The sequence below is a fragment of the Gymnoscopelus microlampas genome (assembly GCF_963454915.1).
Source record: "Gymnoscopelus microlampas genome assembly, chromosome: 17".
In the NCBI taxonomy this organism is placed as follows: Eukaryota; Metazoa; Chordata; class Actinopteri; order Myctophiformes; family Myctophidae; genus Gymnoscopelus; species Gymnoscopelus microlampas.
In genome coordinates, this window is record NC_139954.1 from 30,430,989 (window position 1) to 30,503,077 (window position 72,089).

Here is a 72,089-nt window from a genome sequence, read left to right on the forward strand (position 1 = left end):
TTAAAAAATATATATTTTAAAATAGTGAAAAAAGCCGATCTACATTGACACGTTGTGAGCTTGTAGATCGCCTATGTTTTTGGGCGGGAACCCCTATTTGTAACTATACCTTTCAGGACGGGAACCCCTTTTGGGGTTCTTGTTGCTATGTACAGTATATAGCAACATACATTTGTTGTAATCTTTTGATAAATATTTGAAGTTTTTAGAATCGGCCTCAGGTCTAAATGGGTTAAAATGTTTTTCAAAATAATAAAAAAGGGATAAGGCGCCGTGCAAGATAGGGCCCTATGTGTCTTTAATTAAAGAGGATGGTCTAGACCTGGGGGGGTCGGGAGGGTTATACTGAATAACGCTGAAGAGGGCTTTGTGCCGAAATAAGAATGCCTGAATGACATTTCAGTGAGTGCTGTAATCCCTCAGAGTGTAGGTTCAGACACAACATCCTGTTCCAGAACAACTACCTCTCTCTTCTCCTGACATAGAGTAGCTGTGTCAGGAGAAGGCTAGTGTCACATGTTCACGTCAAATACCACCATCAATACGAGTATATAACAGAAAGTATTGTGGTAAGGTAATGTCTCACCATTACAGGATGCTCATGTTTAGCTGAATAGCTGGATGTTGATCTCAGCCATGACTCAGGCTTCTAGCACGTAGTTGACTAAAGTTTTAGTTAATCGTGGTTGCGTGTGAGTGTTGTGCTTCAAAAATAGTGTTGTAACGCATTGTGAGCAGGCTTTAGATAAGTATTACTAGATGAGTTAAAAGATGAGTGACCAGCAACTCCTCTTCACGCCAGCCTTCTGTGTGGGACGGGTGGGATCTTGCAGAGCTGGCCTCAGATGATCTCCACCAGCTGGCACAGACTAGCTGGAAGGACTAGACTGTATAGTGTATAGCAGCCATGTTCCTAAGTGACATACAATAGAACATGGCATGGCAGAAAAGAAATACAAAGTACAATACAATATAAGACAAGACAATACAAGGAACTTTACACACCTGGCAACACTTTCCTTTCCAGGCACGACTGCGTTCATCCTCTTGGAGGACTTGAACCGTCAGCCCATGTGGTATCTGCTACTAGTGTTGCTCGGGATAGAACATACTGCTTGTCATAAGAGCTCAACCAGCTTGTCTATTCTTGGGTCGGACAGTCCATGGAGGTTCCTCACCTTCGCCAAGGTCTTGGGTCATGCTGGTGTCCAGGCTGGCTGTCAGGACCTTGACACCCCCCTTGAGCATAAGAGAGACAGAAAGAAATTACTTTTGTCATGTGAACTGGTGTTTTTTTGTTAGTTTTTTTTGTGAAAGGGAAGAGAATAATTATTACAGTTCCTACAGCAATTTGAGTTGATTAACCAAACCAAACAACTCTTATAATAAAAAATGCTGCAAAACAAATGTATGGCCAGTAACCACTTAAAGGACGACCCATTTTCAACTTCATATAATTGGTCCTCACTAATGCTCATTATTATATGGCACCATTTTTGTCTACTCAAAGGAGGACTGTGGACAGTTCAGAAACCCGCCTACCAGTGACATCATCGATGGGGAATCCAAGCTAATAAAAACTGGAAAGTTAGCATTCTATAATGACCATTATTCTCATGTTAATACATCTAACCAAAGAAATTATAATTATTACAATGTAAAGCATCACAGTGAGCTTGTAAATGTAAAGTTTACATAGTGACACAATATAACGCACCACGTTGAGCTTGTAGATTGGCATTTTTTTTTTATCTTTTACGATTTTCACCTAGAATGACATGCCCAAAATAGACATTCTCCACAATGAACATTCTCAAAAGAAGACATGCAGTAGAACGAGCTGACGTGCATGTAGATTGCTTGAATAAAGCATTCCAACAGCTAACTATATACGGTAATACTGTGTGTGTGTGTGTGTGTGTGTGTGTGTGTGTGTGTGTGTGTGTGTGTGTGTGTGTGTGTGTGTGTGTGTGTGTGTGTGTTTATGTTTATACTGTACGCACGCACACACGCATGCGCGCGCACACACACACACACACACACACACACACACACACACACACACACACACACACACACACACACACACACACACACACACACACACACACACACACACACACACACACACACACATATTGTGCTTTATTTTTTTTACATTAGAGGGCGTAGAGTGAGAGGAAACCAACGCCAGAGAGAGGAGAGACAGAGAGACATGCGAGGCAAGACGCCAGGGGTCGGATTTGAAATCTGTTTTATGGTCCGCATTTTGGATTTGGCAATCACATTTGATTTGATTTGGCACAGTATAGGTAGAATAGATGGCAGTGTGAAAATAATGGGACTGATAGAAGAAGTGTAGAATTTGAGTATTAAATATGAATTTAATAAATGTAATGCAGTTGTGGAAGATAAAATGTTAATACTATGTTCAACCTTAATTTAGTTCAGGTTTGTATGGAGAATTCTATGAGCATAACCATTAAACTACTGAGAATTAAAGTATAGGAATGGAAATGATGGTAATGTGGAAAATAAGAAATTGGGAGACATTAAAAATGACAGCAAAGCGAGTGTAAAATTGATGACTTTATTAGCACTAGTATGAAGTTCATAATAAAAAGAGATGTAGGCCTAACGATAAAAAGTGTGCTACTGCTATGTTTTATTAGCAACACAACCACTGTCTGTAAATATCTTGACAGTGACCATTAAAAACGGAATCCAATATCTGCAGTCTCTGTGGCTGGTTGAGTGTTTTTTCTCATAAGTGGCCCCTCTAAGAAAATTAATGAGTACCACTGATTTAGACTAATGGTGGACGGGCCTGATACACAGACTGATACACAACTTTGATTTGTCTGGGTTGCTGGCTGCTGGGTCCTTCTCAGTCAAGGTTTTTGCACCGTTAACTAACCCGCCCTTCGCTAACAAATATGAGGATGACTGTGACAGCAAGACAGCTGACGGACGAAACATTGAGCAACATGACAGGGGCTGAAAAATGTTGTGATATTTTGCTTGTCTGTGGAGCAGAAGGATGAAACCATGTTCAGTGTTGCTTTATAGTGAAGTCTAACAAGCTGTCTGGCAGATGTGGCAATGGGAGTTTTCATGGTAGAAAAAAAGGGGGGGGGAAACAGTAGGGCCCACAGTGTTCTAGGTGTTCACTAGAAAACAGTAAAGAAAGCTATGAATAACCGTAGCATACCTGCTGAACACTGGGGAGAACCAAAAATGACTGAATCTGTATCCAGACTTTGTTGTCATGGCTTGTCACGTTTTGACCAGGCAGTGGTCTTCCTCAGGGCAAAAGAACAAAGAATACATACAATTTTATAAAGAAATCAACAGCAAATCACAGAGAACAGACATTGAATTGTCCACATAAAGTGCTACAGCCAATCAAAGGCTAGTAATCAGGTCAACTGTGAAAGTAGGGCATAGCCATAGTCAAAGAAAGACAAGAAAACAAGACTGGGATGAAATCCCTGTTAAAAGTAGGATAAGTGATATTTTTTGGTTAAAACAAACATTTTGTTAAAAGGTTAAAGCACTATATTGTGATAGTAATCATTGCTATAGAGTGTGTGTTCAGTAGCAGGGGTCTATGCTTCTCTCCAGATCTTTAATAAACAGAAAATACATTTTCAGGTGGGTGGCCAAATGGCCAATCTTCAGCCAATCAGGAGAAAGTACCCATTTATCAGCTTCAATTGTTTAGTGTTCCAGTTCCTGCTCATATCTTTGTGTCATCACTTCCAAATTCACTTGTTTAATCTGTATCCTGTGTGAATTCTCTCTCCTGATTGGATAAAAATTGGTATCCCGACCTGAAAATTCATTTTCTGTTTAATCAAGAGCTGGAGGGACGAAGAGACCCCTGTTACTGAACAAACACTATACCAATGAGTAGTAGAAAATAAATATAAATAAACCATATTAGTGGATCCAAAAGGTTTCCCTTTGAAGTAACCTCTGGAGTCTATTGCTATCAACCACAGATTTAATGTGTTCAATGCCCTCTATGAATGGAAGGGAAGGATTGCTGCTGTGACACACAAGATGGCAAATTCTGATAGTTTTTACGACTACTTTGTGTCATGCGCTTAATGACCTTTACTGTCTTTTAAAAGGCCCCCTCCACCGAGGAACGGACTCCTCTATAGCTACCTTCCAGGTGACAAGTAAGACGTCTGGCTCAAAAATCCCACCTGCTCTTTTAAATTATTGAATTGTAATTTGTGATTGTACTGTACAAATTAAAACATTCATGATCTTAAAACTAGCACCAGATAGAACACATATGTATCATTTATTCTAACACTTCCTTTATGGATAGATATCAATTACATAGAAATGTGATTGATATTAAATCAGTATGACTCGTATTTTGTATAAACAAACTAATTTAATATGCCATCGATCACCATTTTACTGATTGTCACAGCAGAGTAATCCTTCCCTTCTATTTAGGACATTGAACATATTAACCACATGAACCCTTAGCGTCAACGCTGTTGAACATTCTGTGAAAATAGCAGATCTAAAAGCTCACTTCGCTTCACAATGTGACACGTTGGTTGGTTGTAACGTGTTATTTTCGGTGAAGCTATTTAGTGTAGAGAGAAAAAAGAGGGGGCCTAGTATAGACCCCGTGGGGGACTCCAGTCAATGAAGTGTACATATTAAGTGGTTAAACCATTGGTATGCGATAGCAATGGACTCCAGGGATTACTTCAAAGGGAACCTTTTGGTTCCACCAATTAGATGGTTCTAACTATGCTGGCCTATAATGACAATGTCAATTAAGGCTTTTTAAGTTCCTATTATTAATTATAAGTTCCTTCCCTCCTCTGTTCTTAGTGTGCCTTGGGCTTAGTGGATACAGCTCTAGTATTTTGTTTTGTTCTCTACCATGTTCAGCAGGCAGCGGTGGAAGAAGTACTCAAGTAATCTTTTATCTAAGTAAAGTTTGTACTACCACAGTGTAGAAATACTGTTACAAGTAAAACTTGTTTGAAACCAAAGCGGTGGACAAACAGGTGGATGGACCTATCATTATTGCCACCCTCAACCCCCCCGCTTGTGTTTACTTTAACACAAGCTTCTCATTGTGTTAAGTGGTAAGTGGCTCGCACCTCCTATGTGTTAACACACTCTGACTTAACTCCTCTCTTGTCACCTTTCTTTGACAGCTGGCAGTCAGTACCGCGGGAAGTAGGGGTGCGGGGGATGCGGCCGCCCCCCCCTTCCCCCCAGGTACAAAAAAAGATAATAATTTTGTTGATAATTAAATAACATAACTCTAACCTAACCCTAATCCTAACCCTAAACCGAAATAAAGAAACCAAAAGCTGGGAAAAAACTGACCCAATCCGCCCAGAACCGCAAAAACAATTCGCGTGGGGGGCGCGTGGGGGCCGCGTGGGGGCCGCGGGAAGACCTAAAAGGTCTTCCCGCGGCTATGCTGCCAGTGGTCACAGCAAATCACAACTATACTCTGCATTAACACCTATTATATTAGACCAAGCCTGATGACTTTGTGGTCTAAAAGCATTGTCATTGCGTTATGTGATAACTTCATTTATTTATTTAGGCATTCTACAATGCATTTGCATGCATGCATGCATTTAAAAGTGAAAGTAATGTCTTCAATCATCAAGACAGTATGTGTGATTGCAGATCAAAGGATAATCAAGTCATGGAATCAAGTTTGAAAGGTGGACTCTTTTGGTGATACCTAATTCAATGCTTAATTAACTATTGTATAGTTTAAGAGGAGAGACATTTGTTTCACAGTGGCCGTTTCCTCTTTACCACGTCCAGATTTAGTTATCCTTGGCAAACTGTGGGGGCGTGGGGATCCTTACTGAGTGAATCCAACACATCATTATCTAGGGATCTCTCCATCTCAGACTTCATGTTTTTAGGAGAGCTCTGAGGAGAGAAAACAAAGAAAGTTCATAATTTATTAAATTCTCTTTGAGGTCTTCAACTTGTGCCTCATGAATAAGTCAAAACCATGAAACTTTATATCTCTGGATACCATGCCACACCATCCTCCAGAAGATAAAATGTACAGACATCGTAACTCATGCACAATTTGGTTTGGCAAAATTCTGTCTAAATCACAAACCAGACCCGTAGGATGGCAGTTACTGTATGTCTGTCTGGCCCCGGCCCTCTCATTTTTAATGAACGTCTGTCTGCATTATCCTAGTATAAATGCGCAACATTTCTGTCCGTGTGTGTGTCTGTAGTTCATGTATCTCGAGAACTGTCCGTCTGACCGATTTCAAAATCGGTGTGCGTGTCACAACTGACCCGAGGGAGTGTTGTGCCTGGCGTTGAGTCGGTCGGGTAGGCGGTTGTCCAGAACCGCCGATCCGACCACTATGCCCATATGGGCCCATAGTATATGGGACAGACCCACTTCAAACTCGGTGGGCGTATCGACGAGGACCCGAGAGCGTGACTAACCAAGTGGGAAGTCGGTCGGCTCAGCGGATCTCAAAAACATATCGATAGAACTGCAAATCCCCATATATGGAGGAGTATGCTGATGTTATCAATATGACGTCATAGACTGGCCTAGACTCCATATTTGGACATGCCTGAGACGGAACTCCATATATGGGCATAAAAGGGACACAGACAGACAGATACAGAAATCTACATATAAAAGGGTGACAGACCGACAGACAGGTTCAATGGGTGCTCTGACGACGGATACCGGGCATTACGCAACCGAGTGGGGCATGCATTTCCAACTTGCATTGTTCTCAACTTGCATTGTTCCCGAGTAGGCCTAATACCAAATGGTTGTGTGACTTGATACAGTATATTATTATCTCATCATAAATTTGGGGTTCAAATAAACATCCAGTGCCCTCATTCTGTTTCATTCATTCATTTCTTCATTGGCACAGAAGTCAGATTGTTTTTAACAATATGAATGAACTCTAGCATAATAAGAATACTGATCATTTGGTCCCAACTCCATCATGGGGTGTTTTTTGTCACTGTACATTTGCACATACATGAAATTTGTCCTCTGCATTTACCCATCTTATAACAACAAGGAGCAGTGAGCAGCCATTAGTATGTCGCTTGGCTCGGGGAGCTAGAGGGTGTCTTGCTCAGGGACACTTCGACACATTGCTGAGGCCTGTAATCGAACCTGGGACCTTCGGCTTTCAAACATTTGGTGAAAATAACAAATCTACAATCTCACAACATGACACGTTGTGAGATTGTAGATTGAGCTTGTAGATTGGCTATTTTAGGTGAATACATTTGGTATAGAGGGAAATAGAAGGGGACCTATAGTATTGCAATCTGGGAAGCCATCGGCAAAAAAGATTAATAGTATAGAGCAGGGGTCTTCAACCTTTTCAGGCCAAGGACCCCCTAGCTGAGAGACAGATGAAGCAGGGACCCCCTCTATATTATAAAATTGTGTTTCAGATTTAACTTTTTTTGTTTACTTGGTCTGCTCTTTTTTTCCCTCTACACCAAACACCTCTTTGCCAAAAAATAGCCGATCTACAAGCTCGATCGGCTATTTTTGGCTAAAGTTCTCTTCAGAATAGGGATGCTAGGGTTCAAGTGGTTAATGTAAAAATAAAAATATATCACACAAAGATTTTGGCGGACCCCCTGTAGTAACTCTGAGGACCCCCTAGGGGTCCCGGACCCCCTGTTGAAGACCCCTGGTACAGAGACCTGATGGATCCCGGTCAACTAAGTTCATAGGGTTTAAGTGGTTAACAGCAAGTTGTGAGGAAGTTTGATTTCCATAGTTCAAACATTTTCAATAAAGAGTTTGATAATCTGAGTATGTCAACTTGTTTTCTGTTTGCTAAATGTATTATTCGTTTGAGTAAACTTCACAAGGTTGTACAACAATTAGAGATCCAGAAATGTCACTAAATCCATTTGTGGCACACATTCCTTGCAATTGACAAGGTAATGTTACCGTAGGCATCCGTCCCAATCTTGTGTGAAATTCTGATAAAGCTGTACAGTATCACAAAAACATTAATAGACAGCATTGGCAGTGTAACAAAGGCTCTCAAATTGTCTACACATGCTTCGAATAAAAACCTATTATCACTGGATACACAATTTACAGACGTTCCTCTTCCACTCATCTTGAGCTTTGACCCCAACATTGAAGCACATGCTGTTTTGATGGTGTGTGGACACACAAGGTACACATGTTTCTGAGTTGGGAACTTGGGATACACACTGATGTGTTGGCCCAGGGAAAAGGTGACTCAGCATCCATCCATTTCCACCACCCTCTGCTACACAGCCCTATTTTTAAGGAGCGGTTTGAGAAAGGTGAGAAGGACATTGGAGATTTAAACATGAATGTTCTAACACCTTATATTGTCCATTTGTCTGTTCAAATAGAAACATGACAGTGATATCTTTGATATCCATGTGAGGGAAGTGAGGCTCATCTTTGATATAGTAACTCACTCTCCCTTGACCGGCTGTAGGAGACTGCCTTGATCTGCCTGTACAGATGGAGGAAAATATCCTTTTATTGATATTTTGACAGAGGAACGCATGAAAGGCTAGGTTTTTCGATATCTCGTTCATCTTTTATGGTGTTTTGTATATGCTATTAAAGGCTTCAGAGAAAGCCTGAAGTTGGAATTTTCTGCACTCTCTACAGCTTTAATTCTCCCAAGCTAATTTGTAAATTGGTGAAATGTAAATCGATGGAAAATCAAGTCCCTGTGCCAACATTCCATATTGCTATATTAAATTCTGACTGAAGAGGGGTCCTATGTGACACGCAAAATGTAGAAGTAGTTACATATAGCCAAGTCTGAGGCATACTGAGACACTATCCTTTCAAAGTATAGGATTGACTTTCAGCAGAAGTTTGCAAAAGTTGGAGCTAAAACAGGGCACATCAATTAGGCCTAGACCCACTCTCCTCTGCTCGGCTTGCTCTTTTACAACTGCCGTCTCTTTGTACTTCAGGTTCGGGTGAGGATTCCCATCGTTTCCTCTGTTCAGCTCATTCTGTGCCAATTTTTGTTCCTCTCCCAGCACAAACTCTATATCAATTTGAGCTCGCTGACAGCAGAAGAGCTCAGTTAAAGAGGAAATCTCAACAGTCTTTTAAAACCTTTCTAGAGAGAACCTCCCCCAATGTACTCTTTATGCTTCAGCATCTTTGCGTGAATGAAGATGACCCCTTTTGACTAGGTCTCTGAGCAGCCCATTGTTCCATAATAAATGTTGTTTCTTAGTCTATTGTTGCCAGAAAACAAACAATCCACTCTCACCGACTGAAGGTTAGATTTATTTTCCAATAGTTCATGCTGTATGAATGGCTTACTAAGCTGCTAGCAGTAATCGCACAAACAAGATGTGTATCCCATTTGGACTCAACCTCTGGAACATGCAATTCAACAAAAACAGATTCACAATCACCTCCCCATCTCTGCTATTATAGCTGCCACATGCTGCTATTATTGTGAGAAGATGAAAAAGGCCATCAATGTCATTTTCAGGCACCATGGGTAGTATAGAGAAATTGGTTTGTGTCAAAGGTCCCTTTCAACATGAGTGGAACGTCGTTTTGACTCTGGCTCGTACACCAAGAAGAGGGGAGCTGGACCCACACAAGATAAGCCTCATTCCTTTTTTTGTGTGTCCTTTCACCATCTGTGTCCCCATCCTTGTATAGCTACTGATACCACACAATGTTCCCATAGGTTACCTCTGCAGAATCACACACAGTGACCATGCCCATCACGTCTGTCTGCACAGGCTCGGAGCCTTCAATTTCCTTTTGAACTGTGTGCGAGGAAAATAATTACGAGTTTGACAGATGTTCGAGTCACAAGAGGAGAGAGAAGGCAAGAAAAAGTGACCTCTTTATGCCCACACCGTCTGACATACGGTACCTTGACAGCCGACAAGACGTTGTGCTCCACCCACTCCCAGTCTGTTTGGATCTGAGCACTCACTGAAGTAATGACTCATCTGTCCAAAGCAGGAACTTCAATGAGCACAGGTAAGACCACACTGCCCCCTGCAAACACACTAAAGAGGACAGATGTTATCGTGCCAATATACAGTATTGTGCCCAAAAAGATTCTTTGTCCTATTGTACATTACATATGCCACCTGATGTAATCTCAGATCGTCAACTTAAATTCATTCATGTATATGAAGTCCTGAAAAGCCTTGCTTATCTTTTCTGTCCAGAGAAAAAAAAATCTGTCAATTATTTTTATGATCCAGCACAGCTAAGTCACTTTTCTTAATCGGTTCTGTTGAATGGCTGCCAGCACATTCTTTACCACTGTGATTTTTTTGCCAGCGGTATGTAAACGTCAGTATTCAAACTAAAGACAAACTGGAATCCATGTCAGGCTGAATATTTGCAGTCGGATCTTTTTGGTTGTCACATACACGTCTTCTGTTCCTCCAGGCTCTGCGGGTTCTTGGGTATTCGATGAGTGGACACGTCACCTTCTTGAGGGCTCTCTGAAAATGCAGAGGCAGATTCCTTTGTGTTTGACTGAAACTGGCTCATTTTGGAAATTTGATATGACAACTAAAGCATAGCCCCCTGGGAGAACATGCTGACTGTGTGCTAGGCTAGCTTACACAGGAGAACAATGAACAGTGCACGTTTGTTTTATTGTTTCTGCAGGGCTCTCCATCTATGTCACTAGCAAATTACAAGGCAGCAGTTTTGTATCAGGACAGGAAAGACATATGCCCTTGAAAACCACAATGCCCAATGTCCACTATTATTGTCAGACAAGAGGGAGGGAAATTCTCATTACAGTGATCTTGTAGTCAATAGATAAATGAACTGTGTAATGTAATCCTCACACAATGCTACATACAAACAAGATGTAAAACTAAGATTGGTGATATTGTTTTGTAGGACCATTCGGTGTAGAAAGGTTAGTTTTATTGTATTGGGTTACAAAAAACTGTAATACTAATTTCACTTTTATATGGAATGGAATGGCTTACTTTTTTATTGCAAGAGTTTTGCTGCAACATGTACAGTAGTCTATACAATGATCTAATCCTCAGCTAACAGACATAAGCCTGAGTTATACTTGGTTGCGCACCGTGTTGCACAGGGAAAATAGCCAATCTACAAGTCAAAACGCATCACAGTGCAGCATGTTTTGAGCTTGTAGATCAGCTAATTTCGGTGTGCGACACTGATGTGCAACTATGTATAAATCCCCCTAAAGCTTCAACAACATCCACTCATTCAAGGTGATGCATCATTGAGAGTAATTGCAGTGACAGATTGATGACTAACCTTGACAATGACACCTTAGTCTATAAAATCCTCATTTCCCTCGGCTGTGTTATAACAGCAGCCGCATACTTGCTCTGTGTGTTAAACATCCTCTGTAGAGATTACAGAGACTCTTTTACTGCATACATCTGAAGGTAAGTTGGGCATAATTCAGTGTTTTATATCAACATTGTTACAGATAGACATTGTTGCCTCTTGTTGTGATCAATAACTTAAGCGCTACCCTGATTAGTTTGTAGTAAATCCCGATGCTGGGTTTTGTGTGGTAATGATTTTTCATTCTAATTTTCAGCCAGCTGCCGGCAGAAACGTTTCGGGGCCTTTTGAGGGAAACCATCAACAATGTGGATTGTAGCTCTCGCCCTTTGTCTGCAATTGCAGGGAAATATTCCAGCCAGTGCAGACAGCACAGATCAGCATTCAGAACCATCCCCTGTAATTGAACTCTTTGGAACAGCGTCTCCGGGCCCTTCTATACTGGAGGAGGACAAATCCAATGGCTCCAATCATCCATCCCAAGTGCCAAGGCCAAAAACACAGCTCCCTCCTATGTGCTTTGAGCCAACTAAAATCAGAGACACGTTCAAATATATCAACACCATTGTATCCGTGTTAGTGTTAATCATAGGAATAGTGGGGAATTCAGCCCTGCTGAAAATCATATATGTAAACAAATGCATGAGAAGTGGCCCAAACATACTCATTGCAAGCCTTGCTTTGGGGGATCTGATACACATCGTGATAGACATTCCAATCAACACATACAGGGTGAGTGATTTGCTGCAAGGTGTGCAATTAATTACAATGAGAAAATTATGTGTCACGTCACCATTTTTTCCGCTGCCTGTTTCTGCTGCCTCTTTCTATTCATTTTAGAACAATCTTGCAATTATTGAATCAATTGAGTGAGTTTGTGTTTTAAAATGTTGTTAAGTTACAAATGCACCCCTACCTTCAATGCAGCTCATGGCAGAGGACTGGCCCTTCGGTTTGGCATTGTGCAAGCTGGTCCCCTTCATACAGAAAACCTCAGTGGGAATTACAGTGCTGAGTTTATGTGCCTTGAGTGTTGACAGGTAAGGGGAATGTCAAAGGAACATCTTATTTCCCTGAACACTGAGCATATCTTCTTTCTTTCTTTCTTTTTTGGACTGATAAGCAATACCATCCTGTGCTCCAAACGTAACAGTGCTATCTGTATTTCATCAGATGGAAAGATTTATTTAGTATCAGTCCTTGAAATGTTCTTTAATCGAGAAATGTTTCATTGTTATGGATAAAAGTCCCCTTAGCCATATAATTTCCCCATTGATTTTCTAGATATCGAGCTGTTGTATCCTGGAACCGAATCAAAGGCTTTGGAGTTTCCACGTGGACCACAATAGAAATAACTTTGATATGGGTTATTTCCACCATGCTTGCTGTGCCTGAAGTGGTGGGCTTTGATATGATAACAATGGACTATAAAGGCAAACATCTGAGAATTTGCCTGCTTCACCCGATGCAAACAACCCAGTTCATGCAGGTAATGTAATGCAGCCCTCACACAACAGGATAGAACAAACAGATCCACAAGTGTTTGAATTGGTTATCTTTTGATGTGACATTTAAAAGCTTAAAAAAGAATACAACATATAAATCCAATTGATTGTCCACTCTGTCAGCTCCTACATCATCAGTCATACTGCTTGAGCTTGTCAATGATGTCATAGAACACTTCAATATGCATTTTTACTGCTATCAACACAGTTTATGTACAGAATACTAAATGCAAGTGTCAGACATAATGTCACAGAGTGATGATTATAATGTTTAATTGACAGTTTTATAAGTCGGCGAAAGACTGGTGGCTTTTTGGCTTCTACTTTTGTATGCCACTGGCTATCACAGCCGTCTTCTATACGCTGATGACCAGGAAGATGCTGAGGAATACTGAGAATACATTAAGCGACCACACCAAACAGGTTAGGAGTGATGAGTGTTCATTTAACTCTGAGAGTATACAAATGTAACCAAATAGGCGAGGGTCCATTTGGATACATTTGTATACACTCAGAGTTGCAAACAGAAACAAATTTACTCAGGCTTTCACTGTGTGCATTTCTCATTATATCATGACTTAAATATTCATCATGTCCTTTTCTTTTTTTACCTAGAGACGAGAGGTTGCAAGAACCGTCTTCAGCTTAGTGCTTGTGTTTGCTGTGTGCTGGCTGCCTCTTTACCTGAGCAGAATGTTGAAATCGACCATATATGATATGAAAGATCCAAAAAGGTGTCGGCTACTCAGGTAAGCTTGAGAAAAACGTTACCTGTGTTGATCGGTATCTGTTCCAGTGTCGCTATGTAGAACTCACTCATCCATCCCTTTACCTCATTTCTCTCATAGCATCTTTCTTGTTTTGGACTATGTTGGCATTAATATGGCATCTCTCAACTCCTGCATCAACCCCATCGCTTTGTACCTCGTCAGCAAAAAATTCAAAAGATGTTTCAAGGTAAGATTTCATCCTGTTCCTGTAATCCTGTTGTCCATTTACTTGCCTGCAATGGTGGAAGAAGTACTTTTTTTAGCAATGCCATTATTTGGAAATACAAGTTAAAGTCCTGCAAAGAAAAAAAGTACTAGCATTAGAATATACTTACGATACCAAACATAAAAGTACTCATTTTGCAGAATGGCCCATTTCACCATAAATATTATTGGATTGTAAATAATAATGCAGCCGGTAAAGGTTGGGCTGATTATAATTATTTTATGCGATTCTGGGTAGCTTAACATATAAAGATGTATAATGATTATAATTTATCAGCTAATGGATGTTTTGTATTAATAATCTAAATCGGCAAAGTATCTAAAGTTGTCAAATAATTTAAAAAGTAAAAAGTACCATATTTGATCTGAGATGTATTGGAGTACAAGTATAAAGGGTTAGGGTTAGAAATGGAAAGAAAATGGAAATAATCAAGTAAAGTAAAAGTACCTCAAATTGTACTTAAGTAAAGTACTTGAGTAAAGGTACTGTACACCTTCACTGCGTGCCTGATATTACTGTAAATTGTGATACCTATTTTTTAACCACTTAAACCCTATATACTTGTCGTACGGCGAATAGTGAAAATAGCTGATCTACAAGCTCACAATAGTGATCTTGTAGATCTGCTATTTTTGAAAGGTTTTTGAAATTCTTTGGAGATGCTCTCCTGTAATGATATGCCCAAAATAGGGACGCCAGGTTGAAAGTGGCTAAGGGGCGGGTGGATACAGGCGATGGGGAAACCAAGTAATCCTCTCTGGGTGTAGTGTCCTGTGTGTCTTCAAGGTCAAACCAGAGTAATCAGCGTTAAAATGGCCAGACTACAGCAGGCGGTGACCTTAGGTGATTAGTAAAAGTGAAACACTAGACACCAGACAGTCTAACCAAGAGGTTAGACTGAGAGAGAGCCCACAGGCAATGATTCAGTATAAAGGCTTACACTGTAGGTCAGTATTCAAGGAATATACTCATAAATCTCTGCAGGCAGGACAGAGTATCTGCTGGGATTATTAGACTGTGGTAAGCTAATTAAGTCTTCCTTCTCACTGTTTTTTTTCCCTTCTTTTTTTTTTGAGGACGATGATTAGTGTTTCTGTCCTATGACCAATTGCCTTTGTGTGCCCTTCAGGCATGTTTCTGCCGTTGGTGCCTACCTCACCAGGCGCTGATTCACGAGGACAAACAGCCGGTGTTGAAGTCCAAAGTACAGGAACAAGCCTCGGAAAACAGCCACGTCAAACCCCCTAAGCTCTCCTCCACACCCCTACCTGCGCACGAGAACACCTGATTGTGTTGGCATAAAAGATCATGTGCACAGAATAATAATAATGATGATAATAATAATAATAATAATAATAATATCTTTACTTGGTGTTGTTTTTTTATGCTATGTTGATTAATTGAATACATAGGACCTCAATGGAAACAAGTCCTCAATTCAATCAGTTCAATCAGATTCTTGAACTCAAATCTCCCTAGTAGATGAACTATGGGAGGTGTATGCATTCTTATGCATCAAAATAGATGAGATGAACTATGGATGACATTCATTCAGTTTTAATACATTGTTTTTATCTGGGTATGCTTATTTTTATAATTTGAATTCTTAGTTTTTAGGACTTTTTATTCAGGTCGATAGGGTATGTTTCTGCACTGTTTGTTCTTATTATTTTATGAATTTATAAAAATATGAGTTATGCTATCTTTTACTAGGAGAAACATAATTTCGTTTTGTTTTTCTAACACTGCTTGCAGATGGAAGACAAATGACAAATAAAGCAATCTTGAATCTAGACCAAGTGTATGACTGTACTCGTGCTGTATGCATTCAGTCAATCAATCAATGTATACCACTTTTCCAAAACAATGTTTCATTGAACAGGATACAAGTTGGTGAATTTGTGTTGTCATAAAATAACCAAGATATCTCTCACACTGTTGCCCACGGTATCAGACAAGCATCCTGAAACGTTGTGGAAAACGTGATCCCCAGACACACAACTAGATTTGATTGACGTCACCAGGCTTCCGCAATACTATAGAAACGCACGCTGTGCTGTCTGTCGTAGGATCACAGTCAGTCAATTGAACATCTGCTTTGGCATTAGACACCAAGGGAGTGAGCCTCCTCTGACTCGTAGCCCCAAGGGGTTTGACTCACTCCCCAGCCATTACGTCAGGTTTTTACCTACTGCTGTGTATCGTATAGCACAGTTCTTAAATCACCGTTTGGGCATAAGGTTAAAAACTGGCTCACGTCAGCACAAATCCAGTCATGTTTCCGCTGTCTGCCTGCAAAGACAACACTTCTGTTACGTTTCTGGTTATTCTAAAAAGCCCCGGTGCCCCAGGAAAATCGAGCAAATCAGATTTTGACACTTTTATGGCATTTGCATAGGTCATAGCGTATTATTAGCGCCTACGTTTCTCCGTATTTGATGTTTCCCCATACGCCGTGTGAGTGTTTATAGCGTTCTGTTTAGTATTCAGACTCTGAGAAAAAGCATTAGATTGGTGCCACTGGTAGATTCTGACTTCACCGCTGAATGACTGATTGATGTTGGCCTATTTTTAATGCATTGTTAAATGTGTAATGCATGGAGACACTTTATAAAAGACCTGAGAGTGGAAAAGAAGGAAAATGAAAATGACAGAATGGGGTCAGGGGGAGGAGAGGGAGGGGAGGGAGGGAGATGAGTACCTGATAGGTCTTCCTGTCACAGGACAATTCAAGCAAAATGGGGAGCTGTTCTGTTCTCCCATGCTGTATCAGTCGGCAAAACTGTGTTGGCGCTCCATGTTGGACTGGTTGTTAAAACCAAAACCTTCTGTCTAAAAGCACGGGGGTCTTCAATGTATTTCCGCCCAAGGACCCCTTAGATGAGAGAGAGATGAAGCAGGGACCCCCCACTAGATATTGTATAGAATTGTGTTGCAGATTAAAATCTTTCATAGATTTCATAGATGGCTTCATAGACTTGTTTGACAGCACTCGTTGTTGTATAAATGAATGTTTTTTGTTTATTTTAGCTTCACTATTAATTCATGTTAATGTGTATTTTCAGACATTTAACCACTTAAAGCCTCAATACTAAACTTGACCATTGGCTATCTGTACTTTTTTCCCCTCTACATCCAACCTCTTTGCCAAAAATAGCAGATCTATAAGCTCACAACGCCTGTGTGCTTGTAGATCTGCTATGTGTGGCTAATGTTCCCCTCACTCCCCTCAGAATCCTATCACACAAAGTTTTGGAGGACCCCCTGTAGTAACTCTCAGGACCCCCTAGGGGTCCCGGACCCCCTATTGAAGACCCCTGGTCTAAAGGAAGAACAGTTCTCTCAACCCTCTATGAAGACTCAGTTGTTTGTTGCTATAGACAGTTGTATCATACTTTGTTTTTGGGGTGCAATGGGGTCTGTCTGTCTGTCTTTCTTCCTAATCATCCCTATTATTATTATTATTATTATTATTATCATTAGTATGTCCCTTTCACATAATTTGTATTTGCTCCACACTCACATGAGGATATACATAGTTTGTTGATATCATTGTTTATACTATTGTCTCCGCCGGGCCGAAAGGCATGGCGAGAGAGTATGTTTTACCCTCCGTCCGTCCGTGTGTGTGTGTGTGTGTGTGTGTGTCCTGTCCGTGTGTTACCAGCTAATCTCCGGCACCGTTTGTGTTTGTGTTACCAGCTAATCTCCGGCACCGAGTGTGCACCGTTTCGCTGCGAAACTGTGCACACTCACTCCCTGGATGCCAATTCAGAACCTCTGCCTCAAATTTTTCACATGGGCCTGTTATAGCGCCACCTGGAGGCCGATTTGTGCAAACCCATTTTTTTTACATTACTCCTACAGATTCTATTCAAACGTCATGCAAATTGGTAAACAGTATCTCTATAGTCATGTGATCAACACAGATCTGTCCGATTTCCCATATTCCATCCTCATTGGCTAAGGTTTGCTTCCAAATTTTGCAGGATTGGTCCGTTTTGAACAAAATGCCTCAAATCATGAACGCAGCTTGCGATTTCCGTTAAATTTCACAAACACATTCCCACTTGGCCAAGGAAGAAATGCCACTCTTTTTCACATTGGCCTGTTATAGCGCCACCAGCAGGTCTAATTTAGCAAAACACATTTTTTGGAACAAAAATGCCTCAAATCATGAATGCAGTGTCCGATTTCCGCGAACGACCTAAGAATAAATGGCACCCTTTTCCCATTGGCCCATTATAGCGCCACCAGGAGGCCACAATAACGTACCTGACCTGGCGGAGACCTGTGTTCCGAAGAGCACTTTTTCATACTGATACCATGAAGCAGCTGACAAAAAAATGTTTCTTGGTCATTCAGAGTGCACACTTTTCACCATGGGATTGGATCACTATGCCGCTCATCAGTTCAGCAGGCTGTCATGTTATGCTTCTAATCAATTATCTTTTAGCCTATTTAAAAATAGTAACAATTAAATGCTAAGTTAAACAGTTCTTGTTAAGCAATCTTGTTATGACAGAGTATGGACCATGAATTGATGTAATGCTTTTTAAGACTTCCGTACACACATTGTAATCCTCCAAATTGTGTAATTAGTCATCTAAATCTAGTAAATCTCATTTAAATGTACCACCCAAATTTGCAATCCTTTTAATTATAACTCGTCCAAGCACATTTGAACATAACTTAAAAAATGTGTTTGTGATTACAGTCAGTCACCTAAAATATGTATAAAGGGAACAGAACTAGTGAACTGAATCAATTCCAGCCCACACAGCTTTATTGCCTGCTGTGCTTGCAGACTCCTGCACCTCTCTGTTCCCACTTTGCTGTGTCTCCAAGACTCTGACAGTTGGATACAACAAGGTTGGACCAGATACTGGGGTCGGATAATACTCATTTGCAACACAGCCAATTTGTGCCTCTTTTGATCTAGCATAACATGGTCCGTGGATAAGCACATCTTATGCAAACAGGGCTATGGTAAACGTAGCCCTGCTTAAAATGCAAAATGCTTATTTGTAGCCTATCATACATAATATGACCTCCTCCAGTCAAACATTGCATCATATTTTGGAACGGATCTTATTGGATTTTCTCCTTGGATGCATTTTGATTTGAGTCTGTTTGTGTGTGGATGTATTGCCTAATATTTAACAGGAGTCTACCTGTCTCTCCAGCTCTTTGATAAACAAAAAATTCAGGTAGGGGACAAAATTTCAGCTAATCAGGAGGGAGTACTCATTTATCAGCTTCATTTTTATAGTGTTCCAGTTCCAATTCTGTCTGCTCATTTCTTTGTGCCATCACTTCCAATTTCACTCGTTTAATCTGTATCCTGTCTGAGTTCTCTATCCTGATTGGATAAAACTGGTTTCCTGAGCTGAAAATGCATTTTCTGTTTAATAAAGAGCTGGAGCTCGTGTTACTGTAGCACTATAGCAATGAGTACTACCAGAATATATAGAGCTATTTTTACCAAAGAAAATCACTACCTACCCTACCTTTAATGTTGTTGAACGGGGAAAAAAAACTGTATCTCCATCTTTTAGGCCATTCATACTTCAACTGAAGTTAATGTGGTGCTTTACATGTTAAAGCATTATGCAGAATATCTCCTCACAATTTCTTTGTTTAGTTTTATAGTGTGGCACTGAAGGGCCAGCCATATAAAACACCATTTGTCTGTATCCCCCATATTGTATGTTCCCCCACATTTCGTTTTCTCTCTATGTCCCATGTATGTATATGTATGTATGTCCCCCTACATTTAGCAGAAATATGGAGTTTTTTGCCCAAAATGGAGTTCCACAAGGCTCCAGACTGGCCTCCAAGTACTTACTGCACAGGGAATCCACACCATTATTAGACCCTGTCTTATACAATAGTGCCTTTCTCCTGCTGTCATGTGTTACTGTCAGACAGCAAACTGTTTTGTGCTGAATGTTGTCAAGTGCTAGACTCTGTTTTGTCCCTGTAAATGCCATCACATAGCCAGCAAAAGGCATGGAGTTATCATGTCCCCTGCAGTGTGTTCATAACTGGCAGATGACATTGAGACAATCCTGCTCTTTGGTCCCCAGACAGAATGACGTCAGTGTCAACATAAGTGACAGAGTGGGTGTCTGAGACCTTCTTCTAGTAATCTCAGTACACACGAGGCTAGGACTCCCCACGGTGCTGCCTAGACTCCCCAGACTGTGGATTTAATTAAACAGTGTGAAATTAATTAATCAGTTGGGTGGCAGGTAAAGGGACTCCTCACTGGAACTGCTCACACAACCAAGACAAGAATTTCATGTGCGCTGACAGTTATTAATTTGCTGTATGTTTTATTATATCCTGTGATTATGATAAAAAATATAGAGATGCAGAAATTCTATGTGATTAAAAGGCTTGGCGTGGGAAAAAAAGAAGTCCACTAAATTATCAAAATAACAGCTCCCTGAAAATCAAAGTATGGACCTGTGTTTGATGTGTTCTATCAATTAATTAAAAACTTCAGTTCTGTATAATAATGTGTTGCAAATTAGATGGAAATGAGATAAAATATTCATTTAGTTATCTGGGGAATCTGCCTGGAGGGCTTTTTAGTCTTCAGTCTGGCTCAAAATGCTGTCCATATGGCAATTATGTACAGTAGTGTTGCAGGAAGATTGGTGTGATGCCTAGTGGCAGAGAAGAGTCTGCCTGTGACAAACCGCTGCTAGGATCTGATGTGAGTTGAGGGAGATAATGAGGCTGTTGTAAGCTTTAAGTTTAGAGCCTGGCCCCCGGGTGGCATATATAAAGTCGTATTTATACTTAGTTGCATGCCGGTGTCGCGCAGCCAAAATAGCTGATCTGCAAGTTCACAACGTGTTGGCAGTGTGATGTGTTGTGAGCTTGTAGATCTGCCATTATCTGTGCGCGACACCACTCGTCACAAAGTATATCAAGCCCTAATGTGCTCAGGCTCCCTCATTGTTTCACATGTGGCTGAGGATCGAAAACACATTTGCTTTATTCTTCATAAACTTTGTCAGTACTTCGAGCAACACTTTGGACAACTTCTGCTTTCATGTCGTACGCCTCTTGACATTTATGCGAGGATGAGCTATTTTTTTCTAGTCTGTAGATGGAAAGCCTAGATTCCATTTCTGCCTGGAGTTATCTATAGCACCGTACCCGCTTAAGCACGCCCAGCATTGCATGTGTATGTCTTATCATGAGGTTTGAACAAATATGAGGATTTTGAAAGATGTCTTATTGATCCCACTGGCACTGATATCCCTGCACAATTTCACTTATGGAGTAGACATTGTGTGGTTTGCTTTGCATTAAGTGACAACACATTGTATGTCATTTCAGTTGATTGATACAAAACATATTGCTAAGAATAAGAAAATCTATACCTGTTGTGGTGTTGAAGATAGTGTACCACGGTAAACGTGTGTCCCCATGAAATCAATCATTTTGCAGAGTCCTCCGTTACGTCCAGTTTACACCCACACTACACCTACACAGGTTCCATATTCAAGTGAAACAAGGACCCGATGCAACCAAGTGCAATACAAGGAAAGAGAAAGTAACACTGCAGTGCATGCAAAGTAATGGTGCTACCCAGGAGAATTGCCACAATGTTTCATTAGATACCAATGAATTTCACTGAATGCACACAGGTCCATATTTACAGTTTTATAATAAACAGGGCAAACCTCCTTGCACAAAACCAGCAGGCATTTAATTAATGTGAATTTGGTCCTTGAATACTAAATAAGAGTGGAAGAAAAATGACAGAATGGAGGAGAGAGAGGGAGCACAACAGCCTAAGGCAGGGAAACTTCAGAGAGACCTGCGAACATCTTGCAGAGTCAGACTACTGGGCAGAGCTGCAAGTGGTCACTCAACCATGGGATTAAAAAGCATTTAAGCCGTGTACCAAAACCCCCAAACCATGCTCTTTCTGACCATTCTGGTGGAAAAGAAGAGACAAGTGTTTGGTGTTTGCTAGGATGATACGGCTACAGTACAAAACACAAGACGGGTTACAGGTTTTTCCACAACGCTGGCAACAATGAAAGCATTTTAGTGCTCTCTTGCAGAAAAACATAATGAGCTGGCCTAAAAGGGTTTCTGTGTTATGGTTAAGGTGCAAAACGGACTGTCACTACTGCTTATTCGATTCAGGTCTGGATGTAATGGCAAACATGCAATCAAATGTAGGGCGTGCTTGCTAGAGTGCTTCGCTTCACACTAGTAATGCCTCGCAGGCAACAACAGGCAGATTTCTTGACAGCCCATCCAAGCTCCTTTGAGTGCAGAGGCTTGATTAGTGAAGCTTCATGTCTGAAAATAAATCACCGGGCTAAGGTATCTCTACTGTATCTCGTTGTGAGTGTGCCGGTGCCCAAGTGAATGCTGGTATAAAAAAAAACAAGAAATCAGTTTGCGGTCTTGCAAATTCACCAGAGCAACAGCACGCTGCCAGCCTGTCCTTGTTTTTGATGGGCAATGATGAAAGCGCAGGTGGATGCGAGAGAACACCGGGCACCGCTCCCCTCCCTGTGCTGCTGTGCACTCCTCTTCTGTGGTTTCCCATTAGCACAGGAGTGAAGGTTTGCAGCCTGGCTGCTGGGCACAGCGGGTCAGTGCTCACAAAGCTCTGTTTGTTCCCTGGCCTGCAGGGCTCCCAGGGTAAGCTTGGCTCCAGAGGGGATGCAAACAAAAAGGAGCCACTGTCTCACACACTGGAGCCGCTCTTCCAACACATTCGCCTTTACTACGCAACGGGGGCACGTTTCTCTTCTTGGGAGAGGGATGGCAAAAGGAAACAAGTTTTTCTTTTAAACGGCGGCCTCAGGATATCAAAACACTGCTGTTCTGAGTGATGTACTGTATTTTCCCTCAATTTTAAATGGCATTTTTGAGTAGTTGTTTGTGGTGATATTTCTTCTTTTTCGCCATGAGTTTCTCATCTCCTTTTGTCTAGCTTCAAATTCAGAGCCTTTGTGTTCGTGTTGTGCTAGCATCAACCCATGTTGAGCGGAATGCTAGGAAACGGCTGACAGCCATGGGCATACATACATACGTACAGTATGCGCCTGCTGTATGCTCCGTCGTATACGACAAAGAATAAATCAGGCTATAGTATTCCATGTGTAACTTTCAGTTGCATTTAAATAAAGATAATTACATATATAGATTATTATGGTCTTGCTGAACTTCAGCCAGTGCAAGTAAGATCCATTGAGGTCAGAAATTCTCAATTAATAATTTCACGGGGTACCTTGCTTCACATGCAGTCTGGCTGTGATTTCTAAAGATGAAATAAAGTACGGCCTACTCTTACGCCCGCTGTCAGGTCAGACATTCAATGTGGTGCTGCAATCTGCAGTCCAAGTATAACTCCATTATTGAGGGGACTTTAAAATGGGAGCTATGTGACACACAGCGGGTTGATTTAGTTTAATGACCATGACAGTGACAGCGCTGTGATGGAAATTGGACTCCCCCTGCAAATTTACATCACTTCAGGGTACTTGGGGCTCTTTTAGCGGCTGCACTCCAGAGCTCGAGCCATCAGGAGGTCCTGGATATGTCATGCTTGTCACCTTCCTTTAAGTGCATCTGCAGACGTCGGAGAGGGATTAATATTATATAGCCTACGGAGGCACAGAGACCGTCTTATCAGCACTGCAGATGTGATAAGCACCTCTACCCCCGTGAAAAAAAAAACAGGAAAGATCTCCAAGTAAAGAGACAAGCATCTCTTTGTGTTGTTCCCTCACACCGCGTCAAATGCGGCTTTAGTGGCAGATATGGTGCAATTTTACATCTGTTGTAATTTGATGTGCTGGGATCACCCTCTGTGAAATCGTCTTGATCGCGGCGTGGCTCTTTTCAATTATTTAGAAAGTTGGCGTATGGCTTTAGAGATAGTAATCTGATTTTCTCAAAACGTTTAGAATAGCCAACATGTCACAAGCCTCAATAATGGCGGCGAGGGAAAAATACTGCGCTCTACCCTGTGTTGTTTGTTTCATCTGGTTACTTTGCATTCATGCTCCCTTTTTATTAATTTAATTTATTAAAATGTCACTTTTATGGAAATGTTTGTTTTCCACCGTTGTTCTGACACTCGTATCACATTAGTTCACATCAGTGCAGATGTCAGTGTGCACAAATTGTTTTGCCTTGAACCTGATCCTGTACTGTGAATGGGAGTTATGTCAACCATTGCTGTCACATCAGTTTTATCAGAAAAAGGCCCAGTGGGACCATGGACACAACATGTGACACAATAAATTCTTCTACATCAAAGCTACGTGTATTATCATTTGAATTTATTGAAGACAGCCAGAAAAGGTATATTGAGTTTCTCAAGCATCTAGCAGCCTCTGCGTTACAATCTCATTCCTTTATTCCATTACAGTGCAGTGCTTTTAGCCTCATAATGCGAAAATACTAATGTGCGTATTTGTGTCATGTAAATCTGCAAATAGGGATATTACATTTGTTTGTTCTTTCCCTCTGAGGAAAATGTGATGTGCCTACAAAGAGAGTATACCTGTTTTGCATGCAAAATGTCCAGGTGAAAATATGCCTTTGTTGGCAATATCCTTAGTAAATCATGCGCCATGATCTTTGTTTCATGCATAACAAGTACAGTATAGCTTGCTGGCAGCATGACATATTTACAACCAAATACCAACTTAGAAAATAAATATCCATGCATAAAAACATTGCTTAAGGAGCATGGGGTTAATATATTTTGACGTCTTTTGTAATGTGCTTGTCGTGAATGCAGTGTGTTTATTTTCTTACACAACACCTAATATGCGCGCCACCCACCAGCGGCATGGCAGAATCACGCGGCAGGCCACCTGGCATCCCCTGTAGTTGTAAGGCCAGGGCCAGTGGCCTCGCAGCGGCTCACATACTCTCTGACAGTGGGTGTAGCTGCGTCGGCACTCTGAGCAGCAGATCCCCAGGTGGTCTAGCATTGGGTCAAAGGTCATGGTGCCTTCCTCTCCCGCACCTTCACTGCGCTGCAGATTAGAAGCAAAGTTAGCCCACGTTTGTTGTCTTTATTTCAGCACTCTAAGGCTAATTCATATTCATTTTGAATTCCACCTCGTTTAACCATAAAGTCTGATTCTCTCAAAAATATGACTCAATTTCTTCCCGAGCGAAGAGAAATTTAATGACTGTCTATGTCTATATGACTGGGAATAATGATTTTCACACCAGTTCATAGGGGTCATAAATAACGGGAGGCTGTCATCACCCAGGTGACCTGTATTTACAGCTGCTAATATGACACCCACTCGCCCAAAACCATCACAGCCCATGGAACTGATGGAGAGACTGAATGTGGGTTAGTCAATTTCCAATCTTGTACTTATCTCTATGGGATTAAATTCATGGCAAGGCTGTTTACCCAAGCATGGAGCTATAAACTCATCCGTGAAGGTGTTGCAAAAGGGGAAACATCAATTCATAATACATTTCTTTAGGGGTTGCTTTAGGGCTTGGAATTACATCCCCTACGACTCTGATAGCTCATCTATAATTCAGCAGCAATGATAATAACCCTGTTTATCATAAACAGAGCGCCGTGGACATGTCCCAGACTCACGTGATAAGGGTTTTCAGGATTAAGCGCCGACCCCATCGCAGACGACGCACCCTCTTCTTCCTCCGCCGCTCTGTTGTCACCCTCCGAACGGCTCGCTGCGTCCTTCTCCTCAGCAGCTGGCTCAAACTCCTCCATGCTAAACTGCCGTTTGGCTCGCTGAGTGTCTCTTTTTCTCCTTTCTCCATCTGTTACAGCAGCCACAGGAGGCACGGGTATTGGGTCATCATGGACAAGACACCATACATGTCCTCAGAGCTCAATTCTACATAGGCACGACTGTCTTGGTCGTCCTGAATAATTGAATTAGCTGCAGTGATATCAAACACTCTTGCATATTTCAGGATCATCCTTTTTTAATGGAAGACACTTTGTGCAAGTCTCCAAATGTGGTGTGTGTTCGGGGCATTAGTGTGTTGTGTAAGTGTGTGTTAACTTCCCAGACAAGGACCTAAATTGGAAAAAGTTTTAGGTATCATTGCCACACAGGAGGACATTAAATGGAGCGTGTTCATGTCCAGGTGGATGACCAGGATTATCGTACTGAAAGGGGTTGTGAAATGTACCTACAATATCACAAGTGGTAACACTTAGGCCTACTCTACAACTATGCCAATGTTGACTATATGAAGACAGCCTATTGGGCTGGACGATATGGGAACATATAAATATCACTATAACGAGTAACTACTTCCATATGTGTGTTGATATATTGATAGATTTAACGATATCTGTATGGAAAATCATGTCAAATTATCTAGTTGATGTTGATCACAGTGGACAGCATGGTACTTTAACAGGTAGTCAAACTGTCACATTTTGCTGCCATTATCATAATGGCAGCAGAATGTGGCAGTTCTAATTTAAGTATGGTATTTCAGATATCTGGCTTAGTAATTACCTTGTTGTTGTGTTATTTAAGCAACAAAATTGTGTGTCACGATTCACAATTAGAAAAAAGAACATGGTACGATTATAATGATTTACGATAAATGCTAAGTATCGATATATTCCCCAGCCCTAATATACACAGCATCATCCTCAGTGTTAACTTATCCATTTGTAAGTGTACAAATGTAATCAAATGGACCCATAAGGATTAGGATTTTACAGTGTATGTTACAGTATGATTGGAAATCGAGTCAGATTGGAAAAGGAGTGCTCGTTTTCTTCGAGTTAACCTTCAACGCTACCCCCGTCAAAAAAAAAGAAAACGTTTCGGAGGTACCGAGACTATGGGGGACGATGATTTACAATTCTGTCGCTATCGGGACATAACGGCACTTCGCAACGCTCTGCACGGCGAATCGCTCGCCTAAGCTCGCTCGGTGGTGCCTCTCGTGGCTTAAGTCCCCTTCAGACTGCGCACCTCGGTCTGTGAAAACGAGTGCACCTTTTTCAATCTGACTGGTTTGCCATATACACTATTAATAGGCTACGGGACAAATTATGATAACAGGGAGCAACAGGTGAACAGGGCCACCTCTAGGATAGGTAGGTTGGATCCAGTAGATGGGAAGGTCCCCACAGAGGTCTAGGATTCTGGTACTGAGGAAGCTGGTGTCATTCAGGGGCTGGTCTGCCGCAACCCAAATCAGAGACTCGCCATCATACTTCACCGGCATGATTTCATCTGTCTGATAGGATTCAAAGAGGCTTCATTGTACACATGCATGTGATGCATATATCGTTCCAACAAACACAATTGGCAATGGGGGTGGGGGGGGGGTCTTTGTTGCTGCACTAGCGACCCCTACAGGTTGGTCAAGGGTTGTTCATCTGCATGCACCATATGTCCTCCCTATGAGGCTCCTCACTGGCAGGTGAAAAGAAGTGGCAGGTAATTCCACGTGTGTTCGATTGCATCCCTAGGGAAAACCAGTCCGAAGACCAACGAGTAGGGGTCAGCAGATACAAGATTACACAAGTGTGTGGGGAAATCAGGGAATCGGCATTATGACTAAATTGGGAAAAACTGGCAAAAATGTATATATTTAACAACTGAACATGCCGAAACTTGCATTGTGACTTTTTGCACAGTAAAATCCAAAATGGTAATTTACTTTCAGAGTGAGAGTGTGAGAGAGAGAGAGAGAGAGAGAGAGAGAGAGAGAGAGAGAGATATCTATGAAGCATACCATACCAGGTCAAACATCAGTGACTCTTTGTTGTGAGTTCCCATGTCAGGAAGGGTGGCTTTGATTTCAGATTTTATATAGCACTTTTCCCCACCGAAGAAGCGTATTCCTGTGATTCCCTGTATCAAATCACAGAGCTGCCATGTTTACACTCACGACTTCGCTACTTTCCTAAGCACATGCCATATTTGCGTTTGAGCTATTCCAGCTGGAGGGAAATGAAGGGCAACTCACAATTTGAAAGTCGTGAATCTCCTGAGCTGCCTCATCTCCACTCCCAGTTCTGAACCGCTCTAGATTATTATCAGAGTCGATTTCCATCGACCCCTCCTTCACCTTCCCGTTAATGCTCATACTGTAATGAACATTATAAACCTGGTTGAATGCAAAGAATAATGTTAGTGACAGATTTATCAGGTAATTTCTTGTTATTTACATTCTGACAGTACAGTAACCTTAACCACCCTAATCCTTGCATCCTCAAGTTAACAAAAAATGTGAAAGTTAAAAAGGAAATTGAAAAAAGCTCGCAACGCATCACAAGTTGTAGATCACGATTTTCGCTATTCGTTGCAATCAGAAGTACAGTACATAGGGTTTAAGTGGTAAAATATAGATATACCTTTATTAAGCATGAAAAACAGGATAGGCACAGGTAAGATTAGAGACAGTAGAATAGAAATAAAATAGACTTGGAGTCTGACCCTATAGCCATATGCACTTTGTCTGACTGAGTTAACATAATGTTGCTGGTGTCCTCCCTTTGCGAAAGAAAAACTCTCCGTCTTGGACAGATGTTGCATTCTAAGCACATGCAGATTTGAATAGAGCACCACAGAGGATACTGCTGCAGACCTTGACAGAGGTATTTGCCCTACAGGGGAGCTCATTATGACACAAATAAATATTCCAGTATCTCTAATGAGGTAGGGCAAAGTTACCTGACCAAGTTATTCAAATGGAATTTAAAATGTGCAGCTTAGAAGAGAAAGGTATGCTATTTCAAGATCTGAAAATGTGGCATTTATTGATAGGCCATTTCAACTGATGATATCTCTTTTGACATTTTCATAAATAAAATACATTGGGAATGAAAATGAAATCATTATTTTGACCAGTTATGTGGGCTGATTACCACCTAGTAAAGACCGCCTAGGTCTATATCATTATGTACTTGCATAAGTATTCCTCATTCAACAGGCATGGCAACGTAGTAATACTTACATTTTTATCACTGACTTTCCACAGGTAGAAAGCTCCAATGGATGCACACAACATCAACACTGCCCCGACAATAAGAGCTGCAGCTCCAAATCTTAGAAGGCGACCAATTGCAGCAGGGGACTGACTAGTCGATGTGCTGTATGCCTTAGAATAACATGATAAACCACATACAGTAGATTGCAAAACATGAGTGTCTGTTTCCCATTATCCATAAACAATCTAGGCCTATGTCCAATTTCGGATCTTGCAAGTAGACTATATAGTACACTATATTTTTAAATGATGTAGTCTACAATTAGAATATTTTCTTACCGGAGGCATGCAATTTTCAAATTTTGAGGAATTTTCTTTCTCCGGAGTTTCTCCCATGTTGTTTTCTGTAGCCTATATTACCTCCACTGTTGATTCTCCTTGGTGTCCACAAGAGGACCATTTCACATGTGAGTGTGAGTGACGTGCTTGTGACGGAGCTGGAATTCTTCAGGTAGAGAAAGTAATCGGAAAATGTGCATGTGTCCTGACTTCTAAAACAAAGTAGGCTTAATGAACTGAAATAGCCTACTGTATGCTAATTGTTAATGTGGGTTTGAACTAGGCTATACAGTATATACTGTAGGCTCCTTTACTGTAGTTGTCTGCAAAAGCCTACTTCTCACACATAAGACAAGAATATGTCAGGTGTGAGAGGGATTGAGTAGTTTACCTGGACTGGTAACGTAATGCATGCATACAAGATTGACAAGAACACAACGCGTCGCGTATGTGTTGTGAGCTTGTAGATCGGCTATTTTAGAAGTTTGAGGAATTTTGAAACATTTGAGTACTTTCCCTTTGGTACTGTAACTTACAGTCTGTAAATATTGATGCCAATTTTGTACATTTACTCAAGTAAGTTTGAAAACCTTTAGGCCTACTTGTAACAGAGTATTTTTATATTTTGGAATTGCTATTATTACTTAAATCTGAGTACTTCTTCCACCACTGCAGTTGGATTTAATGTAGGCTATTTAAAGCCAAGGCATGCGTGAACACTTTGCGAACGCATGCACATACACAACCTTGTCTGATAATGGGTTTTCTGATTTGACAACAGAAGGGAGGTGATCTCTTGGCCAAAGTTACTTGCTCCTTATCACAACTTAACAAGAAGGTGAACACAGTGCTAAAGAGATTTGAATATGCACTGCCACTGTTGCTTAGAAACCGTTTGAAACACAATTTTTGGGATAATTGGCAAGCTGCGAGGCAATCAGAAAGGTGAAGGGATTCTTTGACCCTCGAAAAATATGTAATTGAAACAGCATTTGATCAGCTGGATGTGTATGCAAATTAACACAGCACAGTAATTACATTGTTTTTTACCTTGTAAAGAAGATGACATTGGTTTGTATTCCCCATCACTGTAGGCACAATTGCTTGAGGACCACATTGTATTTACTGTAGCTTATAAGCCCGTAAGGCAATTTGGACGTGCTCAGTTGTCTAACTGAGGTTATTCTGTGGGCTTAATGAATATTTTCTGGAGACAATAAGTTGTACTGTGCCTGCACCATTTCTTTTTAGTTTGAATAAGCCCATATAACTGGAACTATTGCTTTATGCTCTAGCCTGATTTATCAGCAGAACAATAGTATTCTGGTTTTGAATATTTATTTGTGCAACATTGTGACAAAATCTACCACAAACAGGGTAATCTTTGATACTGATTGTTTTCCACTTCAGAAGGCCCCTTTTTAGCCTAATTGTCCATTGGTCATGCCCCTTAAATAGTAACACATGCTCTTCAAAAGTCATAATAAAATTGTTCTTTACATTGAATCATTATGAAAAATATATTATTGATATACAAAATCTTGCATATTACACATGATACAGTAAACAGTCATACATTAGCCTATAAGAGCCATATAAGAGACAGAAGACATACAAAACACTGCAACAATCCAACATGGAGTCAATTAAGGTAAAAGTACTATACAGTATAAAGGCAGAGAATTCCTTTTTGATTAGCTTCTTTTTGATCATTCATTACACAGTATAGAAACTCATGATTTTATACTGTAGAGTTCTAGGAGTGTGAATACTCTGGCATGGAGATCTCATCAGCTTCCTGTATTCTGGCTGGTGTTGGTGGACCAACAAGTATGTAGTCAAATTCCTCGTGTTGGACTTTTTCATAAACACTTTGCAGGCCATGCGTCTTGGGTATTTGGGCTGGACAATAATTTTCTCTTCTGGCATCTCGCGGAAGCGTAGCTGTTTTGGAGAATGTTGAGAGATGGGGTGCACTGGCCAGGCTGGTGTTTGGCCTGGTAGCTGATGGGCTCCAGCATCTGTCAGAGTGGCCCAGGATCTTGCACTCGCTTGTACATGCCCAAAGATCTGTGGAAACAGTTACTGTGTAATTAATACATCGCTAGCATGAACAAGGGTGTCTGGTGCTACCGAATGACATAGTTTACATCATGATTAAGCCTGATGTATGGTTCTACCCATGTCATTTATAACACAGTAAAATACGCACTGTTAATTTGACTTAATTTGAGTGTAGAAATGGGGGTCCATTAAGGCTTAGTTTTTACACTCTCTGGGATTTTACTGTGTTGATAGGTGACATGAACATAATGATATCAGTGGATGTCTAGGACGCAGTATGGGGATTTGTGTTGGATATCACCATTAGTTTAATTGGATATCACCATTAGTTTAATTGTTCAGGACATTTTGTGTTTTCACTATGAAACATGATTATGATATTAGTTTGAAACAAATGATTGGAGTAGGCCTATATACTTACTGTTTGTCGGTGGAGACTCTTTTTTGTGAACATCTCCACTTATGTCAGAATCACTGTCATTGAAATCACTGTCTCCCTTGCCGCTATCTTTCCCACTGATCTGGGGATCTCTCGCTGAAATGGTGGTGAATGAATTGCCTTTCCATATCGTTATAGGCCTGAGTGTTTCTTTTCCATATCCAGGTAGTGTAGAGTAGCCCTGCGAGATGGGAAACACAATATTCACATCCAATTTAACCATTTAAACCCAATATACTTAGTTGATCAGAGTCCCTCTGGGGTCTGTACTTTGTCCTCTCCTTTTACAAGCTCACATGTTGCAGACACTTGAGTTTGTAGATCTGCTATTTTTGTCAAATGTTCAGGGTTCATTTGGTTATGTGAATTTGCAACAAGCACCTGCATAGTCAGTATTCTTTAAGATCAGTCAAACATGATTACCTACCTTCAATTTGCCCTCCATCACCCTGCTGTTCTCAAACATGGTCGCTTTTTGTCGGCCATCTTCACAGCCTGTTTCCATTGTGCTGCTGCTGGCCAATGGGGGTTTCTCTGGAAATGGATGAACATCAAACGCTTTGGCTTTGTGGTTAGTGATCAATGAGTCAATATGACCACTTTCCTCACTCTCAACATCCGGAATGTCTTCTTTTTCATCATATGCTGCTGCCTCTCTCTTCTCTCTTTTCCTCCGGCTGCAAGTGGTTGTGATGAGAATGATGGCCAATAAGAGCAGGGAGCAGCTCCCTGCCAGGACAATGATTATGGCTATGGACATGTCCCATTCAAAAATCTCCTCGCTGTCATTTTGAACCATGGAGGGCACACTGGACCGAGTGCCTTCAGTAAAACCGAAATGTATTGTGGCTGTGGAGGTTAGAGCAGGTGTTCCATTGTCACTGACTGTGACTGTGACTTTGACATTGTCTGTCAGATCGTAAGTCAGTTGACGACTCACATGCACCTTCCCTGTAGCTCTGTTGACGGTGAAGCCCAGGTGTCCTCCCTCAGTGATTTTGTAGGACAGCTGTGCATTTATGCCCTCATCAGCATCTGTGGCCTTTATGTGGGTTACCACATAACCTGCGGGTGCGTCTTTGGGCAGGAAAACCTCAGCAGAGCCTTTGTAAAGAACTGGCTCTATGATGGAGGGTTGGTTGTCATTCTGATCAACTATTTTTAGCCTGATGACAGCAGTACTCTGCAGCTGTGGTGACCCCGCATCACTTGCCTGGACGTGTATTTCGAGCTGTTTCATGAATTCATAATTAAAGCTTCTTAGAGCATATATTGAACCAGACACCGAATTGAGTGAAACAAATGTGTTCATTGGAGAACCCATTATAACGCTGTCTAAAAGTCTGTAAGTCACTTTACCGTTGCTGCCTAAATCAGCGTCTTTGGCTTCGACCGTTGTGATGTATGCCCCAGGTGCATTGTTCTCCACCACGTTAACTTCATAGACGTGTTTGCTGAACTGAGGGGCGTTGTCGTTCTCGTCGCTCAGTCTAATGGTGTACTGGAGGATGTTTCTGAGCGGAGGTGACCCGAAGTCCTCGGCCATCACTGTCAAGTTATACTCGCTGATTGTCTCCCTGTCCAGGAGTGCCGCCGTCACTATCATGTAACTGTCCTCGTGGGCTTGCTGGAGTTTGAAATGGTCATGGCCGTATAACGTGCAGTGAACCTGACTGTTGACGCCAGAGTCTCTGTCCAAGGTGCTGATCAGCGCCACTAGACTGTCCTTGTCTGCTGCCTCGCTGATGTATGCGATGCCAGTCGTGATGGAGGTCATTGGGGTGATGCTTATTTCTGGGGCATTGTCATTAACGTCTTTGACGTGAATTATGATTTTACAGACGGAGGGGCTCGGGTTGGATCCCAGGTCAGTCGCCTGCACGTCTAGCTCGTACGTTTTTTTGTCCTCGTAATCGACTTGGCTTCTGAGCACCAGTCGGCCTGATTTATTTTCCACTTCAAAAAGTTCTCGGATCTCGAGAGAAACCTGTTTTCCGAATCCATAAACAACCTCTCCATTTAAACCCTCATCAGCGTCAACTGCGTTTAAGTCCAATATAACAGTGCCGACCGGAGCGTCCTCTGGCAAACTAACCGAAAAACTATTCTGGTCGAAAACGGGTCTGTTATCATTGAAGTCAGTCACTTTTATAGTTATCTTTGTTGACCCCGATCTATGCGGGTTGCCTCCGTCTGTGGCAACCAGCTCCACTGTGTATGATGACTGAGTCTCCCTGTCTAGCTCTTTCATTAGCACCAATTCCGCATATTTAACCCCATCCGCTCTCAGGAGCACGTCAATAGAAAAATGACTGTTGACAGAAATTTGATAGCTTTGTATGTAGTTCGATCCCACATCGGCATCCACAGCTGGATCTAAAGGCACACGGGAGCCCACAGCTGCATTCTCTGAGATCTCCACCACAGATTCCTTATGTGGAAACTCCGGAGAGTTGTCGTTGACATCCTTTACCTCCACCTCGACGTGGATCAATTTGTACCGATCTTTTGAGAAATTGACCACATCAAAAGTAATGAGACACTGTAGAGCGTGCCTGCATATCCTCTCTCTGTCGATTCGTTCTCCCACAGTGAGCTCCCCGTCGCTTTCTCTCACCCTGATGAACGAATCGTTGAATTGTTTCATCATTCTGAAATTGGTCTTGGTGCTGTGATGATGAGACAGACTCAAGGACATGTCCTTGGCCAGGTTTCCGATGAGCGTGCCCGGTCCATCCTCCTCGTTGGTCTGGTACCGCACGGTATTTCCCTCGGACTCGACCGGTGAAACAAAAAGAATATGTTGAATCGATATTAACATAAAAATCCAGCCTGTGAAATTAACTCGCACCATCTTCTTCAGAGTTGTTGTTTCTCCCATCAATAGGCAGCCTCACGCAGCGCTCTCCATTCAGCACCACCGCTCTGTTCTGAACTGAAACTGTGCTCAAAGTGAAAGTTAGAGTTGCTCGCCGCGCGGAGCGGAGTCAGTGAGACGCGCTTGTTGCCTCGCCCTCAACACAGCTCCACATTTGCCAGGTTTCGCGAGAGAAACAAGCAACTAGTGTTCATTTAATTGACTAGACGAAACTATTTCAGATGACTAAAATAGGGCTAAAACTAAATGGTGTATTTTTCAAAAGAATTTCATAATTTGCTGTCAAAAATAACACTGGTATTTAGGTACCATACCATGCAGTGTTGTACTGTGTACTGTGACTAAAAGACTAAGAATAAACATTTTTGATATTTAGTTGACTAAGACTAGACTAAGACCATTTCAGATGACTAAAACTAAATTAAACTGTTATTCAAAAGACTCAGACTAAATCTGAATTTGCTGTCAAAATTGACACAGCAAGCAACCAGTTCTATGAAAACAACCCCAAAAGAAGCTATAGGAACTAAATTTATGAATTGCTATTTTCAAAAATAAGGGTAAAAAAAAACTATTTTTAAAATATTACTGGCACAAAATATTTTCAGATGGGGGTCCGTGCGTGGACAAATACATATATTGATGTCGGGGTCTTTGCCATGACAATGTTTAAGAACCACTGGTTTAAACAACATTAGGAAACACGCCCAAATAAGCAACTACACTTAAAAACCGCAACCCGCAAACTATCAATTATTTACAAGCAACTTTACAGAAAAACGAGCCCAAAGTCGCTTATAATAAGCGGACATGGCAACACTGCTCCACATTCTGCATCGGCGGGGTTTATAGCCACAGCTCCTCATGCTAATGAGACCAAGTGTGACCAATCCCTCGCTTTAGAATAATATAAAAAAGGCCTCATAAAAACCCCTAAGCCTGTTTTGAGTGTGTTGCCTATGGGTGTAAATATAGCAAAGGGAAAAGTGGGGAAAACATGCCATTGCTTGGAGGTATTTTTTGCACTGTTCATCAATGTATATGGCTATACAGCAGTGGTTCTCAAAGTGGGGTCAGGGGACCCCCAGGGGTCCTTGAGGGAGTTCCAGGGGGTCCCCAGCCATTTTTTTTAAATACAGCATCACACTCATTTTAACCCCTTCATCCATATTTTATTGGCTATCTAAAAATAGCAGATCTACAAGCTCACAGCTGCAAGCTTGTACTGCTATTCTTGAAAAGTTTTGAAAATATTTGGAAAATGTTGAATAATTTGTATAATTCTTTAACATAAATCTTCTGTTCTGGGGGTCCCTGGCATAAAACATTTTCAGATGGGGTGTCCGCGGCCAAATGTTTGGGGGTCCTTGACATGAAAAAGTTTGAGAACCACTGGCCCAGGCTACAGCCATTTAAAGCTCGATTTATTTTCCACAAACATTCCTCATTTTAGAATAATATAGACTACATGCTTTTTGTGTACGTTCGTGGTGCGTGCACGTGTGCCTTTGCACGAGCAGAACGCCCCCCTCCCAATTCAGTGGTCGCCTCACATGTTCATACACATGATACTTTTGTCAATTAAGAATTGGTGACTATAACTGTATCCATCTGACTGTCCCCAAAGTTCAAATCCCACATAAAGACATAATTCTATTTTATAGTTTTCACAGCCTGTTTTATTGCTAATGACTATTCTGTTAACTGCACATGTCGAATGATGTTTGGATATAGTTTCAAGTTCAAGTTGAAGGTGTTTTGGTCATTTAGTTTGCAGCACAAAACACAATGTATGCTCAACAAATTAACAAAATACTGATATGCATGTAAACAGCATGTCCTAAATGTCACCTCATATGACCCAGTATTCAGAATACCCAATACTGTAGGCTACATGTAAAGACTGAGGATATAGCACTCTGGCATATTCATCTGAGATCCTATTGTTTGCTGTTTTTGGGCGGTGCGACCGCCCCTTTATGTGAGGTTTGGACATCGACCCAATTGCACCCCCCCAACCCTGCGCTGTGATTGGCCACCAGTGTACGCCCCTAACCCTGCACCGTGATTGGCCACCATGACTATTCAGGACTGTGATTGGCTAGAAACACATGACACATGTGCATAGCCCTATAAGGACTATGCACTTAAAAAAAACACATTTATGTTTTTTTTAAGTGAATCACTTCCATCACTGTGATGACCACTGTGACCACACCGCCCACTTCTCTGAATTTAGTCAATTCTCCCTTGTAGTCCCTATCACTGCCGACCGACTGCCTGGTTGGGGAGGGGGACAACCATGCATCTCCTCCAGTAGCCTACACTACATGAAGACGCCAGCCGCTTCTTTTCATAGACAGTGTGGAGTTTCACCGGGAACACATGCAGAGGAAGTGAGGAACACGCTATCCTTCCCAGTTCCACTCCCCGCTACCCTGACCAGCCTGTAGGAGTTGCTAGTGCAGTGACAGAGATTACCCCCCCCCCCAGCTCCACCCAGCTCCACCCGCAAATACGGCCAATTGGGCTCAATGGATGGCCCGGCTATGCCAGATGCACTCACTGAAAAGCAGTGGTTCTCAAACTTTTTCATGTCAAGGACACATGATATATGTATTTGGCAAAAAAATAGCAGATCTACAAGCTCATAGCGCGGGACTCGGGCTTGTAGGCCTATATCTGCTATTTTTGAATAGCAAAAGTATAAAATATGGTTAAAGTGGTTAATGATTGTGACGCTATATTAGCACATTTTGCTGGGGACCCCCTGGTACCCCCTTTGAGAACCAATGCTGTAAAGGATTCAAATCCCTTGTGGGCAGGAATGCTAATTCAGAATCTTACAATTAAAATGATAATAATGATGCTTAACAAAGGCACAGTTTAGACTGCAGGTAATGTCGAACTTGGGGAAATGTTTTGTTAAATGAATTAAGCCAATACATTTGGCAAGCACCTTTTTGTTCTCAGAATGAAAGTTGTCAAAAGGGGGAATTCAACTATTTTCAGCAACAAAATAAAAGGCTGCAGTCTTCAAAACTTTCACAGCAAGGAATACAGCTGACTTATCTTCTGTTGGTAACAGCCCTTATTGCTCGTCTACCGTCTACTGTGCCTACAGTTCTGGAGTGTACTGTAGAGATTTGAATGGAGCTATTCATCTGTGTTTGAGGCAAGTGTAATGTTGTTATTGTGAATCCTTCTATTCATTCTATTGACTTTACTGTTTGTACGACAGTACAGTCTACATTGAAAGATAAATCAACCCCAAATCAATGTCAAATGTAACTCAACTTAAAGGAGCATGTCACCCAATTTCAACCGTATCTTTGTACAATTGGTCCTCACTAATGCACATTATTGGATGGCACTGTTTCCATCTACTCACTTGTACAGGTATCTCTTTGGTGGGCCATGAACAGTCAAGAAACATGCCTACCAATGACATCATCGATGGGTTTTCTAAGCTAATAGAAACGACAGCCTTTCTCTAGAATGCTAAAATAGAAGCCATTGTTCTAGGATTAAAGAGATATTTCACTTTCGAACATGTTTGGGGTCATTTTAAGGTCTACCCTGGCTTTTGTGAGCACCCCAGACAGTTTTAAAGTGGTTTATTCAGTATTTAGATATTTGATATTCATTTTAACAGACACTTTTAGTTTCTTTTTCGTTTCCCAAAAACATTATAAAAAAGAATGAAAAAAGTAATTAACAGACAGTGTACTGTTGATAGGTGTAATATAGCAGCCAGTATTGAGCTGTTTTCAGTCTTAAAATGATATCTCTGTATTGAACAAAATGTGAAATAGAGAGTTTTGACATGAGTGGAGTTGCCATGCCACTTCTTTAATCAATTGGCACATCACCATAACTTCATTAATGCATCTCACTTGATGATGTTGGACTAGTTTGGTATTTCTTTGAACATGCCTATTTATAACTGATATTCAGAACTGTATGCTGTTGATAATTGGGGAAGACTTGAAAACCTGAAGTGTTAACTAGAATCAAATCAGGAAAGATGGTAAATGGTGACTGTGTGAACACTCAAGGGGATTTTCTGAGTGTGCGAGTGCGTGTCCGTGTGCGAATGTGGGTGTGTGTGTGTAGGGGGGGGCTCCACAAAGTGAATGCATTTATTGTTTATTCTGCCTCAGCGTCTTTGTGCTCTGGTTTGTGGCTTTTAGAGGCCATAGTACATGTTAGAAAAATATGAAATAAAACGGTAGGCTATAATGAAACTTAATTTTCCCTTGTAGGGAATACACTTATTTCTCACCTTTCACATCATGATCAAAACACACGTTTGAGTCTTTGTGCTCTCGTTTGTGGCTTTGGGAGATGGTACTGTGGTTCATATTCACAGATATTATTGATTGGACTCAGACTGTCCTTGACCATAGAATGTAGCGACTCGTGTACGCATACTGTACCTGGGAGAGCTCAGGCAACAAAACATTCCAAACAAATGTACTTACATTCATTTTTTAAATTACTGGTAGTAAATTCCAGTATAAGTGGCTTAATAGTACTTGTCAGTGGCATTGGGTTGCTAGGGAACAGCTTGGACCCAAGTTTATTTTCTGTCATCTGCTGATATTCACAGACATTTGCAACAGGAAATAAACCTGTACCATTTAGAATGTTTATGATGTCAAGTATGAAAAGGTCTATTCACCCAACTAAACTCAAATCAGTACCAATCCAAACCAGTAGCTTTCAGAAACCCTCCCCGCAGCTCAAAACAGGGCTCTATGCATCCCTTGTAGGAAAAATATTAAATAAAAAGGTTCTTCATTTTCCCTTTTGGTAAAACCAATCCGAATTCAATGCTTGGTGTGGCATCTTATGTTCAGGCCACTGCTTCATTTCCTAGGAACTGTAAAAGCAAAGCCACACAACAGGGAAGGGTTTATTATAAATCGCATTGCTTCTCTCTCTGTCCCCAACAATGCTTGACTGCCCCCACCTGCCACAGAATAACATATAGGATTTGTTATATTGAGTGGCATATCCATTTAGTGCAACTTGAATTTTGCCCTGTACTTAAAGCAGTTTGTGCTCACATATGTTGGACAGAGAGCTAGCACAGAGATTGATCAAAATGATGATGCAGGTAGACAATATCTTTGTATGTGTTAACTACTAATTTTCTAAACAGTCAATCCATTCACAAGCTTTCCAGTAAATAAGAGGCAAAATTATGTTATTATTGCCACTTTTGATAAAAATGTTTTGAAGAACAATGTCAATCTCTCATGACTCTTTATTGGCGATTCAATGGTCTCCTGTCTGGAGTCCATTGAATAAACAGAGCTAGAGCTGCATCAAATATCTGTATACTTTTGAAATAGCAATAGAAATTGAAAATAGGTAGATGGTGTGTGTATCCCATTTGGCCGAGTGGCAATTGCATCGGAACAACGGTTTCCGTTATGTGTGCACTGGCTTCCCTGATTGGCTAACCTGACCTGTCAGCTTCACTGATTGGCTTATAAGTGATCTGTGCTCATGGGTAGGCCGTTGAGCCGGTCATTTTTCCTATATGTCAATTACAATCATCTGAATGATAACATTGGGGGCAATTCCTGAACGTAGAGAATTTCCCAAAGGATGAGCCATTAACTTTATAATGTTTCATAATGGTAAAGAAAGTGGCTATTTCTGTGAAAGTCTTGGGAAAATTGTTCACAACCTCTGACAGATTCAACAAGACAGAAAAGGAGGCAGCTGATGAAAAATCCAAACTAGTGCAGGGATGATATTTCAAATTTACAGTTGGCCCATAGACACAATTCCATTTTTAATGGGATTGTAAATGCATTCAGTTTCAGGGGATGCCTTTGCATTTTAAGTTCTCTAATCACCCTGGTCCATAACGTGCCCGCAGAAATGCCACGATAGTGTGCGTGTGTGGAAAGCACTTAGCTTCTCATTCTTTGATAGAGATTAGAAATTAGAGGAAAATTACACTGTGGTGAAGCTCAACTCAACTGATTATTGCTCTAGTGCGCTATAGATCACTTGCTTTTAAGAATGCTGTCTTCCATGTCTTTACAAGACTTTTAAGAAGACAAATTCTCTCGCTCTCTGTCTTGCTCTCTTTGTCTCTTATTATATGTCTGTTTTATTCTCTTTCTGTCAGTTTGTCTGTCTGTCTGTGAATCTTTCCTATTGGTGTTCATCAGTGAAGCTTTCTCCAACCCTGTTTGAAATGGCAACTGTAGTATTTAACATATTCTAGTTCTGTGCAACCAACATTAACAAGTGGCAACTGAGACACATTTAAGTATGCATAGACCATAGACAGTAACATCCTGAGTGTTTAATAAACTCATTAGGCAGGGTCTCAGGTTTAAATTAACACTCAGGATTTTATCAGCCAATCCTTGTGCTGCACTAGTAGTGGTACTAGTTGTAATGTAATAATAATAATAATAATAATAATAATAACAATAATAATATAATGTATAATGAAGACTGGTGTTGTACTGTACATTTTAAAAGAGCTATGCACCTCTTTATGCAGCTTATAACCGTCAAGTACCACTCAGCTGAAGGGGAAATCTTCTCTTTCCTGGTTAGGGGGAATTGTTTACTTTAGTTTTTCAGTGATCAAGACTTTTGTTTCTTCCCCGAAGCTATCAGCTCTGAGCTGTTCCTTGCACGTGTGAGTGAACACAGCCTTCATGTTACTAACTTCTCAGCCTATTGAAGGAGTTGAGCCCAACGGGACTCTTTTTCCTCTTTGAAATAACACAATAATGGGGTCACACTATCCTCCTTCAGCTGTAACCTTTGCCTTTGTCCAACCATCAACGTTCTTTATTTCGATCCTCATTGTGTGGAGCTAGTCTGCATAAAATGCCCTATATTTTATCAGCATTGTGACTAGATCCCACTTGAGGTTTAACCTTCAAATGGAAGTTATGTTGGAATGGAAAACGCAATTACTTTGTTTTTTGTCAACATCCCCATTTCGGGTATTCTTTGAAGTAACGCTCACTCTCCGAGGGGAAAGATTAAACCGAGGAATATTTCCGGTAGACAATGCAAGAATACTTGCAAGAATACTTTTGTATTCAGATATGAGAGGGTCTCTAGATTAGCTGTTTAACTTTGGCTTATTATGGCTGTTGAAACACATTCATCAAAACATGCTTTTAAATACTTGCCGTTGAATCCCAGATGGCCACGGATCCCATAGGCAACATCAGAGCTTTTTGTTCTGAAGGAGCTCTCCGCTGATTAATTCAAACATCAAAATACAACTCTGGTGTTTTTTTAATGTGCGAGAGTAAAGCCTCCTCCAACATCATATGGGGGATTCAAACCCCATCGGAGGTCTTAAACTCAGAGAGGAGCTAATGTTATGTTTTATTGATCCTTCTCCAGGAGTATGGAGACAATGGGGGGGTATTTAATTTCTCTCTTTATGTTTGGACTGAGCGGCATATCCTAGCGTTAAGGTATCTCTTCAAATGCATCCCACAGCAGACATAAACAAATGTTATTAGATGAGAAAGATGGGATTCTGAGGGAAATGCCACACTGTTCATCTTTCCTGAGAGAAGATAGTTATTTTCTGACTTTGAATGTGTTTACTGGGGGGAAGGGGGGGGGGGGGGGGGTTGAGATGGGGGTCACGTTTAGTTCTAAACATTCAGAATGTAAATGAGAATACACATCTTGAAATGTAGGAGTTTACTGTGGGTTTTGCATATTGAGTGAGGATCAACTTAAATATGTACAGTAAGTGAGACCATTGTGGAAATGTGGGTCATCCTTCATAGGCATCGAGATATTGTGTGTGTGTGTGTGTGTGTGTGTGTGTGTGTGTGTGTGTGTGTGTGTGTGTGTGTGTGTGTGTGTGTGTGTGTGTGTGTGTGTGTGTGTGTGTGTGTGTGTGTGTGTGTGTGTGTGTGTGTGTGTGTGTGTGGGTGGGTGGGTGGGTGGGTGGGTCACACGCACACGTGTCCCTACATTATGCTTGATGTTGTGAAACCATGTCTCATAAAATGCAGAGGGGGGAAACGGTCCCACCATTAGGCGTTTCTTTTTGCCACGAGGGTTAATGTGGCTATTCCCCCTCTTGTTTTGCTGAGAGCAACATGGTATTTCAGGCATGCGCTTCACAGGACAGGAAGAGGTATAATTATGCAAATTGCATTCAAAGGAATCAGTAATAGCTCATGTGGAATGGATGTGTCAACAAGGTGTCCACAATCGCTGCGAGAATTCACTAATTAAACATGACACTATTTCTCTCCTAACACATGGGCACACAGATGCACTTTGGGGTAAAAAAATACAGTGATGTGTATATTGCCAGCTGTAAGATAATCTTCTTTGGCTCTCGTTTTGCTATGGCGATGGTAAAGAACTGGTCTTTCCCTTTACCAGAGGACCATTAAACTTTGTATGTTGTTGACAGTGGTGTGTAGCTACAATGTGTAATGAAAGTGTCTAAACTTCAGCCAGCCTGTCTGCACAACATCCCATGTAAGGCCCTAGTACACAAAAAGAGATGATTTATTACACTGCTATTTTTCTAGCACACTAAATGCTTGAATTCCACTCGACAGCAAGCCTAGATAAACAATTTAGCTTGAACGTCTGAAAAGCAGTGTACCTGAAAAGCAAAGATTAATCCAGTCCATCAGGAAACACTGAACCTTTATTTTTGTTTTTGTTGTTTGTGATATCATTCTCCCGTGAAACAGGCTATATGGAGCAGAATGATTCTTATCTACTGTGGTGTGGAATTATCAATATGGAAAGAGAGAGAGAGAGAGGGTAGCAGAGTAAAACTTAATTCATACTCCATCACACAACGGCGTTGCTTGCTGAAAAATAACTTATGAAAATCAGTTCTAGTCGGCAAGCGGCACCGTCGTACTACGGAGTATAAATGTGGCTTCACAATCTCTCCCAGTCTCCAGTTGTAGTCAGGGCACGTGACATGGCTCTGTATTGAGACAATTAATGGAGGAGAGACATAGTGCTCAGAGAGCTTGTGAGCGACACTTGAGCTCTGGCAAAGGGTGAAAAAATGAGTTTAGGAGGCTGTTTTTTTTCTCTCCCTCCTCTTCTTGCGTTTGCCCAAGATGAATGGGCTTTTCAGATTTAAGAAAGTGCACGGCTGAAATACAAAGAGAGGCTCATCTATCAGCGCTGAATAGTGAGAGAAAATCCTATGGCTGCTGTGTGGAAGGGAGGACAAGGAGGGGTGGGGTGCTGGTCTGTGATTAGACCCGGGGCCAGTTCTACTAGGGGCTTCTTGCAGCACAAACATCAATCCTCTCCCACTCCTCTCCCACTTCAGATCCTTTGAACCACTTGAGACAATTTCTTCGCTGTTTTGCGGCATCATAAAGATTTTCTGTATGAGACGTGCCAATATATGTGTAACTGAAAATCGTTGTGGAAAATTCTGTCAGATGAAAAACAAAGTGAGCATCATTGATGGGAGTTTAAAGAGCAAGAAAACAACAACAACAAAAAAAAACACCCGGTCTGTGATTCCATCATTCAAATGTGATCTGTCAGCAGTGGAGTGACTGAGTGATGCTTAATTTATCCTCGGCCGTGCGTGCGACAGTCTGCAGATTGTGAGTAGAGACAGATCTACAAGCTCACAATGCATTGCAAGCTTGTAGATCGGCTATTTTCGGCACGTGACACCATCATACGAAGTATAAATCAGGCTAGAGGAAGGAAGGAGGAGAATATCTGAACAGGCTCCATGCGGGGACATCAGTCTAAACACGGAATAGAGAAAATACTGATGAATTTTAAAATGAGGTCTCCCATCCTCTCAGCACGCACATGAAAGGAGCATAACCAATTAAACACTGTGTGGCACATGGAAAGCTTTTTATAATGTTTCCAAGGCATATTGGCATCTTAATTTTTGATGCTGCTTTATGTGCATCCAGAGTATAAATTGGCCTTGCTAGTTTTCTGTAGTGATAAGAGCCAAACAGCGCTATCCCGTATCTGTCAGGACAACATTAAATCAAACTGACATGTCTCTTAAAAGGTATGGCCATGAAAAATTAACAGGGGGATTTTGAGGAGACTTTAAATGTGGTGCTGCTTTTTTTCCCACCTTTCTCAGTTGGTGTGATCTAGATTTTTTTTTCCCCCCACAGGCGGTACCGCCTCATGTGCTGCTTTTGAAATAAATTGGATGACGACTGTCAGAGAGGCTTAATTCAGCTACAGCCAAAACCAATATATACACTGAAAAGAAGAAGAAAAGCAAATCTTCATTTGAGACTATTTATTATTTCACACAAATGATCATTGCCTGCAGTGACAACCATATCAACTCCTACGCCTTTACGCAGTGAAATCCTCAGTTTTAATTTATCCATTTGTAACTCAGAGAGTGTACAAATGTGTCCATTTGGTTACATTTGCACACTTTCAGAGAAAGTGAACACCCAGGATTTCTACGTGTGGCTCTTAAAGAGGTAGCGGTCTATAATTCCTTTTGCACACTGTCACAAGGCTAAAATGGAATCCCACAAATGTTATGTTCTATACTTTGAAATATTATATTAGATTTGAAATATTAAACTTTTACTTTTAATGGAAGACAAAGGGTAGGGATGGGACCTTATGAAAATTTCATGTCACTAATTATTGTGGCCAAAATATTTGGATTAACAATATTATCACGATAATCAAAATATGCTTAAAACTCTTAAAATGCTACTTTTCTTAACCACTTGCACCCCAGCATCCATATTCTGGGAACATTAGCCAAACAATTTTAGATCTACAAGCTCACAACGCTTGTAGATTTGGTGAAGAAGAGATTTGGTGTAGACAAAAAAAAAGCATTCCAAATACAGAGCCAACTGAACTCCAGTGTATGACGAACAATTTGACGATAAATTAACTTCTCTGCTAAATGATTATTGTGAGCATTTTATTATCACGATAAACAATGATAACTATCATTGTCCCGTACCCATCAAAGGGGCTCGGATTTTCCACATTTGGGAACAGATTATGTCATCGGCTAGAGCTACACTCTTTCAGAGCCAATTAGCCGTCTATAAGGTATCGAATGGCGGTCTAATATGGCTGAAACCTTGGACTTTGACCGGACATATGAAGTCTGAGATACACATGAAGCCATGTCATTATTTGACCCAGTCTTGCTACAGTGTGGGTGGCCAAGAAATATCACAGTGCTGTACTGGCTGTATTGGCTCAGCATGAAATGATCACCTGACTTACTATGATAGCAGCTCCTGAGCATCCTGTCTGCATGACTGATTCTGTGACCTATAAGTGAGGATTCTGAAGATTTGATGGTGCTCCTAAGGTTCTCTGCACTGTGCCCCGAGTTCAGGAAAAGTCCTGAGAGGATTGGGTGTGACATTAAATCTTTAGTGGTTATTGGCAAGTCATTAGGGCATGACAGCATCATGGGTTACTGGAATGGAAGGGGGAAAACACCCATCAAATCTCCTCTTTTAGATTACCACCGTTGCATGCTGATGTGTCTTCCAGCCACTCTGTAAATAAATACTATAAGCCTCAACGTACACAGGGAGCAGACAGACAGACAGACAGACAGACAGACAGACAGACAGACAGACAGACAGACAGACAGACAGACAGACAGACCTGTATTGATCCCACAGGGGAAATGCAGTTGTCATCATGTCAGTACTGCACTTAAGAAACACAGGAAAGAAACGTAAAAAGAGACACAACTAAGAGTAAAATAAGAATAATAAAATAAAGAGTAATAAATAGGAAGTAACACACCGGGATTAGGAGTACCAAAAACCAAAGGAGAAGATACGATCTCGCTTTTCCCTCTGCACTTAAAAATACATAGAATACATTCCTAAATAAATAAGTTCCAAAAATGAAGAGCTAAAATGAAACAAAGAGAGCTCCACACTGCCCCTGCCCTGACATATGTAGGTCTCGAACCAGCACAGAGATTGAGCAAAGGTATGCCAAACCTAAACATGTCAGCCATTTTTCAGGCGTGTGAAGCAACAGAGTGCATCAGCAGCAGAGTGCTGGCGGGCGCATGGCCTTAGGCCTTGGGCTGTCTGAATCAGAACTTCACAGTTCAGAGCACTCCGGGAGAGACGCAGCCGCAGAAATCCTTGATGCCCTGCACAATGAGGGCATTTCATAGTGGATCACTGTAGTCTCTCACTGGCGTTGATGGGAAAGGAAAAGCATTATGACAGGCCAATGAAGAATTCATTCGAAATGTCTCTGGCGGTGTGGAGATTTGTGAGCTCCTTGGAAAGCTACGAGGAGAAAACATAGGAGGGTGGTGAGGGCATTTTCAGACCTTCCTCCAAACCAAACAGAGATATTACTTTTCCCGGAAATGGAAAAAAATAACCTGTGTCTCTAATGGAACCAATGTCATTATTATTTAGTCACAAGCTCTTGTTAATAATATTCATGAGTTAAATATTTATAAAGCCCATACACAGACTTAACCACCTTCAATCTCAAATGTTCAAAATGTTTCTCAATCTTTTGAAAATAGTGAAAATAGCCGATCTACAAGCTCACATCATGATGCATTGTCAGCTTGTACTGTCATACGACAAAGTATAAAATAGGCCATTGATTTATAAAAGAAAACATAAAAATATGAAATATGGAGATACATGGTTTCTGCCTGACAGATGATATACTAGGTATAGCAGATGTAGTGATCATATATGTATTAGTTTATGTATAGCAGATGCAGGGATCATATCCTCCATAGGTTATTTATAGCTGATGTAATGAGCTTATACTAGGTTACATATACCAGTGGTATAGTGATCAGAATCAGATTCCATGGTTGTGTGCAGCGGATATAGTGATCATCTAGGGTATGTGTAGCGGATGTAATGATCTTATACTAGGTATGTATATCAATGGATGAAAGTTGTACCAGTGAGATTAAGAAGCGTGTTTCTTAATGACTGGGTTCTCTGCTGGAATCAGCACATTATCGCAACTGCCACTGCTGTTATTTAATGATACCCATCTCCAGCAGACCGCTTGTTCCAGTACACAGTACAATCTTGAGTGTTAAATCAACTATGAGAGTATGTACACAGGCCCATGTGGTTCTATTTGTACACCCTCAATGTTAAATTCAGGATTTTACAGTGTAGCAACATACAAGTCACCATCCCCTGTGCTCCCTAGTTTGTTTGGATACACAAAAGAAAGGGAAGAGGAAGAACATTTAAAGCCAAATTAACCACTTAAAATCCCCGCTCTTATAGAAACAGACTTGAGTTACAACGTTTTGGATCACGTTTTCTACACCAAAAACCTCTTAGCCAAAAATAGCCGATCTACAAGCTTGCAACACGTTGTGAGCTTGTAGATCTGTTATTTTGGGGTAATGTTCCACCCAGAATAGGGATTGCTGGGGTTCAAGTGGTTAATATATTGTTGTACAATGTCGCTTGCCAAAGATAATGGATTCTGGGCTAGCGGCACTGTTGTATAAAGTATACGTTAGAGAGTACAGGAGAGAGATGGAGAGAGACATGTGGTGTGGCTCCGCCTGACACAAGAGTCCCTTCCTGAGTTCTGCGTTGACAGCCTCATCCACGGTGACACCAGTTCCCACTTCCCAGCAATGACTGGCAATGAATTATTGTGGAATCTTATCAGTTAACCGCTAATACATGCATAAATGCATAATAAACTATTTTACTGTCAATAAAGCAACAAAACAGCTTAGTAAATGTTGAACAATTACATAGGCTAATAGGTATGTTGGTGAGACTGATAAAAGATATATATATATTATAAACAACTTTAAGCAACTCATAAGGCTTTTATTAATAACTGGGAGGGAATATGTCAAAAATCATAAAGATTCAGGACTAGTCCGGCACTGTGGTTATTTAATTAATTTCATTAGTAAGTAATAGATTATAGCATGTGCTTCCAAAATGTTTTACCATTTTAATACTTGACTACATTTAATGTGAGCTTTTGTGTTCATTTTCAATTAAACAAATTATGGATTTGTTGTTTTTGCGTTAGTAGAATGGGACCTTGGGACGGCATCTTGGATCTGGCAATAGACGGGTTTCCGCGCGACGTCATCACAGAGCAGAATGCGCAATCTGCGCATGTCAATGGTAGAACGAACCCGGAAGCGCCATTCACTCTGTTGTTGTGTTCGGGAGTTAGATAGGCATAATGCTGCTATTATAGGTATGATAGGCATAATTCTGCTATTATATACAAATAAAGGACTAACAGATCCAACTTCCGACAAATCATTTTTATTGAGTAAACAAGATATTACAAACTGCATAATTTAATCTACTTTCATTAAACCCGGTGAAGACCATTTCTTTTATGAATGGACATTTGACCAGAGCTGCTGCGGGTAATAGCGCCCTCTATAGGCTCACCCCTCTCTTGCGCGCGCAGCATCCTCTCATGTTTACTAACAGGAAACCCGTCTATAGGCTACATTATTATCTCATGGCAATTTCACTGATTCAGTTGCATTCCCTTGAGCCCTAAAACCTAGGGTTAGACACCAAAACAACCTTTCTAGGTTGAATAGTAATTCAGATATAGCCATTCAAGCTCCCGGCAGAAAATCCATCTTGAAAATGACGCCTTTCCAGAAGTTAGGTTTTCCTAGATTTTAGTATCATAATTAACATGCCCAATAGTTACAGAATCCTTTGAAAAATCTTTTGTATCAATTATTTGGGGGTTCAACCATATACTGACCCATATAATATTGGAGTTTCTGCAAACAGACCACTAGGCCAGCCCAACTTTTTTGCGATGGTTTTTGTCAACTTTATGCCCAACACCATGCCAAAAACAAGTTTCTCGTTTATAATAATGTCTTATAATCTAACAATAGACACGTTTGCGATGCTATTATTAATTTATTATTATCTATAGTCTTATAAGGACGTATACATTCCTTATTAACTATTAAATGCTTGTTATGGTTTTATAACAATAAATGTGTTTACAATGCTATTAACACTTATATAGCTTTATTAACAAATAAGGTTAATAAGCATCTTATTATAATTTTTTTTTAAAAGATTTTTTTTGGGGCTTTTTATAGCTTTATTTGGAGAGGGACAGTGAAAGTAGGCTGACAGGAAACGGGGCGAGAGATGGGGGAAGACACGCAGCAAAGGTCGTCGGGAACGGGAAGCGAACCCGCGACACGCTGTCAGTTAAGGGATTTCAACCGAGGGTGCCTGGACCGCGACGCCACGGCCCAGGCCTAATAAGCATCTTATAAGGACTTATAAGTGCCTTATTAACTGTTCATTAATGCTTATTAACAATATGTTGGTTTAAAGTGCTACCACACTGTGGTTACTGTAATCAAAATGCGGGCATGGCGTAATGTATCCTTCATTTTGTCATACAACATAAATAGTATTTTCGACTGAAAAGGTATTACACAGAAAATGTCCAACTCCAACAGAGTTAAGATACCTAGAAACGTCATGTGTAAAGAAGAGGGTGACATTATTTCCTTTAAAAGCTTCCCTAAATTGCGGTTTTAAAAGATAATCATAAGAAGCCAGAGGTAGAGTGTCAAATGACAAAGCAACAATATCAAATATACATAAGGTGTGTACTCAGAAAATAAAATAATAATAAGACAGAGTACCTCTGTCTCTTGTGCAAGTAAGTTGCAGCACTTAGCAGCAGATATCAAGTATGTATTAAATGTGTGGGAATGGAATATATTCACAGTCATATATGTTCACAGTCAAGCTAACTAAAACGGAATGTTGAATGTTAAATGGGTGGCCTGTGACTTCCCACCACGTATCCGTGCAATTGATTGTATTATTTACCGTGGCAATGCCTGCTACAGGGTGCCGTCGCTCTGTTGGTTATGATAAAATGAGGCATACAAGGGGGAATTGGCGATTCACACTGAGCACTGTACTCAACACTGTAGACTGTAGAGAGGAGGTTTAAATATTAAACCAGATTCCTTTCTGAGCTCAAAACATAAAACAGCTCTCCCACTGTTCTCAGTGTGTTGTTGAATATATTCATATGGGCTGGCTGGTCGAGGCAGCGCCTGATAGCAGGTGAATAGGAAAAACATCCAAAGTTTATAAATGATAGATTGGACACGGGGGCGAAACTGTTCACATTTTCCTTTGCATAGATGAACAGGATCAGCTCTTGCACTGATTATGGCATCCTCTCTCTTGAGCAGATAACATCATGTGTGGTCAAGGACAAAACATCCAGGGATAGACTGTTCTTCAGCTTGAATCAAATATTCATTGTGTTTGCAGAAGAAGGGTCATTTACATTTTACCCCTTTCTGCTTACCTGGTCATTGTATTGCATAACTCACAATGGAAAGGCTATATAGTTAATGTCCTCTTCCTCGAGCACCATACGAAGTAGTCTGCTGTTACTTGGGTTTGAACATTAAAGTCAATCTCATTCTTGCTGACAGACTGCCCCTCACTCTGTGCTTCAGCATATAGAAGTAGTAGCTCTTATAACAAATAGACTGCGGCGTATCATTGGCATACAGTACAAATTCAGCATGTGTATGGCGAAAGAAATTCTATGGCTGGACAGCATATATAGCACATTGAATATTGTTGTTGTGCAATGATGCAGCACTAGATTGCATTGCTCGTCACACAAACTATGCATAGACACTTCTACACGGGATTCAGACAACACATGAATATTCTTACACTCCCAGATTTGTCAGACGGTGTGTTTTGGCTTTAGATTCAACATACTAATTAGCCCCAAGGAGATCCATCGAACAGTTTGCAATTTTTCCCCCTGATTTTTAATCAGTCTAATTTCTCTCTCCGACACACAGGCACGTTCACAGCCGCACACACAAACCCCCTTGTTTGCATAATGTGCTCTCTGTCTGTCCCTGTGAGACTATGCAGTGTTTGTGCATACATGCAGCTATCATTCTGTGTGTACTGCTGTCTCTGTGTATTTGTGTGGATGTACGCGCACGTCTGTGTGTGTGTGTGTGTGTGTGTGTGTGTGTGTGTGTGTGTGTGTGTGTGTGTGTGTGTGTGTGTGTGTGTGTGTGTGTGTGTGTGTGTGTGTGTGTGTGTGTGTGTGTGTGTGTGTGTGTGTGTGTGTGTGTGTGTGTGTGTGTGTGTGTGTGTGTGTGTGTGTTTGTGTGTGTGTGCGTGCAGTTGTTCATGTTTATTTGTATGTGTGTTTTGGAATATAGAGGGTTCAAAACACACCCACCACTCTCCTTAGAGTATTGTCCTTGCTGTGGCAAAACCATGATTGCTCTGACAATTCAACAGGAAAAGAAAAAAACTAAACAAAAAAAGAAACACCTTCTGCCAGACTGTTTTCCTCCGTTCTGTTATGGAAATGAGATTTTCCATCTCACTTCATCCTCAGTACTTAAATGCTTCTTTGGTGGGTGTAGGACTGTCTAGCCTGTTAACACATTTCCTCCTATTTAAGTACTCTGTTGTACTGAAAAGCTTAGTCGAAATCCTTGCTTTTGTTACCTGGGGGGGGGGGGGCTGTCTACAAATCACTTAAAGTGCAAAGTGTCATGTGAATCATTGTTATAAATCTTTGTTGCCAGGGTAGACCTGATGTCAGAGCTCTGAACTTGTATTTCCCTAAGCTCCCCTTTTCCCATTACCTTTAGGCTACGTTTACACTGTTGTGAGGTTAGATCAAGACCGATGGTCAAATTTCAACTATCAAGGGAAAGAATCCTCTCCGGGTTGAGTATAATGTGCCAGGTTTCAGGCAACAACAGAACATTCATGCTACTCTGACCAATTTGTGAAATACTATATCACTGAGCCACTATGTGAAATTAATTCCATACTTTAAAAATCAATTAAGCTCATTTGCCCTTTTCAGCAAACAAAGACACGGGAAATGTAGCCGCAGAGCTGGAAAGAGAATTTCTTAATCTCAGATAATTAATAAGTTGGCCTCCACAAAAGCGTTCTGTTAGTTTTGCTCCGGAGAACCACAGCTCTCTATAAATGTACAGCAACAGCCTTCTTTATCGGCTCTTGTTCCATGAAAGCGCAGAGAGGAGATTCATTTTAACGAGAGCTTACAGCATTCTATTCATAGGGCCTTTTAGAAATAACTGTCGTTCATAATGGTCCTGGGATCTGATTAACCTCCTCACTTGCCAGCACAATGGCAGGCTACCCTGAGACTCGGTCTCGTAATGGAGTCCGCTATCACCAGGCGCACTCCAAACATTTCTCGCTCCACAGGAACTCGACCAGATTGGAATCCCTCAGCACCTCTTTGCACCAGACACACAGTGGGAGACAAAACATGCTCTCTAAGCTGATGCCCCTCAACATTAATCTATCTCTCCACTCTACACATACAGATTCTTGCACACAGTAAAATCCTCAGTTTTCATTCAACCACATGAACCCTAGCATCCCTACTCTGTGGGTGATCAGTCGACAAAAAATAACCGATCTACAAGCTCACAATCCGTCACCGAGGTGATTTGGTATCGACGGAAAAATGTATAAACCAAACATAGAGCCCTTGACCCCCGGTCAACAAAATATATGCAGTTTAAGTTGTTAAGAGTTACGAATTAACACACACTAGTCATGCTCTTTTCTTTTGCTTGTTTGTTCTTATTGTCTCTCTTGACTTCCCAAGATATGAAATCCATAACAATGTTCAACTGTTCCCTGTGAATCTCCTCACCTCAATGTTGCCATCTCCTGGCCTAGCAGGATTAAGCAAGTGGATCACATATTAGGCCTTTTTTATTGTGGAGCAAATGGATCACTTGTGCCAAATATGTCAGAGGGAGTGATTACACCCCTCAGAGGCCAGTTGGCCCAACAGTCTGCCCCCAGTGGCCAGCCCTGTGGGAGCTGTCAAGTCCAGGCACACTGGGAATTGGTAAGGAGCCAGTCCAGGGTTTAACAGCCAAGTCCTACCTAGTCTAAGTGTCATCTGCCCCTGCCAATGGGAAGCGGTTCTCACCCATCAGATAATGGCTGAGAGGAAATTGCTTCAAGGAGGCAACATTCTAGGATTGGAATATGGAGATACAAAATATATTCAAGGAGGAGAGGAACCTGGGTCCTTGAAAAGATACAAATTAGTATTCATGCACATGTGCGTGCATGTGTGCACGTGCGCACACACACAAGCACGTACACACAAGCAAGCTATACTTTATCTTTCCTGCTTTGAATAATACAACCGTCCCACAGAGAATACAATTTATTCACAGCCCGGACTACCCAGCAAATTTTGATTTACCTGCCTGATATAGTAACTGCCAACAAGCCACAGGAATATGAATCGCTAGTGAACATTTTAGCGGTAGACATAAGCACATTGGAAACAAGGAGGTTGGCAATATTCTGAAATACATAATGACGATTTCATTGGAGACATGGGAAATCTGAATTAAATTGAAATTAGGATGGGGATGTCGTGTCATGTGACATACGTTCCTGCAGTCAACACGTGCGTAGCCTAATTCAGAATATTGCTGGAGGTAGAGGGAAACAAATATGTATGGCGCTGATTTTCAGGGTCCTTATCCGTATAGCTTGGGGTGATGAAATTCAATATAGACCATGAAATGTAAAGTAGTCATCATAATTGGACTGAAACCCTTAGTGCAATGCTATATGGAAAGAAAGTGAAAAGCACACAGCAAGGCCCCACGCTCTGCTCCATGAGTGGAGCTGATTTCAAAAGGAGCCCCACTGTTTTATCACATGATTTTGAGGTTGCCATGCAGTCTCCATTCTAATTAGCCCGTTCCATCCTCTGCCAGGACAAGATGTTCCCTCAGACAGGTGCTTCAAACACTTGTTTATCATTCATCAGCGTGGGTGGTGGTGGGGGGGGGGGGTATTGATCTGAGACTGTGTGGAACATACTATTAAATAGTGCACTTGCTCTGAGGATTTGTTATAGCTCTAAGCCAGCGTGTCATTGGATGATAATGTGGTTTTGTCCTGTAGATGGCACTCTCATCTCTGGTTTCAAAATCTGTTCAGCTCTCAGCCTGTTGAGATAATCTCTTCCCTTACACTGTAATATAAGGTTGTTTTGTCTTGCTTGTTGATGAGCATGTGGTTCTATCAGCATATGTATATCACATAGGTGAAGGCAAGAGATGCAAGGTTGTCCCTTGGCGTTTACCTTAAAGAATGATTAACATTTGCAGCTTAATGTATGCATCGTGTTTGCATACCATTTTGTACATATGGTTTGAAGCTGAATCAAACTGCTTAATGCATATTGGAGAATATGTATCGACTGTTGTGAGTGAGATCTTTCGGAGGCAGAGAGTGTTAGTTCCGCAGTAGGGGAAATGACTGGAGTTGAGTGTGGGGCACACACAGGAACCTCAGCCAAACATGATTTGTCTCAGAATGCTAATGCCTCTTTGATCTGCTGCAGTTTTCAGGAGATTTAAACAACAAAAACAGTTTCTTAATAGCTTTTGTGCCCCACATGAACAAATCCTAGAAACATGTTTCCTCTACATGCATATTAATGTTCTGGATTTGTCTGAAACATGTTACGTCCACTGAGATCTAATTACACAGAAACCCTTCATCGTTCATGTGGTCCTAATAGACTAATTAATTTGTCATAAAAATAATGCGATTTTGTAAAGATTTTCTTATGTTATGCATCTAATTACTGAAACTGATCTTTGTTTTACAAATATCTATTAAAGTTCTACTTCACATGTCCTAAATTCGGAGTTTGCATGAGAGTTGTCCTCCCACCAGATCTGAATGCATTTAGAGCTGAGCCAAAAGAAAAAACAATTAGACCCAATAACATCAAGGCTACAAGCACTCTTGTGACTTTTATATGTCTCTTAAAGCCATTTAGGAGCACCTGCAGTAAAATACTCAGTGTTCATTTATCCAGTTGTAACTCAGAGGGTATAAACATGTAACCAATGGACCCCTTTGGTTTCATTTTGTATACACTCTCAGAGTTAAACTAACACCGAGGATTTTACTGTGTACGCCAAACATTTGGCCAGTTGTAATCAGTTGGAGGTCTGTGAGGATGAGCTGAGATGGTGGGGTTAACTGGTCACTGTAGCACGTGGAAGGTGCCAAAAGCACCACTAGCCCAGTCTCTGGCACCTTCACAGCTGCTGCTCACACGATTCCTCCCTCTTGTCTCACCATGGGCTAATACCAAGAGCATGATAATCTTGTTTTATCTGCCTCTCAGACAGCCCACATGCCAGATTAACCCACCCTGTGACCCTCAACAGCCTGATCCGTGACATGTATACCCCCGCCCCCTGTTTATTGGTTTCAAGTAAGTTGAGGAAACTGACCAGGGAGATGGACTGAAAATGACACGTACATAAACCGTCGATGGATGTGTATTTTATGTTTTATGTTGTTAATACACTTTCTTTCCTTGTCTAAAGAATCTCAAAAAGGTTCATATTTTCACGTGCTGTAGACTTGTCATAAGCATACAATAAAGATAAACATGGTAAACTAAATTGGTTCCATGAAACAAAACAACAATTATTTCTTATGAGAACATAACACATGAGGAAAACTAGAAAAAGTGCTCCTCGGAGCACAGGTCTCCGCCAGGTCAGGTACGTTATTGTGGCCTCCTGGTGGCGCTATAATAGGCCAATGTGTAAAGGGTGCCATTTATTCTTAGGCCTTTCATGGCAATCGGACAGTGCATTCATGATTTGAGGCATTTTGTTCCAAAACATTGTTTTGCTAAATTAGACCTGCTGGTGGCGCTATAACAGGGCAATGTGAAAAGGCTGGCATTTCTTCCTCAGCCTAGTGGGAATGTGCGTGTGAAATGTCATGCACATCGCAAGCTGCGTTCATGATTTGAGGCATTTTGTTCAAAACGGACCAATCCTGCAAACTTTGGAAGCCAACCTTAGCCAATGAGGATGGAATGTGGGAAATCGGACAGATCCGTTACATGACTATAGAGATACAGTACTGTGTACCGATTTGCATGATGTTTGGATAAAATCTGAAGTAATATAAAAAAATGGGTTTTGCACAAATCGGCCTCCTGGTGGCGCTAAAACAAGCCAATGTGAACATTTTGGGGCAGAGGTTCTGAATTGGCATCCAGGGAGTGTGTGTGCACAGTTTCGCAACGACCGGGCCAACGGTGCCAGAGATTAGCTGGGCACGGACTGACAGGACACACAGACGGACAGACAGACAGGGTGCAAAACATACTCTCTCACCAGGCCGAAACAATAAGAACTGGCTGTTGGTTATCTGACACTGGCCATCATAGTTGTTGTCCAAAAGGTGCTTCTGAGACATTTGCTCCCAGTGGCATATGCTAGGATTACTCCTCCCAGGGCCACCAAAAGCTTTCACTGGCTGTCACCTTGCTGTTTGGAAGGTGCGGTGGGGGACATACTTTTGCTGCCTGCGCTCAAATCTTCCACAAATAGCCTTTATTATAGCCACATGTAAAAGGCATGACATGAGTCTGATTTCTGACCATCTACTGTGATTAACGTGGTGTGGACTGCCTGGCCAAGATTAACATTATTCTAACAGTTAATTAAAATCATCTCAGTAAGGGAACAGATGGCCAAAGCCATTAATCTTCCGTAATGCTCCCGCTGTCACCACACACGTCTTAATCAAGCTGTGATCTGCATTAATCACCTAACTTAAGTGACAAACAAGTATCACTCCAGCGTTAGCCAGGCTTTGCTCTGTGGTGCAAACTTTATTGGTGAAATTATAATCATTTGCTGATGACAAATATACCTTGCTTATGTTATGGCCGTTACTTTGAGTTAGGGTGCAGTCCAACTCATCTAATCAATTTAATCAATTCTCAAAATTATAATCTTTAATACATTTATAAATGGTTAAAAATACCACAAATTGCAGATTTACAAGCTCACTGTGCGTCGCATTGTGACACATTGTGAGCTTATAGATGGGCTATTTTGCTAGTTTTACGTGACACTATTGTACGGCAAAGTATAAAATATGGCTTACGTAGTTAAATAGACTAGTCGATTTAGTTGATTACTAAAAACTATTATAATTTTTTCAAGTTGCTTCATTGATATATAAAGTAAAAATCTCGCTTGTCGATAATCTTTGAGAAGATAATCAATATAGTTGCAGCCCTAGTTCATGAAGGAAATAACAATCAAATAAATAAATCATGACGATAAACTATACATGTGTGATTGAATTGACTCATAGTATCCATCATAATTATATTTAAAATACAATATTTTAAAATGTTGTAACTTTAGTGGTCTGTACAGTCTCGAAATGAAGTGTCCAATGTGTGAGATATTTGATAAGATTAAACCTTAAACCTCTTGGTAGCAAACAACTAATCTGTCCAATCATTCTGTTACCTACTGACTCCTCATGCTTATAAAATGCACTCTGTCAGCATGGGGGTTGCTGTGTGGGAGGCTTTGCATGTGTATTTGATACTAAGAACATCCTAATGATGTTTTAATACATCCCTAGTGGCAGTAACTATATGGTTATGCTGTGAGAGGAGGTTGAACAATGGTATATGTTCCTTGGAGTGCTAAACCCCCTCATGTGTGATGGTGGTATGACAGGTCCTTTGAGCTATTCAAATATGTTAGACTCACTGCCCAGTTAAGAGCATTATTAAGGTCTGTTTCATGCAAACTGACACGATAATGGCCTGTAGAATCAATGAACGCCCACTTGTTGATTTAATAAGTGGTATATTTCAGTGCAAAAACAGATTTCACACCTCCGAGGTTAGGCTATGTGAAGTGAACGAGTGACAAAGTTAGGCAAAATGTATTTTCTTTCTTCTTTTTTGTTGCAGAAATATAAAACATTGGCCTACTCAGTTAAGAGCTTTGTGATGCCATCCTGTATACACTATGGACACATTTTCTAGACAAATGTAGCGCTTGGAAAACCACAGTGGACCACCCCATACAGAAACACTCCATTTTTACCTTTCCGTTTATTGTATGAATATAATAATAATAATCAATTTGGACTTGTATAGCTATTTTAATCTGGTATTTCAAAGCACCTTATCACCTTTAGCAGACTGACACATTCCAAGTGCCCCAGGCACACTCACTGGCCCATTTTATTGTGTGTGGTTTTTAACACCTTCCTGTATGGATGGCTCAGACACATTTAGCCCAAACTTGTGCTAGGTGTCAAGAGCTATTAGAGGGAAAGACACCGCTTTGAATCAACCATTGCACTTCTATGGTCAACAAAAACTGATAATAATAAATGGTGGTCTTTTGTTATCACGCCATATGCGGCATATTGTTAGTGGTGTTTTTTTATTTTATCTTTACCGCGCATGCTGCGGGGGTGGGGTCAGGGGTCATTTTAGAACAGCCTGTAATTGGGTGTACAAGAAAAGCATGCATGGTTTGCTCTCTCAGACCTTTAATTACAATTCAATTTAGCTTTCAAGTTATGTGGCTTTTAACAGGTTTTTATTTTTTATGTCGGAAAGGGTGGGATGTTATTCAGTGTTGATGACAGTTCAGATCATGGCCCCTATAGCTAAAAAGACATAAGCAAATGCTATGTTTTTATAATGTTTTTTGCTCCATTTGTATGTAAATGATCTCCTTACATCACACCTAACATCAAACAGCATATCTCACTGTACATCAGAAGGAAAGGCATTTAGCTCCAGACTGAGGAAGTTATATATATATTTTTTTTTAGTGAAGACACTGTGGAGAGTTGTAATATGTGAAATAATATATGATGATAAGTATAACATATATTATAAGTATCACACAGAATAGCATTTCAGGGATCTTATTTCTGAGGATGATTCCAGAGTGACTGTCATAATGGTTTCCATCATGCATTATTCGTAATCTATACTCTGATGAAAGTCTAACTGAGCAAAGCAGCGTGCACTAATATGAATAGGCTACTGCACCGATCAACTAGCAGGCAATATGTTTTTCATCACAATGATTGCTGTATTACTTCTTAAATAATTTAACTCTGTGGGGTTATTATGATGACTGTGAGAGACACACTAATCAGTTTCCCAGCCTTTGAAAAGGTAATGCCTGAGGTAGCCTACTTCTGACGTGAGACAGGGCCAATTGAAATGTAAATGTTAACTTTAGATCCATTCATTAATGAATTGCCAGTCTGCCGACTGGGTAATAGTATTACCAATGTGATTAACGGTCTTCAGTAAGTTTATCTTAGGAGCCATTTGTAGCCTAGTCACGGGCAGACAGTGGCAATTTGCTACTGAACCAAACGTGCCCCGTTTGGTCGACAACTGGCTGGCCATTGGTCGAGAGGCTAACTTATTTGCATAGACCAGGGCTTATAGGTCACCAGCAAAGTCTGAAGGCTAAACCAGTTGTGCATCGACCTCACACACAACAGAAGTACTTTGGCTGCTGCATTGATGAGTGTTTTTCTTTAGCAAGTAACCAATACCATTCAAAATGGGATTTAGTCAGAATAGAGGAGTTGGGCACTGCGCGGTCATTGTTCTGTTCTTATACACAGTTCAGTGTACAACCACAAGGTATTTCACGTATGAAGAGGATGCGCCTGGGACAGAGATTGGACATTTGTCCCAAGACCTAAAGATTGATCCAGCTGACGACCCTGAGACCTCTTTCCGCTTCATGCAAGTGACTAACTCGTCTGTGGTCGTAATGAGGGAGAGCGATGGACTTTTGAGCGTCGGGGAAACAATTGACCGAGAGCAGCTCTGTCCCCGTTCACCGCGCTGCTTTATCACCTTTGACATTGTGGCCTTCTCCAAGGGAAAGTTTCATCTCATTCATGTTGAGATTGAGGTCAGAGACATCAACGACAACTCGCCCGTGTTCCCGCACAACGAGACGCATCTGCAGATTTTGGAGAATGTCCCGCTTGGCTCCAGATTCCCGTTGGAAGTTGCTCTCGACCAGGACGTGGGCTACAACTATATTCAAAACTACACGCTGTCTCCCTCCAGTCATTTCACGATTGAAGTGCGCGACAGAGAGGATGGGGTTAAATCTGCTGAACTCGTGCTGGTTAAAGAGTTGGACAGAGAAGTGGAGGATTCCTACACGGTCGAAGTGACAGCAAGTGACGGCGGAGAGCCACCAAAATCTGGCTCTATGAGTGTGAATATAAAAGTGCTGGACTTCAATGACAACAGCCCGACGTTTGAACACGACTCGCTGAAGGTTGAACTCTACGAGGATTCTCCGGTCGGCCACCGTGTCCTGAAAGTGCACGCCTTTGACCCGGACCACGGCGTGAATGGTGAGGTGGTGTATGCGTTCGTCGACGGCTCGTCTTCGGAGGCAACGCGCACCTTCAACATCGACCCCTACACCGGAGACGTGACTCTGAAAGCGCTGGTCGATTTCGAGCAGAAGAGATCATACGAACTGAACATCAAAGCCTCTGACCTGGGCACGAACTCTCTCCCGTCGACCTGCCGGGTGGTGGTGGATGTGGTGGACGTCAACGACAACGCCCCCGAGATCAACATCAAACCGATGACCTCCAGCAGCGACGGGGTCGCCTACATCACCGAGGCCGCGGCGTCGGAGAGTTTCGTGGCCCTGATCAGCACCTCGGACAGAGACTCGGGTCCCAACGGCTACGTGCGCAGCAGCCTCCACGGGCACAGGCATTTCAAGCTGCAGCAGGCCTACGGGGACACTTTCATGATCGTCACGACCACCGCCCTGGACAGAGAGAGGATCCCAGAGTACAACCTCACGGTGGTCGCAGAGGACCATGGCACACCACCCTACAAAACCATCAGGCAGTATACTATTCGTGTGACGGATGAGAACGACAACCCCCCTTTCTTTAGTAAGCCAGTCTATGAAGTTTCAGTTATGGAAAATAACATTCCGGGTTCTTATGTAACCACTGTCATCGCACGTGATCCTGACATGGGAAAGAATGCTAAAGTGTCCTACAAAGTCTTAGATTCAGAAGTATCCGGCGGGGGTTCAATGTCAACTTATGTTTCTATAGATCCACTTTCGGGGTCATTATACACTTTGAGATCTTTTGATTATGAGCATCGTCAGGAGATTGAATTGACCATCCAGGCAGAAGACAACGGTTCCCCCCCACAATCAAGCACATCAACAATCAAAATCAGAGTTGTTGATCAAAATGACAACTATCCACGTTTCACTTTCCCCATCCTACAAAATGACTCTTCTGATGTCCCCCTGCTTTACAATGCACCAGTGGGGTATCTGGCGCTTTGTGTCAAGGCTGAAGACGAGGATGAAGGCATGAATGGAAAGCTCTCCTACAGAATCGTACAAGGTGACCCAAAGCTTTTTACAATGAATAAAGACACCGGAGAGATTGCTTTACAACAATGGATGACAGCTGAAATTGGAGACGTGTTAGAAATGAAAATTGCTGTGAGTGACAATGGCAGGTCCCCTCTCTCTACAAGTGCAACTATTAGGTTTGTCGTTTCAGACATGCAGCCCTCTGAAGACCAAGTTGTTATTGTGTTACGACCAAGTGGTGACGAAAACTCCAGCTTGGATGGCTCACTAATAGTCATTATTATGCTCAGTGGGGGATGTGCATTGTTGCTGATTGCAATAGTGATTGTTGCCATCACGTGCACGCTCAACCGAGGAGAGCAAAACCAAGACTCTAAGGATGAGGTGTCACATGGACTTTTTGACAGGAGGTCTGTTTCAACACAGGGCTCGACAGAGCCAAACCTTTACAGTGGCCACGGAGGTTTCTTCCACGAGAGGACTTCTTCATCTCTCGATGACTCTTGCCTGTATGAGGAGAAGAGTGAAGACTCAGAGACAAAGGTGTGTACACTGCTGCAGATTCAGAATTTATTTAAATAGGCTTGTGATGTTTTTCAAGTGCTGCCCTGTTAGTGCCAGAAATGGAAAATAACCCCCTGTTGCCATTTTGTTTGTTCCCTCAGATGTTCCTGCCCTCCAAGCAATTCCGACCAACATCTGTGTGGCAAGGTGACAAATACTGCTTGCAAGTGAGGTAAGAACACAGACAAATATTATTTCTTGTCTCTGGTGGGAGGCGATTTATTCACAGTCACTGCCCTCAGTTCTGCATGGAGGGTACTTGACATGCACTAGGCATACATACAGTATAATTGTGGCTGTCCTCTGGTGTGTGGAGGGGGGCAGGGGGGTAGTGTCAGACAGGCCTCATAAGTGGAAAAAAAGGAAACATCAATAATCAACCTAGAGTGGTGCAGTGGTGGATAATATGTGTTGATTGTGTTCACAGTGGCATCGGGAACACTGACCAGTCGAGCGTGAAGGACAGCGGCAAAGGGGACAGTGACTTCAATGACAGTGACTCTGACATTAGTGGCGATGGAGGCAAGAGGAACTTCAGTACCTTCCAGCCTGGGCCAAAAAGTAAGTTCACCAGATTGTATTTTATCATACTGTAACTGTACATGTTGCACTATGTAGTGTATAAAACTGTTATGTTTATGCAAGAAATCAGTTTCTATGAAATATTGTTTCTTCTATTTATACTTGTGTCTATCTCTGTTTCAGATTCATCCAATACCACTAGCACCCTTTCTGAGTACTCGCACAGCACTTACTGTGTGATACCAAGCCAGAGCTTCAAGGCCCCTAGAGACAATGCGTACACAATAGGCTTTTCCTCAGTACCAGTCTACAACAATCCCAATGCAAATCCCCACGCTTGGAAACTCTGTAGTTATGGCACAAATCTTCCCAAATCTAGGAGCACAATGCAGACCTTCTCTAGGACAGGCACCCTCCCTTCCTACTTCTCCCATCAACAGCGAGAGGTTGGCATTGGAGCGAGTGAAATAAGCAAGCAGAACACAAATATTGTGACAGTGGCAAATGCATTTGAAATTGCAACCATGTTTTAATTCACAATATTGTGGTGTTGATAAGATAATACAGATGTCAACACAAAAATGTAAATATTATTTGTAAATAATTGGTTGTTGCCGCATGGTCAGCAGATGTACATTTTCTCTTGAAGTGAATTGTATATATATCATCGCTTATTTAATTCTTATTATTTGACTGCCAGAATCACTGATGTAAATCTTCACTGTTGATATATGAAAAATAATGAAATTGTCTGAAAGAAAAATGACCAGAGTGAAAACATAATTTTGTGGACTGTAAGTTCTTTTTTTTTATACCCAATTAAATCAAACAAATGTATTCCTTGTGTTTCTTGTGCATTTCATTTCCACTTTAGGAACTTAAGTTATACAGCAAGTCAGTGTGAGCAGTAACATGTTAGTTCCATCAATATTTGTAAATGGGAACGAGTCTCTTCATTATCTAGAAACAAGATAATCGAGACTCCAGTAAGTGATGTCAACTAGTCATGAAGACTACTAATTCATACAGATTGTTTATTTTGCACATAAATTACACAGCAACATCAACCTATGGATACAACCGAGTCCAACTTTAACAGTAGTTATGCATGACAGGTCAGGCTATAGAGCAAACTCTTCTCTCCCAAAAATGAGAAAAAACTATTTCAAACTGGCATCCCTATTTTGGGAACATATTTATAGGCCAGGGTATTTGTCCCAAGTTGTTTTAAAACTTTAAAAATACATTGGCACGTGTTGTGAGCTTGTAGATCAGCTATTTCAGCACAACACAGCAACCTGTACAATACATTTTAAGATGAGGCTTAAGTTAAATGTTTAAGGCGTAAGTTAAATGTTTACCTGTTCAAACTTCTCCAAGCTAGTCTGTGATTATAGAATGTACAAAGGCTGGAATAGTGCTATTCTGTAAATAGTCAGTTATATGCTTTGACATGAACAAGATGCTTGCCTGAATGCATTGTCCTTATCACATTTCATCATGGTACCAGTTCAATTCAAGCATGAATAGATGGCGCTGCTATCATAGATGGAGCTGTGTCTGCCCCTGGGCGATGTATTGATGTTGTAAAAGTGATTGATATACAGTTTGTGTGTGTGTGTGTGTGTGTGTGTGTGTGTGCGCGCGCGCGCGCGCGCACACACACACACACACACACACACACACACACACACACACACACACACACACACACACACACACACACACACACACACACACACACACACACACACACACACACACACACACATATATATATACACTTCTTAAAAACATATTTTTGTCAACATTTTAAAATGTCAAAATAAGACTCAATAACTGTTTATTTTGTGCATGCTACTCAAGTCTTTCTTCGCTCTGTTTAGGGCGAACTTCAAACATGCCAAATGAGGAAGGAATATATGCACTAAAAATTAATAGTAGCTAGCTAAGGTTCATCCCAAAGGAGAAAACAGTTTCCACTGCTGTCAAGAAACATCAGCGGTGATAGCTGAAGTTGGTATACGGTTTATAATCTAATTCATGAAAGGATTTCTTTTCCATTTAGTTGCAGGGAAAAGGGCAGGGAAAAATGTATACTTACTGTAAATGTTGGCCTCTGCTTGAAGTGAGGAGCACTTGCAAAGAGTGGGTTAGATGTCTATTGAGAAGAATACTTAAGCCTCTGTTGCAACTTACTACAGGACAATGCACCATCTTGAATAGAGGACAATTTACTCTGCCCATATCCTCTGATTATGGTGACGTGACCACCTTTGAATATCTTGTCCTTGTCATTTACAACAGAGCTACTGCAGACAAATTGTACAGTCAGAAATTCCACATTCTACAAATTCAAGAGTGTGCTGAACAACGGGAAAGCATTAAGAAGGAAGGTCATACTTTTGGAAATGTGCAGTGCCATGACAGATATCCAATTGAACATAGAGGGGAAAATGCATTTATCAATCAATACAATATTGCTTCTTTCATCATAGCTTTATATTTTACTTGTAGGTCAAACAGCTACTCATTGACCCGATAACTTATACCACAAGGTATATTTTCATTTGCAGAGTTACGATGTCTGTTACAAAACCCCATTGTAGGTCAATGTGTTCATTCGTGAGCAAAATGTCCAAATGGTCTTCCTTTTAATGACTTAGCAACAGCTCCCTCCCATTACATATTTGAATTCCCATTTTAGCTGATTTCACTCATGCTTTCTCCCTAGGCGATGGAAAATGAGGTCTTATAAAGTCAGTGCTCTGTTGTCGACAAAAGCGAGATCGGAGAAAGTCATTTAAAGCCTCAGCACCTGATGGGTTTGTTTGACAGATGGCTAATTTTGTGGTAATGTTTGTGTTATAATCACCTCTTGTCGTCATTATAAATCCCCTGAAGATGGAGGCTTTCTGCACTAATGTCATGTAGCCCTTCATCGCCATCCCACAATGCAATGCAACCTTTACTATATGTCTTCTTCCCCGGTGTGAAAGTTGGCATTTTTTAATGTTTTTGTATTGCAAGGCTGGGTTGAAAAAAGGTCACCAGGAAGCCAATATCATTACACTGTAAAATCCTGACCCTAACTCTGAGAGTGTACAAATTCAACCAAATGGACCCGTACAGGTCCACGAGGTTCCATGTGTACACTCTCAGAGTTAAACTAACACTCAGGTTTTTATTGTGTACTGTATGTACCATTTCCACTGTGTCAGATAAGGCTTCATAAAGTGTCTGACCTTATTAGAGCTGACTGACATAGAAATTGTTATGGTTTTGGCCCCTCACTGGAAGCATGATAATGACTTTACTTGTCCATCCCCTCCTTATTATGACTCTCATTTTTACTCTATTACTTATACCTTCATTTACTATTAAATATTTATTGCATCATCTTAAATGTGCATTAAGACGGACAGTCCCCACATCAACGCCTGATGCTTTGATCTGTAGCATAAGAATATTTGTACACTAAAGCTCGATTTAAAATGTACTATTTATACTTTAATAATTTATGCAAAAATATCAGATCTACAAGTTCATAACGTGCCGCAGATGGGACGTGCTGTGAGCTTGGCTATTTTCGGTGTGTGACACCATCGTACGACAAAGCATAAATCCGGCTTCAGATGAAGGCAAAAGCAGCACATTTTAGTGATGATAGGCCTATGATGTTATCAGTGGCGGGTTGTCATTCTTGTCATTCAAGTAATTAATATTCAGACCAGGTGCTGCACCACTGTCCCAAGCCTGTTTGTACTTTGTTGTATTTGATCACCTCCTCATCACACAATATTTCTATACTCTGAAGCTTTTGGGGTGCATTCAATTACTGATAAGCTGACAGGCTGCTCTATATTTCAGTGCACTCTCTGAAAGCCAGTGGGGACTTTTAGGAATGTGGAGAGAATGTGGATTTTAAGGAGAGTGGAGGCCCAATCTTCAGAGACTGACTTATCAAAGCATCAAGGTTACCATTTTTGTCACACACAAATTAGGTATTTCACCGACGTTTGAAGCAGCATTGATATTCTGGCCTTCACTCTCCATGGCTTAAATAGTTTTAATTAGATAAATCGATAGCTTAAGGGTTGTCGGTGTGTCAAAAGAAGCCATTATGCCCGAAGTTGTTGAATAAACCAGACTCTAGCGCTGACCACAGCTGCAAAGCTATCCACTGCAGTGGCCACTGGACCTGGTCCAGTTAACGTGTATGATTACAGTAGAGTAGACCAAGGGTTCTCAGACTTTTTTATACCGGGACCCCATTTTATGGGGGAACGTTTTTGGCGACCCCACACTTGATTTATAGTGCAATTTCAAAGTTGAAATAAAGCGTATTTTAGCATAAATTGGTTTGGTACATCGGTAGCATTGGTAGCCTTGAATAGGAATATTTATTAGAAAATGCATTTACAGCGTTGTGATTCCCACTGATATTGTATCTTATCAATGTAGTTCAAAAGCTACGGAAAGGTGTTTCTGTGTACATTTGTAAATGGAAGCATAGTGTGCATTCAATGTGGAAGCCCACCTTCACCTTTCTGCGACCCCAAGCGGGTCCCGACCCCAAGTGGTATAAATCAGTATAAATATAACACTGCAACTCCACTGTCTTTGTAGGCCTACATAGTGATTTATCACAGTGGTTCTCAAACGTTTTTGTATCAAGGACCCCAATGTATTTGGCCGAGGACCCCCATCTCAAAAATGTTTTGTGCCAGCGACCTACAGAAGCAAAGATTTTAATTAAAAATGTCGCTTAAAAATATAAATAAAAATGTTATATATATATATATATAGTTTGCACAAATTGCAGATCTACAAGCTCATAGCGCGGCACCAAATGATAAAATATGGTTAAAGTGGTTAAAATAATTGTGACGCTATATTAGCTCATTTAGCTGGGGACCCCCTGGTACCCCCCCAAGGACCCCTGGACCTTTAAAAAAAAGAAAACGTATCTGTGTATACATGTATGAATGACATGATATTGGTTATGAACAGTGGAGTTGCATTTTGAGATCACATGACTGAGGAGAAAGCTATAGTTATAAATTCTGACAGGGCAGGGGCCAATTTTTCTGGGTCATCCCCTGTCCTGTTGATACTGTAGTTCCACATCTAGCTCTGTCATGTTAATCAATCCCTCACTGGGTTGATCAATCGATTAACAAGTTGTGTCTCATCCATCAATGAGATGCACTGCCTGTCAGTGGCATTAGTTAAAAAAAAATATATACAAATAAAATAACACTATCAGTGATTTGTACAGATTATGTCAAATGTTTTATTTATTTTTACCGGTTTTCCTCGGTTCCGTCATTTTTTAATACTATATATGGGGGTGTTCAATTACCCCACTTCCCCAGTGCACCAAGCAGCTGCGCATCCTGCCCACACAGATATAATGCATTGTATTGTATCTGGAAAGGACAGTGGGTTCAACAACATCAGCTCTGCAATTTCTGGCATGGAATGCAATATGTTTGTGTAAAGGGTTTACACAAAATGACAAATTAATATTGCAGTCACATTTATCTCTTGACTAAAAGTCGTCATTTGTTTTTATGTTTTATTTATGTAAAGGAAAATACCCTACATGCTGTAACCTTGCCAGATAAACATAGATTTGCACAAAGAGAATAGGCTCTCATAGATTTTTATTTGCTGCTTGAGAAAACATTACTGCCTGAACCATCAATCGAAATGGAGTCTGTGCCAGCACTGTGCATTATTCACACAGTGTCTGTCGATTCTCAATTAATTCACATACCACTAGGGGGAAACATTATGCTATGAAACCTCACAAAATTATCAGGATAACAAACATTCATTAAAGTGGAGTTGTGAGGAACTGATCATGTATAACATTATTGCATGGAGAATAACAAACGACCATGTTATTTCAAAAGTTCATGTCTTCATGGCAGATTAGTCCAGCAAATCCTCCAAAGAGTTTTAAATAGTTTTGTTTGTGTTTTCTTGTTGTTGGTGTGCCAAAGGCACGCAGAGTGCAGTGTTGTCACAAGTCCTCCCAGCCTCATGGCACATTTCACCTTTTTTAAGGTGTACTGCTGAGTAAGTATTTTAGGAAGCCTGTGAGCAGCAAGAATTCAGTGATATCAAGTACTGTTGCAGAAATGCGGCACTACCTTTCACATTCCTGCTGCCATTCCTGATGTCATCATTGTACTGTCGATGCTTGCATTGACAAGTTAACCAAACGCTTGTATGCCTCTTGAGAAAAAAATAATTTGCAAAATGTGGTCAATGAATGAGATATTTGAGGTATGTCTGGAGCTTTGATAAGGATGCAATGCAGTCAATATGGTGCAGTACGTAAACAAAAGTAAGAAAGATACTTTGAAAAGCATTTTACATTTGCTTCAAGTTTAACGTATTGAAGCCCATTGACAAGTCCACTAATGCATGTCAGGTTCTGCTCCTGAAAAGCACAAGGAAAATGTAAGACCAAGACCCTTGTCCATATAAATGTGAAAGTACTATTAGTGTAAATGTATTAGATTAGTATTTAATATCCGGTAAACCATGATGAATGAATAAAGTCTAATCAAATTTGTGATTCACAGCCATTTCAATGGTGATGATAATTGAACATAGAATGGAATGGAAGGTGCTCTTCCATTCACACAGTATTGTAGCCCATCCTGTCGAAGGTCTTATGCAGGATCAAAATCTATTTTTGTGCATCACAGATACTCAGTACAATGATGACATATTTTTGTGCATCACAGATTGTTGTGGAAATGGAACTCACATAGAACAAGCAACCCAACAGGAAAGACATAACATGTAAACATGCCTTGGTATTCGGGGTAACATCAGCACCCCGGGGGTGTCTGTCACATTTGGTTTTCTCATAATCAGGATATGAGCTTGTCTGGGATATTGTGTAAAGGATTATGGCATACACCTGTGGTACCACGTAAAAAAACAACTAGTGCTTGAATTTTAATGTGTATGCAAACACATCGACTGATTGCTATTTTCTCACCTCTGTAATAGATTGACCGACCTTATTGCAGCAAGCCTGAACCGTGCACTTGTTCTGGATATATATCTTTCTGTGTGTAACCTCGCTCTCTCTATTCCACGGTACATGCCACCGCCAGCGATTCTGCGTCCGTACACTATGTCACCCCTTAGATAGAGCTCTGGTCCTCGGATGATGATGATAAATCTATGCCAGTTGTTCACCAGTTGATTGTGCATACTGCTGAGCAGGGAGAGTGTCTCATTATGTCAGTGTAGGCCTTCATGGAGACAGCTGCCAAGGGAAACACAGTCTAGATGCTATTCTATTCTATTCTACATGGCAGAGGAAATTAGAGAGAGAAAGAGGAAGAGAGAGAGAGAGAGAGAGAGAGAGAGAGAGAGAGAGAGAGAGAGAGAGAGAGAGAGAGAGAGAGAGAGAGAGAGAGAGAGAGAGAGAGAGAGAGAGAGAGAGAGAGAGAGAGAGAGAGAGAGAGAGAGAGAGAGAGAGAGAGAGAGAGAGAGAGAGAGAGAGAGAGAGAGTACTATAATATGTTCCATCAATCAGTCTAAATGACTTGCTTGCGTAATTAGCTAACATGTTTTGTTTCTCAGGTTCCCTGAAGTTATTAGTGGTTCACAGTTAGCCTTGGAAGTAATTGGAGTGCCTTGGAGACAACACTTGATGTTCCTCTATCTGTATGGGACTGACAGTTTATTTTTCTCTGTTGGTGACTTCCCTCCTCTTTCATGTTGCTGCAGTTTTTGTGAATTAGCTTCCTGTCACTTTACAGTTGAGCCTCATACTAATTGGCGGTGAGATGCATGCGTTATTCAAACCCCACTAGGCGGCAGGGTGTCTTCCTTGTAGTGAGAACTATGACAACATCGCTGAGGATGTTAGAAACTAATAAATTGGTGTTGCTGTGGTAATATTGTTACAGAAATTACAAAACATATGCATCCTTGAAAATGGCATTACCTCGTTAAGAAGTATAAACAACAGCAAGGCCCTTGCATCCATCCCTTCCTCAACCGGTGCCTGGCATCTTAATTTGATGCTTCATCTGTAATTAGACATGCACTGCATCGGCACTGACTTACTTTCAGCGGGAAGAAAACATTTGCTTCATGCTCTCATTACAGCCTCCATTTGACAAGTAGTGGGGAGCCCGGTTTGATAAAGGGTTCTACTTGGGGTGCCTGTGATGTAGAGTATAGACAAGTTGGACAGTGTTTTATTGAAAATGTAATTTGGCTGTCATGTTTAGGTCCATCCTTGTATTACTTGCATGCAAGTACATTATTGTCAGAATGCTGGGCCGGTTGTCATCTGAACGTGTTGTCAAATGCATGGTGACAAGCTGGATAGGCACGTATGGATGTCTGGATGAGTGAATGGAATGATGTCGGAAAAGTAGGCGACTCAATGTTTGAATTTGTGAAAAGACAAACATCCCTAGACAAAAAGCAATCTGGTGATGAACATCTTGGGATGTTTGCATAGCCTTCACTTTGCTTGAGTTTAGTTCCATTTTAATTTTGCATAGAGAATATGTGAGGTCCCTGTTAATTTATGGTAGTCCCTTGCCACACACAGTTTGCTGGTTGGAGGTATCTGCCCAAGAAGTTAATTTAGAATGATGATTGATCCATCGCATACTAAATGACTCTCATGGTCCACTTTGTGATCAGTGTGAGTACCGACAGAATAAAGAAACGCCACCAGCACTTTACCATCAGTGTTCTTGTTACTATATAATCACTGTTTTCAGCTCATTACTGCAAGCAGTGTATGTGCAATAGCCGTGACCTTACAATAATCCTACATACGATGTAGGGAAAATAGTGAGCAATTACAAATGTTCTATTAAATTTACAGAAAAGTATGCCCCACTGGTTCCACAATTACTTTCAATTTAGAACGAAGACTTCAAACGTTTTTTTCCTGATTCGGGTCTGGTACTTAAAATATACAACATGGGTTTGCAGCTCTGCCTCACACTGTCAACTGCACAGTAAAATCCTCAGTTTTTCTTTTTATTTACGGGGTGGGGGGGGTGGGGGGTTCACAGACTGGGTCATATTAGAGATGTTTTCTCCTCCTGTCAGTGAATAAGTTGTAAATT

At 41.1% G+C, this 72,089-nt stretch overlaps 4 protein-coding genes across 4 annotated transcripts; 2 read left to right on the top strand and 2 right to left on the bottom strand.

Annotated features, from left to right (window-relative positions):
* Positions 1 to 11,665: 11,665 nt before the first annotated feature.
* LOC311064399 (endothelin receptor type B-like) lies at positions 11,666 to 15,148 on the top strand (the record flags this gene model as incomplete). The annotated part of the gene is made up of 7 exons (XM_084084229.1): positions 11,666 to 12,091; positions 12,287 to 12,399; positions 12,644 to 12,848; positions 13,147 to 13,287; positions 13,480 to 13,613; positions 13,713 to 13,821; positions 14,990 to 15,148. The coding sequence occupies 7 exons, from the start codon at positions 11,666 to 11,668 to the stop codon at positions 15,146 to 15,148; spliced, it is 1,287 nt and encodes a 428-aa protein (XP_083940355.1).
* A 9,520-nt stretch (positions 15,149 to 24,668) lies between these two features.
* LOC311064556 (leukocyte cell-derived chemotaxin 1-like) lies at positions 24,669 to 28,944 on the bottom strand (the record flags this gene model as incomplete). The annotated part of the gene is made up of 6 exons (XM_084084420.1): positions 28,846 to 28,944; positions 27,856 to 27,996; positions 27,627 to 27,740; positions 26,967 to 27,120; positions 25,487 to 25,671; positions 24,669 to 24,896 (listed from the first exon to the last, which is right to left on the bottom strand). Exons 1-6 carry the CDS (start codon positions 28,897 to 28,899, stop codon positions 24,669 to 24,671), a joined length of 876 nt encoding a protein of 291 aa, XP_083940546.1. The 5' UTR covers positions 28,900 to 28,944.
* A 1,969-nt stretch (positions 28,945 to 30,913) lies between these two features.
* Positions 30,914 to 34,514, bottom strand: LOC311064229 (protocadherin 8; the record flags this gene model as incomplete). The annotated part of the gene is made up of 3 exons (XM_084084063.1): positions 30,914 to 31,227; positions 31,643 to 31,841; positions 32,088 to 34,514. The coding sequence occupies 3 exons, from the start codon at positions 34,512 to 34,514 to the stop codon at positions 30,914 to 30,916; spliced, it is 2,940 nt and encodes a 979-aa protein (XP_083940189.1).
* A 25,537-nt stretch (positions 34,515 to 60,051) lies between these two features.
* LOC311064400 (protocadherin 8) lies at positions 60,052 to 63,862 on the top strand (the record flags this gene model as incomplete). Its single annotated transcript, XM_084084230.1, has 5 exons — positions 60,052 to 62,415; positions 62,538 to 62,608; positions 62,864 to 62,997; positions 63,142 to 63,404; positions 63,833 to 63,862. 5 exons carry the CDS (start codon positions 60,052 to 60,054, stop codon positions 63,860 to 63,862), a joined length of 2,862 nt encoding a protein of 953 aa, XP_083940356.1.
* Positions 63,863 to 72,089: the final 8,227 nt, after the last annotated feature.